At 35.5% G+C, this 72,089-nt stretch overlaps 3 protein-coding genes across 3 annotated transcripts; all 3 read left to right on the top strand.

The window, feature by feature from the left end:
• Window positions 1-22,335: 22,335 nt before the first annotated feature.
• Window positions 22,336-24,098, top strand: LOC132696387 (juvenile hormone esterase-like). The gene is made up of 2 exons (XM_060661188.1): window positions 22,336-22,854; window positions 24,021-24,098. The coding sequence occupies exons 1-2, from the start codon at window positions 22,336-22,338 to the stop codon at window positions 24,096-24,098; spliced, it is 597 nt and encodes a 198-aa protein (XP_060517171.1).
• Window positions 24,099-42,559: 18,461 nt separating this feature from the next.
• On the top strand, window positions 42,560-57,349 carry LOC132696381 (pyrethroid hydrolase Ces2e-like). Its single transcript, XM_060661177.1, has 9 exons — window positions 42,560-42,601; window positions 53,121-53,255; window positions 53,315-53,452; window positions 54,598-55,137; window positions 55,701-55,839; window positions 55,899-56,074; window positions 56,706-56,835; window positions 56,896-57,028; window positions 57,086-57,349. Exons 1-9 carry the CDS (start codon window positions 42,560-42,562, stop codon window positions 57,270-57,272), a joined length of 1,620 nt encoding a protein of 539 aa, XP_060517160.1. The 3' UTR covers window positions 57,273-57,349.
• A 2,334-nt stretch (window positions 57,350-59,683) lies between these two features.
• On the top strand, window positions 59,684-65,416 carry LOC132696380 (pyrethroid hydrolase Ces2e-like). The gene is made up of 9 exons (XM_060661176.1): window positions 59,684-59,719; window positions 61,303-61,434; window positions 61,494-61,631; window positions 63,001-63,508; window positions 64,275-64,397; window positions 64,459-64,634; window positions 64,851-64,980; window positions 65,041-65,173; window positions 65,230-65,416. The coding sequence occupies exons 1-9, from the start codon at window positions 59,684-59,686 to the stop codon at window positions 65,414-65,416; spliced, it is 1,563 nt and encodes a 520-aa protein (XP_060517159.1).
• The last annotated feature ends 6,673 nt before the right edge of the window (window positions 65,417-72,089 follow it).

The raw sequence follows: 72,089 nt of genomic DNA, 5'->3' as shown, positions 1-72,089 counted from the left end.
GTAAACTGTCAAATAGAAATTAATGAAGAAAAATTCTTCAACGACGTGAAAATCCAGTTCGGAAAACCAATATTTTAACCAAAAATGCAATTGACGGAAATGAAGGCAATGAAAGTCCTGGCTACCCCCAGTCTTTCAAAAATAAATATTGACGAAATATATCAGCTAAGAGACTTAGCAGAAAAAATAACTCCCATGGAACCAGCGAAAGAAGAGACAAATACGTTCCAAATATTTGTTATTGTTTTTGGAATAATTATGGTTCTAATTTTAGTTCTCATCATTAAGAAGCTCTTATTCGAAAAGGTACGAGAATTGAAGAAAATCGCATCCAAAGAGGAAACCTGCCATGGAGAAAATCTTGAAGCTTTTTCGAAAAAACACTCTGTTATTTTCGAAAGTTAAGGAGGGAGGAGTTATATGTCCCAAACTGCAGACGAAGCCCAAAGCTAAGCGAAGATAACGCATCGCCGACAGCGCATCAAAAGCCTTTTTTATTCGATTGTTATATTGTAAAATGTGCTCTTAATTATTCCAGCCTTTGTATCGGCCAGTTCGAATAACATTATTTCTCTCTGCCCCATTTGATACAAGATGTCCACGTTTCTCTTCGAAAGGGTTACTTATCTTTCAAACTGAAATTTAACAAAATAAAACATTCTAAAGGAGGTAGGTATAACGGAATTATTAAAATATGATTATCTGACATCAATTGAGATGCCGATATTCGATAAAAGGCGACATGAAAATCCATGTTACATTATCATTGCCAATTTACAAAATAAAAAAAAATTCATTATTATATCGTAAATGTGGCACGTTATCAAGATACGTCAACGTCTCAGACACAAAGGTAACAAACAACATCAAAAATACTGGAGTATGTTTAAAGTACGCACAAAATTTTTGCTATACATTTTCAAGGCACCTTACCTCACAAGAAGACGTTTTTCATACATTTAAACCAAACAGGAATCAAATGGTTACCTTAAAAATAGCCTTATACTTTTTTGTTCAATAAAGAATATATATCTCATCTTTTTTCATCCTATTTTTTGTACAGTTCTAAAAACATTGCCCGGGCAATCAAGAGTTTATGTGGTGCATTTAGGTATATACTTTTAATAGCAACATGTGTCGTAAATGCCACTTTAGTCACGAGTTCATTTGGCACAAGCGGAGCGAGTGCTTATTAAACGAGCGAATTAAAAAGTTTATCAGTGTGTTTTTCTAGAACCGTTACATCTTCAGTACACTTTGCAAAAAAAACAGTAATATATTCACTGACATACCCGTCAGGATTAACAAACGTCAAAATTCAAGTCGTGCGAAAACATCCGATTGCCAACAAACCCATGTGGTAATTACTCGGAAATGTCCGAAGTGGCTCGCACCCTAGATATGTGTATAATTGGGTATTTCACATTACATTTTTGACTCGATGATGTCCACTTTCTTTGGCTTACTTCATGATTATTGTGTGGAAAGTGGTAGAGTTTTGCTGAAAATGTTAACTTTAAAATTTAAAGAAAGTAGTAATTATGAAAGATTTATTAAAATAAAACTGTCTGGTATCGATTGAGATAAAGATTTTCGATATAAAGCGACATGAAAATCCATGTTTTGTTATCTTTGTCAATTTTCGATTACCATATTTTAAGTGTGCTCCGTTATCAACATAATTCACCGTGTAAGTGAGTTTTTCCTGCATTCTTTTATAATGTTGTGTGTGTGCTTTCATTGCAATTAATTTTTATAATGCAACAAACCACCCATTTAAGATTTTGTCATTGTAAAACTTATTCATCGAATAAATTGACACCAACTAAAAATTACTATCACTAAAGTAAGGTAAATGCTAATCCTTAAGCACAAATAGCACTGACGAAACATTGACTGTAGGTAGGTAGAGAGCAAAACATCAAAATTTTTATAAACACTACACAAAAAATGTAACAATTTATGACAAATGCTATTTTAATCACGATTTGGTTTGGCACTAGCGGAGCGGGTGCTGAATACGCGAGTGAATAGTTTACCAATATGTTGCATACTATACTTTTTTTTACGTACATTTTTGGAAAACAGCACTGAGTGTGATGCAAAGTACCATCCGCGGCTAAAATGTACCGAAAACAATCCAACCTTTTTGGTAATATTGTTCATCGCCAAAATAGCAGCACAAATATTAGATGATCTAACTTATAGACAAATATTTATTTATTTTTCAATACTCGCAGATTTGCATAAAAAATGAAAATTATAAACAATACGTCAGTACTAAGATAGTTACGGTGGATAATCCAATTCTATATAAAAATTCAAATTCAATTAAATGTTATTCAAGTAAAAATATATTCGAAACTTATTAGTGTTTCCACAATATCCAGTTTAAAATTTAGCTAACCAGTCACTTGTCTTAGAACATCGTGTGCTCCAACCCACGCATAATAAAAATTAAGAGACAGGCGAACGACGAAGTGAGGAACAACGTATTTTCAAAAAGTTTACTCTGTGTAGCAAAACGTTCTTTTCTTCAGTTTTGCGAGAATGTAGCATTTTTTTCTTTCAGGATGTAGAAACAAAAATTGAAAACTACACGTGCTTTTCATATTACGCCATTTCCTTTGCAATTCCGTCATTAAGAAATTTGAGGTTTCAGATAAATGTGATTTGTGAAATTCTCTATGGGTTTCTATAAAACACGCAATTTTCTAAATCGTGGCAGGCTCCAGTGCCCAGCGCACCATGAGACTGTGTTCTAGACGCTACTGAAACAAAAGATGAATATGAATATGAATCGCAACAAACTGAAGACTGCCACCTCCGAGAAATGTAAGGTTTTGAACATAAAATAGAAATTAAATAATACATGCCACATTCACGATAAAATTGAAACAACTCAAAACAAAATAGAAATTAAATTTTCAAAATTGAGAAAGTATGGTATAGTTTGCCGATATATTGCGGTGACAAATAAATATATATATTTTTTATTATTGATATCTAATTTAGGAATTGATTTAGTTTCGAGAGGAAACTTAATTATGTTTCAAATAAATCATACGACACTGTGAAAAAATAAAACTAATCGGCCTTATCTGTTTCTCTCCTGTATTTTATTTCTGGGAGACATTTTTTTTTGTCCATTCTCAACGATGAGTTGTACATGTGTGTATATTACTCCACGGTCCCAGTAAACATCCAAAGAAATACAGGCTTAGATGAACACCTCCACGAAATGTAAGACTTTGCAGGGAGAATAAAATTTCATTAAATAAATAAGAACCACATTCTCTATAAAATTTTAAAATATCCTACTTCAGTTTTGGGATAAAAAATATTTAAAGAAACACTCGTATTCGAGAAAAATATTGTCTCCAAGAATTTTACATTTGTGCAACATTTTTATATTTTCAATGTTTTCTACTACGGAAGAAAGAAACCTTGCGTTCTGACTTCTGTTCATTGAACTGATTAATGTAGATTCATATTAAATTTGATATTGCAGAGTTCTTAGAATTAAAAAATATTGATTGGCAGCTGTATCATAAATTGCACTATAGTTTCGTTGTTTCACGTCGAAACGTTGGTTTTTGCAGATAGCAGAGAAACTGCCAGTAATGTTCTGGATATATAGAGGAAGATTTACAAGCGGATGTTCCAACGATAGCTGGGTCCCTTCGGTTTCTTAAGTACCAATGATAACGTAATTTTGGGTAACCCTGGGCCCAAGGACCAACTGTTGGCGTTGAAGTGGACTCGGAGAAACATTGAATTTTTTGGTAGTGATTCCGAAAAGTGACGATATTTGGCAAAAACGCGGGTGGCATGTCTGTCGGAGCATATATTTGCGAAGTTGGCTATTAGCGTTTTATGTAGCCAAAATAATTATAATTATACCACTGACTGGTTATTCGTGAGATCATCACTCAAACAAGCTGAACTCCAATATAAATTTTACTCCAGTGCATTTTTATCAATTTTCTTTCCCTGCCACCATAAGCCAGTTCCATACCGGTACCTCGTAAATATTTACAAATCTATACAGAAAGAAGAAAATTGTTTTCAGTTTAAGATGCTGGAAAAGTCGAGCATGGGGAAGATACCCTTTATCTCTTTCACTTCCCACTCTACTTACTGACCACAGACGAGGAGTTGCTAATAAGATGCAGAATGACTGGATAATGAACCAATTTCCCAAAAACACTGTGGGTTAAGTATATTTTTTTAGGAATCCCACCCCTGATGAGTTGGATCCTCTCCTTAATGTTATCTGGCCTTAAGTTTCGGATTCTAACATCCCTCATCTTGATAGAGATACGACTCTTGAAGTCAAGCTCGCTAAAAAAGCGAAAGAATTGGCAATGTGGAACGAAATTTTCTACTCGTACGGTCAACAGTCCTTCGTAGGATTCTGATTTTACGACAGTTTATATTTAATTCTGCAAAATATATATTTTGTTAATTACGTAAAGTGATTTTTTTTTCATTCGAAGATCAGATTAATTGTTTTTACGAAATAACATAACTAACCAAAAATCGATGTTTAAATGTTTGTTCTTTTTATCCTAGTCGCCGCTAGAACGCAAGGAATATAATTTTAATTAATCTCCAAAGTTTATTTTAAAGTTAGCCTATCTTATAGACATAAAAAATGGTGAGTAGGTTCGTAATTGTTAATAAACGGCATGAATCAGCACAACGTTTAACCTGTCTTAAGATACATATTTCCTTTTGTATGGTAATTTTTATTTACATGCAATATGTTACAACTGGTATAGCTGCAAAAACCGATAATTGTGTCATCGTAGAACGAGTGTGAACCAAGAAGTATTTGATCGACATTAAGTTACCTAAATCAAACTAACATTCTCATATCTCGGCAGCAGTGGAGACAACAACAGATCCTTTTGTGGAATTTAGTAGGATAATGGCTAGTTCTTGAGCAGGAAATGAAGTTGTTATCAGCGGTGAGAGTTCTATTCCATAATCTGTACGTTTTGAATAGTGCACATTACATTTCATACGTGTATCGTGAAAATTTCCAAGCTGCTACTCTATTCACCAGTTCAGGGAAAATCCATTCAACAAATCTGATATAGTGTCAAGCGATCATAAAATGGGAGTTGACAAGTTTGACGCCTCATGCACTACGTCACATTACTGTTTGCAATATCTTTACACTACCTTAAGGATATTCCAATGTGATCAAGTCATTTTATGCTCGGCAAATTTGGTTTTGCTTACATTTTATAGTAATCTAAGAGCTAAGAATAATTGAAAAAGTAATCATAAATTGTTGACAGATTCGTTCTTTGATAAAACAGCAAGCATTTATTTGATTCACTATGATCCTTAGGTTGAGTCTTTTAAACAAAGATGTCCTTTTATGAGGGCAGAAGCGATTATAGCGATGTTTCTCCAAACGTCCAAAGATTCGAAACGCATTTACGAAGCGGTTGTCTACGCAAAAGAAAATTCCGAGGGAGTTTCAACTGCTAAAGGTTAAACATCTAACATCTCATTCTTGAAAAATCACCTTACAAGTAAATATTGCACATTTCTCATCAAAGTTCACAATAGCTCTCTATTAAGGTACGACAGCTGGTGATCCTTAGAAGATGCTTTGCTAGTCGAATCTGTTAAATCCAATATGGCTCACGCTAAAAGGGCGCGATAAACACCTACCAGCTAGGAAGATTCTTAGACCAGTGTTATTTTGCCGACAATTATTGCTTTAAAGAGGACTTCATCAATCCCAATATTCACTGCAGTAGGCCTCGTGGATTTGAAGGACGACAAATTGATAGTGGTGATCGAAAAAACACAGGCCAATCCGGCTTGATCGGTAATTGCAGTAGCAATTGAAAAGACTTATTTGATTTCATTACCATTGTATCGTCACTCGGGTCTAAATGGTCAGGGGTTTCGGAGGAAGCAACACTCATGTACTGAAAGAGTTCACCGAACCAAATAATTTCCAGCCCACCAAAATTAGACATAATGAAAACAGAACCTATTGGTGATTGTGCTAAAGGTGGAGGAGGAGAAAATTCTTTTATTTTAAAAAATTGGAGTAATTTTTTCAGATACAACTAACATGTGTAAGTTTCCTTTCCCTATCGATTTGCTGGGCTTGTGAGCCGCTAGGGCTTTATTTTTCATGGAGCTTTGATAGTGGTATTATTTTTGTCTTATTACTTGTTTGCATTGCATTTGGTCGACGTGCGATATTTATTGTAACTAATTGTTTTGGTGTCTGTATTTAATAACTATTTTATAGATGCTCCGAAAATATTGTTAGTTCCATTCAGTTCGATAACAAAAGTTTTGATCTTAGTTTTTTTACGAATGTTAATGACCAGGTTTTTATATATTACCTTTTACGATGGATGAGCTCTTGCATATTTTAAAACAATAAATTAAAAAACAAAAAGTCTTCGCCCAGTAACAATTTCAAATAGTTTTTCTAAAGTGTTTGAGTGTGCTTTCTTAGAGAGATTAATGTGTTTTGTAGATAATGTTTCCGTAGGATTATTTCTTTTATCGAGGACGGTGAGAGCTCGGTTGGTATATATATATATATATATATATATATATATATATATATATATATATATATATATATATATATATATATATATATATATATATATATATATATATATATATATATATATATATATATATATATATATATATATATATATATATATATATATATATATATATATATATATATATATATATATATATATATATATATATATACATCCCGCTATCTTCCGAGCGTCCTTTCATGGATCCGTCTCTGAGCGTCCAGTATCGTTTTCTTCAAGATCCCTACTTTAACAAGTGAATATTTTGAAGTTTTATAAACGAGATGGCGTTGAGTTTCCTTAGGCCAGATTTTACGAAAATCATTTTTGTGAAATTTTATGATACTTATATGTCGGCGTCCTTTTATAGAGGTACCTTGCTAGCGTCCAATATACACGGGAAAACTTTTACATTTCAGCATCCTAGCGTCCGTATGTATATTTTTCATTTATTGGGCAGATTTCTGAGCGTCCGAGCAACGTTGCCCGATTGATTGTGTATTAAAGTACATATAAATAGATATGGTCTTTAGAACACGCTTCTCCTTTTTGACATAACGGTGCACAGTCGAGCGGGTATAAGGCGATTCATGTTTTCGCTATATTTTGAAAAATGCTTTGTTGCTAACTGTTTTATTTTTTATTTTATTATATATGTTTTTTTGTAGATTTGGTAGTTTTTAAAGCTCTTTGCTAAACTTAATTTCTTTGTGTAGATGTTTTCTTTAACACGTCGCCCGATTTTGGAAAGTAATTCTTGAATTCTTTGATTCTTGAATATGTTTGCCAGAAATATTGCACATGTATTTACGTTAACCAGGCGCTGCTTGGACATAAACCTAACCAATAATAATAATAATTGAAAGCAAATACTATTATTAATTTTTCAAAGAAACTTCCACAGGCTACTGTAATACTTTCTACAAAACTTCTGGTTTCCTCCTGCGCCGGCTTTTGCTGAGTCGAACTTGCTGACGTTTCGCCAATCTTTCTGTTGGCTTCTTCAGGGATTGAGTGAAACTGACTCGCATTTTACTCTGTACCTGTATATATATTGTTTGAGGGGGCGGAGCTAAATGAGGGACATAAACACCGTCTCGGATCACTGATTCCCATGTTGGTGACAGGTAAAGACCAGAGTCGCGGTTAAGATTCTTTGGTTGTTTAGAGATTTGTTTGATTACATACAAGAATTCGCCAACAGCTGATGAATTTATTTGTCTTTTTCGTAAGGCTCTTTCGTGTTCTTTGAGCCTAGTTGATATTTTTCGTCCGGTTTCTCCAATGTATTCTTTGCCGCATATGCATAGAATGTTGTAAACCCCTGGCATCTCAAATGGAATTTTATCTATGACGGACCGAAAATGTCGAGAGATTTTGCATAAGTGGTAAGTCTGGTTTTGACGTTATACTTCTTTAGAACTTTTGATATGTGGTCAGTGATATTTTGAATGTAAGTGGCAAGTGGAGGATTGCTTTCGGCCTCATTGCTATTGGAAGGTTGTGGTGAAGTGTATATTTTGATCGAACGCTTAATATCTTTAATGTGGAATTTATTAGAGAGAGAAAAGCAGAAGTAAGATGTTTTAATTCTGGGTTCAGTGACTCGGGCTGTAAGCAACAGAGTTGACAACCGATGACTTTTGGGCCAGATTGTGATGCGTGTGAACTTAACATATTAAATTTGAAAAGTTTACCTCTGCTCTTCTCTCTAATAATTTCCACATTAAAGATATTAAGCGTTCAATCAAAAAATACCACAACCTTAAAATAACAATGATGCCAAAAGCAATCCTACACTTGCCACTGTGGTCCTTCCTTACATTCAAAACATCACTGACCACATATCAAAAGTTTTAAAACCAGATTTAACACTTGTCCAAAAATTTCTCAACATCTTCGGTCCGTCAAAGACAAAATTCCATTTGAGATGCCAGGAGTTTACAGCATTCCATGCATATGCGGCAAAGAATACATTGGAGAGACCGGACGAAAAATATCAACTAGACTCAAAGAACACGAAAGAGCCTTACGACTAAGACAAATAAACTCATCAGCTGTTGCCGAACACACTCACGATACCAGCCATAAAATTTTATTCGATGAAACTAAAATTCTTGCATGCAATCAGTTCTTCCACCAACGAAAAATCCGAGAGTCAATAGAAATCTATAAACAACCTAACAATCTTAACCACGACTCAGGTCTCTACCTGTCACCAATATGGGAATCCGTTATCTGAGACGGTGTTTATGCCCCTCATTTAGCTCCCCCCCTTCACCAATCCCTCAAACAATATGCCAGCAGGTACAGAGAAAAATGCGAGCCAGTTTCAGTCAAGCTCTGAAGAAGCCGACAGGATAATTAACGAAACGCCAGCAAGTTCGACTCAGCAAAAACCGACACAGGAGGAACCCAGAAGTTTTGTAAAAAGTAAATTGTTTACTAAGTTCTTGACGGTTGACTTATTTGCAGATCAATAAATTATGGTACCAAATTAAGAAAAACTGTTAATTTAGAAATTATGTAATATAATTTTCAATTATTTTCTTTTACGAGGCCAACTGAGGCAATATTACTGTGGTGTTTGTGCTTAATGTTGGTCTAAAATGGGCCGATGTTAGTTATTTGGAATAATTAGAAGTTACTATTTTTGTTTAATTAAAAAAAATTATAAAGAACACAGAAAACTGCGATGAGAACGGCATTCGTTACTCGTTAAAATTAACATTTTCTTCAGAAGGCTATTTACAAATCTTCTAGATCCCTTCTGCATCTTTTGTTTATAAATAAAGCTAGCTGGCGTTTCGCCAATCATCCTGATGGCTTCCTCAGAGCTTAAGTGAAGCTTGCTCACATTCTATTCTGAACTCACTGATATACTGTTTGAGAGAGGCGGAGCTACAAGAGTGACATGAACATTGTCTCGGATTTCCATATTGTTGAAAATCAGAGTCGCGGTTAAGATTGTTTGGTTGTTTAGAGATTTCTATTAATTTTCGAATATTTCCCTGGTAGAAGAATCGATTACATTGATTAATTTTTAATGTGATCGAATGAGATTTCGGTGTCCTTATTGTTTTCGGCAACTGCTTATGACTCTATTTGTCGTATATTTTTTGTTCTGTTTCTCTGGTTAGTTTTGACATAGCTCTTTCAGATATATTGCAATTCGGGAATCTGGAATCAAACATATTCAACCAAATTGAAAAATGCTTGTCTGGAACATATTTTTCTTGTAACGGTCAAATTTATGAACAGGACCAGCTGTGAGATCTCCAGAATGGTTGGCGAAACGTCAGAAAGTTCGATTTATCAACCACCGACGCAGGTAGAATGCAGAATATTTGTAAATAGTCTTACATTATTCTGTGAAAGTTTCCTTAAAAAAAAAATCTGCAGAAATCTTTGCTAAACAAGTTTGATAAACCCCATATTAGTTTATTTGGCACGAATGGAGCGAGTGTTTAATAAATTAGTGACTGAAGAAGTTTACAAGGTGTTGCATACTATATGCGTGTACCTTGACCATCAGAATCGACAAACCAAAGCACTGGCTAATATATCACCGGAAATATCCTCAGTGGCTCGCAGCCCTACGTAACGTCTTTAAGCCACACTGTATAATGCGTATTTTAGAGCAGGAATGTAAAAGGGGGATTTTTTTAAATAAATTTGGGAAAAAAATTTAGATTGTATCCAAGGATCTAAAGAGACACTTTTTATCCCGAGGCACAACTTTATAGAGAATATGTCGAAAATCACCTAAAAAGATACTTTACATCAGAGGTTCATTGTTAGGATTTAAGTTTAGGTACATTAAAAAAAGTAATATATGAAAATATTGTTCAGTGGCAGTGGTGATACATTATTGTACTTTACTTTTCATCCCACACATTCCTTGTTTAACTTCATTTTTATTTATATCTTAGGGCACAATGAAGAAAAATAACTATTAAAAAGAACACTTTTATCTAATAACTTTTATCAAAGTTCATTTCAAAATAATAATTTTTACTAAAATATAGAAATGTTACTTTTCACATTTATTTTGGTTTGATTAAAAGCAAAAGTCAACAACTTAAATCGTTCAATAAAATAGTTCTTATATGTTGCGCACTTTAATAGGCGACCTATTAATATTAATGAAATATTATTAGACGATAAAATCAAAATATTTTATTACCCAATTATTTAGATAAGTATTTAGCAAATGATATTTTAATTTGCAAATTCCAACAACTTCTTTTCCTATTGCATTAAACAACCATTTATGTTCAATATTTCTATAATATAAATATTTATATTCGATATTTTTAATATTTCGAACACCGTTCTAAATAGCATTTAGCAGAAATTATCGCAAGAAAGTAATAAATCTAAAAATGTGCCCAAAAATTAAAAAAGATTCAGAAGTTATTGCATAGTATTCGCATATAAAAAACCAAAACTTGTTGGTGGCACTTTGTTTAATTAAAACATTTTAATAATGTTGCTTTATCGAAAAATAGCAATTTGTGCAACTAAATAAAAAAATATAATTTTTTTTAAGCGATCGAGGATGGCTCGGTTGGTAAGTCGTTAGACCTGCCAACTCGACTTGCAGTAGGGGTTGTTGGTTCGATTCCCACCTGGAGTCTTGGGTGTTGTTATTGCGTTTGTTGTCGGACTTTAACGACTGACTTCAATCTAGTCAGGCTTCTAAGTAAAGACAGACGCGAGTTCATTGAATTAAGGTAAAAAAAATGCAACGGGCGGACAAGTAGTTGAAAAAAGAATAACTTTATGCAATGAGCGGATATTCTCACGAAGAGAGCAAGCGAAACAAAAGAGTTTGGCGACGTGTCACAGAATGTTGTTTTAAATTCTAATATCATATAAAGCGTACGGCATTGGCAACAGGATATAAATATGATTTTTGTAAATTTTGAATTCTTTACCACACATTTCGAAAATAAACTTTTATTAATTATTTAATTTTTTAATAGAAAAAAAAAGTCTTGTGTATTTGTGTTACGTTTACGTTAATTCCAACTTAGCCTAATTCCGAATTTGTGGTACAAAAAATAAAATTCTCTATTTCCACCGTCTCTACATGCTCCAACTACGGAGCGCCAATCGAGTTCATTCAATATGAAAAACAAAACAACTAGGCGAAGCAGAGCCGTTACCCCACAATTTCGCGCCAGTCTGCAAAAGTTAATAGTGACAGTGTTGCCACGTAACAAAGGCGCAGAGGACGCCTGGAAATCGACGAGCTGAAAGTAGAATATGTCTTGTAAAATATACAGAGACTGGGTCTCGCGCCTCTACCGGGTATACAGCTGAACTAACAATATACAAGAAAAATCAGTTTACTATGATCGTAGCGTCTTTGTGAAAATTTTAATTTAGACTACTTAGATCTTGTATATACCGTTTCTATAGCGCTACATCCACACAGTCATACATAACAGCTCAAATCACCCTTATACACAGACTTCTTAATACGAAACTCTCAACAGAAAATTACAACAATATCATTAAACAAATTGCACTGAACAACGGCTACAATCCGTCCATTATAGATAAAATTATAAATAAAAAACAAATACAGACAACAGTAAACTCTATTTATCCGAAACCTAATACAGAACACGAACAATTTAAAACAATTACATACATAGGAAAACCTAGTGAATGTTTCAAAACATTTGTAAAAATGTGGTTTGAAAATAGCTTTCAGAACTAACAACACAATAGGAAAATATTTAAGAAACAATAAAACGAAATGTCCAAAATCCCAAAAATCAGGTGTCTACAAGTTGAAATGCGGATCTTGTCCTAAAATTTATATTGGACAAACAGGTAGATCCTTCAAGATACGCATTAACGAACATAAAAGAGCGTTTAAAAAAAATAGTCTAGATTCTAATCATGCTACACACTTAAACACAGAAAAACACATTTTTGACGACAATTTTGATATTTTGCATACAGCCACGAAAAGTACAAAATTAAATTTATTGGAAGCCATGGAGATTAACAAAATGAGACATTCAAATATATTGCTTAACGATTAATTAGATTTAAATACCTCTCCTTTTTTTAACTTAAATTCTGGCAACAACATTAATTAAAGTTTTATGGTCATTTTTCGGTATATAGAGTAGCAGGTAGTTTGTAAATATTACATTTGATAAAGACGCGGTGTTGTTGAAACAATTGTCATGTCAAAATATATAATTTCGTGAAAATCTGAACTTTTAGTTCTTATTTATTTTGAATTATAGACCGTTGCGCGATGTCCGTTTGATAAGCTCCATTGATATCGAATCCGCGTTTTGGCAAGTACCTTTGAGTGACTCTTCTAAAAAAAATACTGCTTTTACATAACCTGGAAGGGGCTTATTTCAGTTTCGCAGAGTGCCGTTCGGATTACCGAATGTTCCCGCAACTTGGCAACGTATAGTCGACACTATTCTAGGTCTTGAACTTGAACCTAACGTCATGGTTTATCTTGACTATATCGTTATTTATTTATCGTATGGCGTACATTGTGCTATGCTATTATATGTTCTCAGAGCATATAGATATTGATGTTACAATTTTATGTCTAAATTTTTAATATAATCAATCGCCTCTTCTGTTGCAGTCATAAAATCAGTGATAGGTCCTTGGTAGGCACGGTTTGGGCAATCTTTCACTATGTGAGTCACTGTTTGATTATTGGCCCCGCAGTCGCATTCTGGCGAGGTTATCCATCCCCATTTATGAAGAGCGTCAGCACATCTGCCATGGCCAGCACGTATTCGGTTCAATGTAGTCCACACTTTTCGAGGCAAGTCAGATCCAGCAACCTTCTCTGAAGTAAGGAAAGTTTGAAAGTGCGATGGGCATTGTTCCTTCCATCTTTGTTGCCAGGCGTTCGCTGCGTTGAAATTTGAGTCCAACAGCTCTTTAGCGGTGATTAGCGCTGGTTTCCTCGACTTCAGTCGTTTGCGCTCTAGATCGCCTATTTCATTGTGTATAGGTAGCTCTGTATTATTGTTTATTTTCTGATACTCCCTAACAAGGCTGTTTTTACGTCGAATTTCAGGTGGCAGTATGTGGCTCAGGAAAGGCAGCCAAGCAATTGGTGTGGACTTAATCGTGCCGCTGATTATGCGCATTGTGTCGTTCAGTACAGTGTCGATTCTCTCAGTGTGCGGGCTGTTAATCCACACTGGTGCGCAGTATTCCGCCACAGAGTAGACAAGACCGACTGCCGATATACGGAGCGTGTCCGCTGAGGAGCCCCAGGTGGTACCACACAATTTGATGTTAGTCCTTGTTCTCATTTTGCTTGCGGTCTTTATCAGGTGTTCCTTGTAGGAGAGCGTCCTGTCCAGTGTGACTCCTAAGTATTTGGGGTGGTTGTTATGGTTGAGGCATTTTCCTTCGAAGTTGATGGTAAGCTCTCTCTTCGCTGATTGGTTACAAAGGTGGAAGCATGACACCTCTGTTTTAGTGGGGTTGGGCAGCATTCTCCATTTGTGAAAGTAGTCGCTCATCAACCCTAAGTCGGAGCCAAGAGTCTTTTCAGTGGTCTCGAACTTCTCGTGTTGAGCGGCTAAAGCCCAGTCATCTGCGTATCCAAATTTTGTAGATTGTGTGTTTGGCATATCCGAAATGTAGAGGTTAAACAGAAGTGGGGCGAGGACTGAGCCCTGTGGCAGTCCATCGTTTAGTGTTCTTGTTCTGCTTGTCCTCTCTCCAATTACAACATTGAAAGTTCTCCCTGCGAGCATATTGTCGGTGAGACGAATGGCATGGCTGCATGGAATTTTTTGGATTAGCTTGTATAGCAGGCCGTGCCTCCAAACAGTATCGTAAGCAGAGCTTAAATCTATAAAGGTAATCGATGTTTTCTGGCGTTTTTGGTAGCCTGCTTCTATGTGAGATGTTAGGGAAAGCACCTGGTCTGTGCAGCTTCTTCCTGGTCTGAAACCCGCTTGTTCGATTGGTATAGATTCTAGTATTTTTGGGCTCAGTCTGTTGTACAGGAGCCTCTCTAGTAGCTTGTATACAGTGCTGAGAAGCGCAACTGGCCTGTAACTCTTTGGTTGGTCGCTGGGTTTTCCTGGCTTCAGCAGTGCTATTATTCTTGAATTCTTCATTTTCTGTGGTATGTGGCCCGATTGCAGCATGTTTGAGTAGAATTGCGCAAGCCATTTTTTGGCATACCTCCCACAGTGAAGAAGGAACTCCGGGTGTACCCCATCGGGGCCAGGTGCCTTTCCGCGTTTTACGCTCCTTAATGCTTCTGTGACTTCGAGGGCCGTAAAACTGGAGGAGTACTGATCATTTGGTCCGATCTTCGATCTTAGAGCACTAAGTTCATGTCGTATCTTTTTTGTATGATTCTTGTCTCTAGGGGCTCTGGTTGTCACCTGAATGTGCGATGCAACCTTATCTGCAGAGATATCTGGGGTGCCACGGCAAGTTTTGCTGGCTCCACCTAGTTTTCTAAGGAGGCTCCATGCCTTGCTGCTTGATCTCTTAAAGTCAAGCGACTCAACTGTTTCCCTCCATTTTTCCCGACGTGCGACGTCCAGACTATGCAGCAGGCCGTCGGCGATCTCCGGATCTCCGCTCTTGAGGAACTTCTGGTATTGGTCCTCACAGTTGTCATTCCAGCCAGGTACGTATTGTCTTCGGTATCCTCTTGGGATGGTAGCTTTAGCAGTGGATTTAATTGCACCAATAAATCTTTCATAATTGTTTGCAGTTGGTGGGATCCATCCCAGGCATTTCTCCAGTCTCTCAGTGTAAGCACTCCAGTTCGCCTTCCTGAAATTCCATCTTGGGCGTTGTAAGGACGTCACCAGTGGGATGCTGGTTCCGATCTTGATTAAGACTGGGCGATGTTGACTATGCGGGAAGTCGGTTAGTACCTCTCTTGTTGTTCTTAAAGGTAACTGCTCGTGGTCAGTTGTCACGAAGCAGAGGTCCGGATTGTATTCCTTTCTCCAGGCTGCCGATCTAAAAGTTCCCCGGCTCTTTGGATCAAAAACTAAGAACATGTTGTTATTTTCTGCCCAGTTAGTGAGGTCCATTCCGTTCTGGTCGGCTGCTCTGTATCTCCACTGGGTATGATGACTATTGAAATCACCAACGTACATGGCTGGGTGTGTTAGACCCGGCAATACGTCCTGGGGCCACCTACAGGCTGGGGGCTTATACACGTTGCTCACTGAGAGTTCTCCTATTTTAACGACAACTTCGTGTATGTTGTTGCGTGTCGTTGCTGAGCATAAATGAACGTTTTCAACTTCCGATCGGGCATATGTGGCTACTCCATAGGAACGGTGGTATGTCGCACCCACCAAGTCATATCCAGGTATTGTACCTCTCCGGTTAATTTGATCCACATTCTCTGCGTGCGTTTCCTGTACAGCAACGAGGTCGATTTCGTTATCAATTAATATCTTATGTAATACTTGGCATTTTGCCCAGCTTATTCCTTCTATATTTATTTGGCAAATCTTGATAATAGGACCAAGATTTCTTGTCTTGTGGTCCTGAGAAGGTCCTTTTCTCTTCATGTTGGTGGGCATTGTAATATTGATGGTTGACAATGTACTAGTAGCCAGGAGATCAGATGATTGTCTGGCTGCCAAGTGTTGTTAGCTCTTTAGCGTTACCCAGGGTGCACCACGTGGAGGCGAGCTAACATTGCACCCCAGTATATCGTTATCATAGCTGACTCTTTCTCTGAACACATCCAACTATTGGGTGTTGTCCTTGACCGTCTACGCAACGCTGAACTTATCATTTCGCAAGAAAAATGTAAATTTTGTCTACCAAAATTAGGATATCTCGGTTATTTGGTGGATAGGATAGATAAGACCCGATCCCGAAAAGATTGAGGCTATAGTGAACATTCCTGTCGCTCACAACATTTCGGAAATACTCCGCTTCGTATGTACCGCCTCGTCGTACAGACGTTTTGTTCCAAACTTTTCTTCTATTTTGTCACCCATTCTTAATATTACCAAGAAGAATGTTAGATGGAAATGGGCGCCTTATTGTCAACAGTCTTTTACCAGACTGAAGGAATGTTTAGTTACCGCACTCATTCTTACGGCGCCTAATTTTGAAAGAATGTTTTATTTGCAAACCGATGCGTCTAACTACAGACTCAAAACTTTGATGATGGAGATTATATATATATATATATATATATATATATATATATATATATATATATATATATATATATATATATATATATATATATATATATATATATATATATATATATATATATATATATATATATATATATATATATATATATATATATATATATATATATATATATATATATATATATATATATATATATATATATATATATATATATATATATATATATATATATATATATATATATATATATATATATATATATATATATATATATATATATATATATATATATATATATATATATATATATATATATATATATATATATATATATATATATATATATATACTTACGTACCCCTCGCAATGGAACAGCTCCATCAGCGGGCTGGTCAGGAGACCTCCAAAGCTGTCAATAGCCCACCTCAGCCTACTATGGGTAACCACCCTCCTTGCCGTGGCGTAGTCGCATCCAAGACGACCCCCGGCTTCAATATTCCCCCCTGTGTCCGGATCAGCGGATCCTGGGAAGTGCGTGTTCAGCAACTGTTGTAGTGTGTCCGCTGGTCCCGCTGTGTAGCCACCGCCGGTCCTGCGGACCACCCCCAGTCTTCCCGCAGGGTCACTTCTGAGTACCCTAAGGAGCCTAGCCGCGTCCGGGGTATTCATTACTCCGTCGCAGTAGCCCCTCCAGGCCCTCCTCTGTGATGCCCGTAGTTCTTTTTTGTACTATCTGCGGACCTCCCTATAGAGATCCCAGTCCGCACCTTGGCTGCTGCTCCTCGCTGTATTGAGCCTCCGCACTTTCCTCCTGAGACGCTCCAGGGAAGAGCTCCCTATGCACCTCTGTCTCAGGGCAACTAATCTCGAACGCCCGCATCATAGCGGAGCTGACTCGGTCGGCGGCCTCGTCAATGTCCTCCATTGTGCGGTGTTTCCTTGGTAAGCCCCCTAGGCGCCAAGCGAGTTCCTCTCTATAGAGTTCCCAGTTTGTTGCCCGGATGTTCCTAAATCTAACGGGTTCCCGAACACCCATCTCCAACCCAAAGGTGATGTATCTATGGTCCGACATAGAGTCCTCCCCACAGACACACCACCCAGTTATTTCCGCTAGCAGAACCCTGGTACAAAGTGTTAGATCTATGACCGAGCTCCGACCCGTCGTGAAAAACGTGGGTTCTACCCCTCTGTTGGCCACCTGCAGCCCTGCAGAGGTCATGAACTCCACGAGGTCTCCGCCCCTTCTATTCGTTGCTGCGCTGCTCCACAAAACGTGGTGAGCATTGCTGTCACAGCCAATCAAAAGAGGAAGATTCGCCTCCTCGTAGTAGGAGACCGAGTCACTGATCTCCTGCGCAGGACAGCTGCGGTCGCCTGGAAAGTACGCAGAGGCGACCACTACCTCCCTCACGCCGTCCCGAGTGGGGGATCTGACCAGAACTGGAACCAGGTCCCTGGACGCCTTGTCCCTTAGGAAAAAGGCCTCCAGCCCCATGGTTAAAATACAGGCCCTGGGACCGCCCTCTAAGGAGTCGACACTATGCAGCATCGATCCTCCCAGAGATAAGCCCCTAACTCTTGATTTTACAATCCAGGGCTCTTGGATCAGTACAATGGATGTACCGCCCTCCGAAATTTTCTTGCATAAGTGGGCCGTTGCAGCCCTGCTGTGTTGCAGGTTAATCTGTAATATCCCCGTGAAGATGTTAATGTGGGAATACCACCTGCGGGTCACGATGCTAGCCTCAGCCCGAATCCGAGCCCGAGGTAGCACCTCCCTCCGCTTCCGCTTCCTGAATGGTGGACCCTGATGGGATTCCCCGGTCAACTTCCATCCGAGATACCTCCTCGGTTCTCGCTTCCTCGGAGGGCCCTCCGGAGGTCTCCTCCACAGAAGCCGTGGGCGCCGCCTCTCCGACAGGCCCGCCAACCTCCATGGACGAGCCCTCCTCGTGTGAACCCCCCGCGGCCACCTAATCCCCCTGCGGCCTCGGCGCCGCCAGGTTCACTTTTACCTGTGTCGCCAGGCAGAAGAGAAGTGAGCCCTTAGCCGTGATGGCGCTTGCCGATTTCTCGTCCACGCCCACCACCAACCTTGTGCCCCTTGCATCCTCCGTCCTCTGCCAGACCCTCCAGGCACGGCAATCTAGGCCATTCTGAGCTGCCAGGCAGCGGACTAGTGCCTCATTCGAGACACCCGCCCCCAGGCCCGGAATCCATATCGCCGCCCTTCTCAGTCTCAATCCTTCCGGATCGACCTCCACCAGGTTTGCGAGCCCCCAGGGCCTGACGTTAATCAGCTCCCTGCGAACCCACTCCCTGGTTTCTTCATCCATCATCTCGATCAGGATGTGGCTCCTCCACAGCCTAACCGAGCGTATCCGGGGAGGGGTGTATTGCCCCCCCTGCATGATGTACATGCTTATGCGGAGGTTAAGAGACCCTATGAACCGCAGCAGGTCCTCGGAAGACAGGTCAGTTACCTGTCCTCTGAGGCCCACCACCAGTTCAGGCCCCCCGCCGCCGCTGGTGCATAGGACCGAGCCCCCCTCTCAGAGCCCCCCCCGGGACAGCCCGCCTTTCCCGGGCTTTCGCCGGGCCGCGTGTCGGCTGCCGACCTCCGGCAGGTGCCCCAACCTGGGTGGTCTCTCCCATTTTTCTTTTCCGCTTCCCGCCTGCCGTTTCTGGTGTGCCCCCTATGGAGCCCTCTGTTGACGGCGTGGCAGGATTCCTGGGCGCCGGAAGAGAGCCCGTCTGCGGTTCCGAAACAATCACCGCGAGTCTCTTCTTCTTCGCCCTCCTTTTTTCCGCCCCACTCCTATGTCTGGGGCGGTGTGTCATCGAGGTGGTGTTCCCGGTTTGTACCGAGCCCTCCACCCCGCTGGCGACCTGGGGATCCTGTTCGGATCGCCCTTGGAGGGGGCCTTCCTGAGGACGCCCCTGCTTGCTGGAGCCCCCTGGGGCCCCTCCTCCTTCTTCATTTCTTCGCATTTCATTTTTGGTTCCATAAAGGTCCCACGAGTAGCTAGGGAAACATAACGGTCCACCTCTGCAGAGCCCCGCATGCAGAGGTAAGGCTTCCTTCCTCGAGGTGCGCCCGGTGCCTCGGGGTTGGGATCGGTAGAGACTGATCTTCTATTCAGCCATGCATCCCCTAGGCCCGACCCCCCACCGTAGGATTTAGGATTTTATTGAGGTTTACTCCTCTTGGTCCAAGTGGTGAAGCTCAGACCCCCCGCGTCGCATGCCCACTCGTCGAGCCGGCCCCGACGCCTGGTTTATCAACCGACTACAAGCCAGTTGGCACCGTTATACCCTGTGCAGGCCCTTAACCACGACACGACAGCTGGGCAGGGTGAGCTGGTCCACGACTGGTTATTTGTCAGCCCTATTGGATTTTTACCTCCTCATGCCTCCTTATTCCCAGCCACCCAGGCCCGTGAGGGCCTGGGCTCCCCCATCCGCCACCCGGGGGACGCGCCTCATGGATTGCTCAACCACAGAGGATATATATATATATATATATATATATATATATATATATATATATATATATATATATAATTTATTTATTTTAAACTAGTGTGGAGCGCTCTTTTAACGCTTCCGTTAAGTCTAACCCGTTTTCGCCTCGCTCGCCGTCAGCCCCGCGCACCCGTTTCTACTTTTTTTGATCTCTTGCATATAGTTTTCTCATCTTCGATTTGTTTTCATGTCAATCAAAACTGGCGAGAGGGTTTAAACTATTGCTACACTTAATTACAATCTGAAACATTGCATGCACTCCAATTCAAATATATCAGATGTGATGGTGTTTGGCAGGTTTATTTTGATGCAGAGTGAACCGAACTGTTCGTCGAGTCGTATTTATGGGATAAGGAAACTTTTAGGAAACGCCTTAGTTACATCTTAAAACTTAGTGGTTGTATACTGGACAGTCTGCGTCCAACATTGGAGATGGAAGGACCTCTGAAGTTGAATTCTGATTCAACAGATCGTTGTGTTGAATATTTAACTCAAAAAGAACAATTTTCGGCTCCCGATAATCCTAAGTTAAAGAAATAATATAATAGCACAGGACTATTTGTCAGTATCAAGTTAATGGGACTGATGTATTTTTTTATCTATTTTTATAAAGATTTTTAATGAGCTTCTCAAACAAGCTTCCATCCGACGTCCGATTCAAACCAAACACATACAAGTTTCAAGAGTGGATAGCCCAATGATTGATTGTGTCCAACGCAGAGAAAAATTTAAAGCTCGGCTTAAATAGAAATTACAGAGTAGAACTTAACCGGGAATGCAACCATATGGAAAGAAGACTATTTCAAGAAGAATAAAATTGAAAAAAAAAAAAACGGAATCTCTTTACGAATTAGTGTAATGTAAAGGTAAAATCCAAATACATAAATTAAATTGGAATGCAAAATACGTAAAGAAAAATATTAAAATTCTAAAACGTAATTAGCCTATCACGTGTTTTAGTATTAATGTGTAAATTTTAAGTGTGTCAATGATAATACGTGGTTTGTAAGACCTATTTTTATAATTTTAAAACCATGATAAAGCTGTTTTGTTGTTGTAAATTTGTAAATAATAATTAGCAATAGTCACGTTCTTATAATTGCGATAATCAACAGCTTGATCGCTAAAAGAGAAACATGTATAATTCAAAACGAAAAAATACATAATACACAATTTCTGTAACTTACCAGGTATACTAAACAAAACTTGCCATAACACATAATTACCAAAACAGTCGACTGAATACATATCTAATTTTTTAATTCTTATATTTATCGTTTTTCGTACATAACCAGACGAGCTTTAGTATATTTCTTGAATTCTCAGTCGTGGAGCATAACCGCAAGTTTGAAAGAAATGGAAGGAAAGTCTAAACTTCACACCGTGTGTGTGGTGATTAGGGACAAGCTTTAAGCTATTTATGGAAGTTAGAATTATATTTATTTTGCACGCGCAGGCTTAAGTCTAGTCGAGTGAAGACTGAGTGTAGGGAGCACCACTTCCTTCTGTCATACTGGCAGACGCTTCACCTTTCTTTTGCGTCTTTTCTGCTTCTTATCGATTCGATCTATTCTACTGTATTGGTTAGTTCGATTTCGATTTGATTCACCTTTGCATGCCTTCGACAACATTCAAAATGCAAATAAAGTAACCGTTCGCGAAATTGTTTTTTAGCAGACTAAATATTTATCTTTTATCAGTACCTGTAAACTGCATATAAATGTAATGTAAATCGAGGCTTAAAAATTAAAATAAAGAATGCATTGCCTGTTATTACTTGGGATTGGAACCATTTCATTTGCGGTGAGTGGAAATGCTTTGTTTGTGATATCGAGAATATTTTCCAATGGTATGTTTTTTATAACTTGTGAATAACTTGTTAAGTATTTCACAAATTAACAAAACAAAGCGAAGATTGTTTATTTCTCAATGTTTACACTCCTGCGCGAAAAGTACGTCTATTTTAAACTTGACCTCAGTTTGTGGGTACGTTTGACTGATAAAAATTGATCAGATTACAGAGAAATTACCTGTCATGTTCTGGATACACGGGGGAGGATTTAAGGCAGGATGTGGAAATGATGATCTGTATGATCCGTATGCACTGACGAACGAAGACGTTATTGTAATCACGATTAATTATCGTTTGGGAATATTTGGTTTTTTGTCTACCGAGGACAAGGTTATTTTGGGCAACGCGGGATTAAAAGATCAGCTATTGGCTATGAAATGGACACAAAAAAATATCGAGTTCTTCGGTGGAGATCGAAAGAAGGTTACCATATTCGGTGAGAGTGCTGGCGGTATGTCTGTTGGGGCACACATAGTGAGCGAGAAATCGTCTGGGTTATATAGAGCCGCTATTTGTCAGAGCGGCTGTTCGTTGACGAAAACGAGTTTCACATCTCAAAGTAATCCCAGAAAAGCAGCTTACGAAATCGCCAGGGCCATAGATCCCATGATTTCCGATCACAACACGACGATAGAAATTCGAGACTTTTTTCTAAATCAGTCAGCTAATGTTCTGACGGAAGCTTTTAATGTAAATTCGGAAGTAAGTATATATATTCAACATTCAATCACATTGCCAATCCTCTTTACATGTTTATATATGGGTATGTTCTGGGACAGAGTTTGTTTATATAGACTTGAAATGTAAATGTTATAACAAAATGGCGAATACGTAATTGTAAAATTTAATTTTACATGCGTGTCAAGTATTTCAAAATCATCCACACATAATTAAAACTTTGTCATTTAGTCAGGACCGGTAATTGAAGTGCCACATAAAGATGTGTATATGAGCCAACTAAGTTACGACCTCGTGAAAAGTGGAAACATCAATCGAATTCCATTGATTATAGGAACAACATCGGAAAAATCAGTTACAATTCTGCGAAGTAAGTAAACGAAACAGTATTTTGTCAAAAGTCCTCAAAAGTACCTAAATTTGGCGCTTATCTAATATTGTAAATCACTTTCTAGTGATTCCTGGAATTCTTGCACTTTTCTCCCTGGGTTATGATATGAATCCAAGAATAATAATACCGCCAAACCTGAAGCCAAAACCTGGTACAAATTTGGACCTACTTGCGCGTAAAATCAAAAGTGTGTACGCTGGTAACGGGACATTCCTAGGAAACACCTCTACATTTATTGAGGTAAATATACTTTATCTACAAACAAAATAAAGAGATGACAAACGTTGGCGAAACAGTGTGTGCACTCATTTATTTCGGAATGCTTAATGATAGTTAACACTTCCTTAATACATTTTCCTCCTCTTAGGTGCCGTCTCTGCTGAGGTTGGCGATCACCATGGCAAATTCATTTCTATGTTGGGCTTATTAGATTAAGGTTACTATTTGTGTTTGTCCAGCCTCTTAAGTTTCTTTTTTCTTCCCATACCTCGTTTTCCTTCAATCTTCCTTTGCTGTATTAGTTATATTTGTTCATATTCTGTCACATTATATGACCGAGATAGGTTGTTTTTCTGATTTTTGATGTGTTCGTTATCTGGGGGAGGGTACTTCTACATTGGTCGTTCTAGTAGTCCAGCCTATGCGTAGAATTCGTCTATATTGCCACATTTCAAACACTTCCAGCATCCTGAGATCCTCCCGCTTTAAAGTGCAGCTCTCACATCTATATAAAAGCAACGGCCATACATAGCACTTGATTGTCCTCAATCTTACTCCAATCGACAAACGTGGGTTACAGAGCAGGCTACGCATATCCACGAAACCCGCCCTAGCCATCTCAATGCGTCTCTTGATTTCTCTCGAATGGTCGAGATGATTATTGATTTATCTGCCCAAGTATATGTGGCTCTCTATATTTTGAAGGGTGATGTTATTAATTTCAATATTTATTTGTTGTTCTGGTGGAGCCCCACTAAACACTATAGTCTTGACCTTTGAGGTATGGAGGTTCCATTCTGGAACTACGTTCCGTTAATATATTCATCAACGTTTGCAGCTGTTCTTCCGATTCCCCTGTGACTAATGTACACATCTGCGTATTTTTCTCCTTCGGCGAGGTCCTCTAACGGGGTAACGGGGAGAGGAAACATCAATGGCGGACACCTCTTTCGATCTTTATATAGGAAGTGTTACCGTCTGCTGTTCAAACGCATCCCTTTTGGTTCCAGTACATGTTGCTTATCATAATTATATCGTGATTATCCAACCCGATTTCTTTCAGGATTTCTATTAGTTTTTGATGCATGCGATCAAAGGCTTTCTTGCAGTTCACAAAACAGACATAGAGTTCCCTTCTCACTTCCAAATATCTTTCGGCCATTAAGATTAAAGAAAGGCCTCTCTTGTTCCTGTACCTCTTCTGAACCCGTACTAGTCGCATTTGGAGCGGATTTGGTTGAAATGATTCTCATCAGAATATTTGATGCGTGGCTCATCAGGCAGATTGTTCTGTGATCCTCACACTGCCTCGCTTTGTGCTCTTTGGGCAGAGGTATATAAGTTTATCTTAGCCAGTCGTGGGGTATATGTCCGCCTTCGTAAATTGCATTGAGAATGTGAGTCAGTCTATTTATAGCGTCGTCGCCAAGGTGTTTAACTGGTTCTGGTAGCGTAGAATTTTCGCCTGTTGATTTATTGTTTTTAATTTCTGCGATTGATCGGGCTACTTCTGACATGAGAATTGTAAGGTTGTATCTCTTTTCGATAATTGGCCCATCCTGAGGTCTTTCGTCTCCAAACAATTCTCTCAAGTATTGCTCCCAGATTAATTTTTGTCTAACAGGGTCTAATTCGATTGTTGTTCTTGTTTGTTACCAAGGACATATTTTTGGGCGTCCAGAAACCTGCAGCTTCTTCAATTTTCTCGTGAAGTTCCCTATATTTAGGTTGTTTCTGGAACTCTTCGACTTCTCTGCATTGTCAGCCACTGTTCCTTCGCAGTCTTGATTTCTTCTTGGATTCTTCTATACTCATTATTGTTCTTTAGCTTTCGTCTCACGTCCACCAGCGTTAATATCTCATTAGTCATCTATTGTTTTCTCTTCTTGCGATCTTCCCTTCCTATTATTTCTTGTTCAATATGGAATGGAGGACTATGTGGAGGCAATGGCCATAGAACCGATAACACTTAAATTTATGATGTCGCTATTTTCTTGTAAGTAGGCTTGATCAAAATTTGTCAAATTTACAACTCATTCATTTACTACTTGAACGAAGGTATTAGTTGGTAATTAAAAAAAGCTACATTCTTCTCACAGATGCTTAATCTGAATTGTGTTTTTGCTCAAAATAAATTTTAGAATTGCATCTCCAAAAAAATGGGGCTCAAATGAACTCAATCATAACACTTTCATGTATAGTGCCTCCGGTTTAGGAATTTTCCCATTTCTATTAAACATATCACCATTCGTACTTCATTATCAGGAAGTATAGTTGAGGTTATTCCGAGTATTTGGTTGTACTTATTTCAAATGTACAAATTTCAAAGTGCATAAAGTTGTATTTTTATGAATTCTCATATTTCGGAGCAGTAAGCCACGGCATAGTAGAAGGTATCTCTAAATAGAGATTATACGGAGGTGATGCAAACTCATTCAATTTTAGGTGTCGGTAAACTAGGACATGGTGAAGATGTGTACTATCTTTTCAATACGACTGGACATGAATTGACTACGAGAGGAGAGTTTTTAATGAGACGGAAAATGGCCAGGCTGTGGACCAACTTCGCGAAGACTCTGTAAGTGGTATGTTCAGAGAGTGTTCAGGAACTAATTTTTTGGATACTAGAAACCCCACCCCAAATCCAGCGGATAGCTTGCTCAAAGTAAGATGGCCTCGAGTATCTAGACTCAATATGCCGATCTAGATATAGGCGAGACTATTCAAGTTAAATACGGCAAAAAAAAGAAAGAAATGGCAATGTGGAACGAGGCATATTACGTATATGGACAGCAACCTTTTGACGGATTCTAATTATATAGGAATACAGACACACCATAATTATAACTATATGTTTCAATAAAACCATATTGCCATATCCTTGACGATTTGCGAGGACATCAAATGTTTTTGTTTTCATTTAGATCTCCTCTATTTCTACATTGTTTTGGCCATAGTTAAATAAAAATATTATTAAGACTTTAAATGATACCAACATGCATATGTGAAATCGTATTCTGTTTCTTTCATGGTAACAATAATAGTTATGAAACAAGATCGTAACCAATATTGCTAATAATGTTATTGGATGTCTAGTCGGTATCATTTTTAAAACATTTTATCTAGAAGGAAAGAAGAGGAATTCCACTTTCTCACGATGAGTGGCACACTGCATTGAATATAACCTAGTAATCTACGTACTAGTCACGTTTCATTTCATTCTGTTTTCTTATATCCGTAAGTAAAATGAGATTATTTTTGTCGTAATATGCTCTAGGATTCTGTAGTTTTGGATTGCAAAATGCAGCAACAAAAAAAGTTTAAGTGAAAAAGAAAGTTTGTAGGAAACTTAATATATCGGGGAAGCGACATATAATTACTGATTTCCTTAATAATTCTGCTTACTGCATTAATTACTCAATTTAAGTGTTAATCTGCTGCAATCTGACCAACATCTAAAATGTAATTAAATAGTGCTATAATTATACTTCCACTCCTTCGAAAATTTCTGTTGTTAAAAAAAAATGGTATTAAAGTAAAAGTGCTTCATCAAATATGAATTATGCACCGCCACTGGCACCCGTTCCAAACGATCCGGTGGCTTCGGGTCCTCGGACGTTTCCAATCGGTCACGTGAAATTACGTTCGCTCTATCGTACCATCAATGAGGTTTTTGTGATATTAGTCTTGGTTAGGTGAGAGCAGGACGAACGTATGGTCTAATGGAATAATTACAATAAAACGAAACTAACATTTATAGATAAATATGGCAATAGTTGGTTCATTTGCACTGAAAAAAAGTTGTTTTAGTTTTAAGTTTATTGACATGACAATTACAAATGTGCACTGATTTGTACGAGCTGATATAGTGCCCTAGTTTCACGATATTATTTAGATAAATAGAATCATACTTTTTTATCTACTACCTGCTTAGATGGTTATGGTTGAGACATGATGAAAATCTGAAAGAATGTTCAATTTATCGTTGAAAAGATACCATTGATTATTTGCGTTTAAAAAGTTCAAGGTATTTTTTCAGTTTCTCATAATAAAAAGTAATATTTGACAATAACAATTTTGGTAATTGTAATAAAAGAAAACTTCAAGTCAAATATTGAAATTTTCCACCTCAATACATTTTACAATATACTCGAATTACTTGCGTGTTACTTACTTCTTGTGGTTCCGCGACATAATCTCTCTTAGTGAGATGTGTGATATGAATTACGTTTTTCCTCAAACAAATTTTAGTGGACTTGCGGCACTTTGAAAACATCTTAACCTATACGCAACTAGAAGGCAATTTAATTTTAAACTTTTTAATAATTGTCATGTCAAAAGTCTAAAAGTGCCAATTTTTGATATTATTATATTATATAAACTTTTGAGAGAACCCTGTGGGTGGCATATTTAGATAGTTATTGTCGATTGCCGAATCCAACGGAACGGCAGCTCAAAGTAAGATGTCCTGGAATATCGACGTATCTAGATATAGGCGCGACTGTTCAAGTTAAATTCGGCAAAATGGAAATACGGAATTAGGTATATTACGTTTATGGACAGCAACTGCTCAATAAATTCTAATTGTATAGAATTGAAAGCATGTAAGCATATTATGATTATGATTACTTTCAAATGTATTATTATTTTTATACGAATTTATATTATCAATACAGAGCAAATTGAAACATAGCATAATAGTTTCAATAAAAATACATTCGTCAATTTGCCTACCTTTTGTTTAATTTCGATCCTAAATACGTTTTCGATCTACCAGAAAGGAACTGATATCGGCTCTAATAATAATCCTAACAGTGTAATAGAATTATGCCAGAACAGTAACATTATTTTAATTAGATTTTTTCGATAATAATTTTGATTAGTTTAGCTGGTTAATGATTAGGGAAGGATAGGATGCATCCATAAGCTATGAGAAAAATAGCAATTAATTAAAATTAAATTAAATAGTTGCTTCATTTGCACTAAATAATATTTGTATTGTAGAAAAAATGTTGGAATTAAATCGACAACATTAGTTGAGTCTTCAGGTAAGTATAAGGTTATGTAATGAGTTTGTGCTTTTTGTGCTTTTCCGGTAAGCAACGCATATATTTTTTCAACGGATTATGGCGTAGGCCTTCATGTAGCTAATTTTGAATATTATGATGCAATGAATGATGCAAATTTGAAATATTTCAATATTATTTTTTGATTTTTACTTTTTCAGAAATGCCATCCAAAAAAAAATCCTAAAAAGAGAGAAAACTAGATTCCTGAAGATATGGCCGCAGCTGTGTTGGCACTAAGGCAGAAAAAAATGCGTTAACTTGAGGCATCCATAAACCTTTAAATACCAAGAACCACATTATTTAGTAGTTGCTGAAAAGGACGCACCAACTGAACAGCTTCTCCGTAAAAATATCTAGCGAAAAACTTGTTTTTAATAAACACTTTGGTGCAATATTCGCTTAGAACGGAGTGCAAATTATTATTAATTAGTTGTTAGAAATAACATTCCAAACCTATTTAATTCGATATTGGCTAAAAGGGTTTCTATCACTAATCGAAAATAAATATTCTATTTATGAGGTGCATCATTGGCAGGTGTCCTTGTTTTCAAAAAGGAATTTATAAGTTCTACTATCTTCTAGAAGGAGTGTATGCATCAAAGAAGATTACACTTGACCGCATTTTCAATGTAGACAAAACAGGTATGTCATTGCGGGACTCGGTAAATTGGCACAATGACGCCCCCGGAAAGAGGTTTCCTCATTACAGTATTGTATTGATTATTTCTCCAAGGAAAAATATGACAGACTCTTTAATGAGGGCAACACCTTTAGGTTCAATAGGCAAAGCACATCAAGCACATCCGTCTGGATGGATTCAAACTAATTTATTTACACGTATATGACTTCGTGAAAACAATAAGCGTTTGACTGCACATGCTATTGTCGAACTGTATATAAAGACGCATCGCAATTATCAAACCGGCGAAATATCAACCAATGGTTTTAAAGTGAGGCCGATTAACTTAAATAGAGGTCGAAAAGTAACAAAATCAACAATTGTTTCTAGTTCTCCATACAAAAGAGAACTTGAGGAGGCAGTAATGAAAAAACCACCAAATAAGGTGATCAAATTAACTTTGAATGAAACGTAGAAACACATAGTTAGTCTAACGCAAACGTAAATATTTCAAATTCCTTAGAAGAAGGGTCAGAAGATCAGGACACGATATGTTTTTTCTGCATTGGAAAATTTTGCGAAGATGCACGGGGAGAACAGTGTGTTGAATGCATAGCATGTGAATTATGGAACCACTGTGAGTGTGCTAGATAAGACGCCGTGTGCGATTGGTGTAGATAACCTATTCTATTTTCTGTTTTAAGAAATGTTTGGTTACTTTTCTTCTAATGTTTCAGTTATCTCATGAATAAAAACCATATGCTGCTACTTTGGAATATTCCAAATTCGGGGACTTGAATTATGTTATGCGGACAGAGATTTTTGACACTATTTTCAAAATTAAAAAAATCCTTTTAACTCTTTTGTACGACACAGTTTATATGTCGGTTTCAAACAAATTATATATTTGAAACCAAATAATCAATATTTAAATATGTAAATTTGTTTGAAACCACTATTCCAAAATAGACTTACTTCCTGTATCGATAAAATCATTGGTACATACGTCTGTAACCATAAATCTAACCTTGTTTGTTCTGATTGTTAAAGTGCCATCCTATCCTACCATCAAACGTTTTATCTAATATGGAGATTGGTTTTGATAACATCTTTTTTCATCATTTATACTTAATAATAATAAGAGAAGCTTAAAATGTGCATAACATTTCAACGAAAACTCAACAAAAACATTCTTCGCTTAAAACAAACCTTGTACAATCTTAAATATTTATATCCGAAGTAACTAAGGGTGGAGAAGATGATGAGTCAACATTAGTTCTTCTTCTTCAAATGCCATGTGCCTGTTGCACTTTGACGACTGGCATGTTTGAGACATCTCCATATTAAGGCCTGTCCATTGTCTCAAGTTTCTTAGCCATGAAAGCCTCTTACGTCCAATATACTTTTTCCCTTATACTTTTCTATTAAGCATAAGTCGAGGAATGTTATATCGAGGTCTAATTATATGGAACAGGTATTCAAGTTTTCGTCGCTTGATAATACTCAGAAGTAATCTGTGCTATCCTATTCGTCGAAGAATTTCTTCATTTTTGGTTCTTGTGATCCAAGATGTTTTAAGCATTCTCCTGTACGTCCACATTTCGAATGTTTCGATTTTATTGAGCATTTCTTTTTCTCTTACACATTAGTTCTAGTGTACCTAAAATTGGTAAATGTTACTTAAAAATAACTGGTGCCATAAATTTTAGAAATGTCATTAAAATATGTCAAAAGTTGACGTTATTTATTACTTTTTATTCACTTTTATCAATCTGCACTTAACTATCTTATGTCAAAACGTGCCGCTTAAACACTAACATAATTATCATAATTGCTACCTCGTTCGTCACCACAACTAAAAAATAGTTCCTTACGCTGCCTGTACGTCCACGTGTCGTGGGCATAAAACGCTTATTGTTGAAGTTATTAATTATTTTGTTTTCTAAATAACAAAAATAATGACGAATTCTTTTTTTTTTTTTCAAATGTAGATGAAACGATATCAAAAGTGACAAATAGAAAATGTAATTTCGAAAAATGTTCAACTTCAATTGTTGTTTACTACTTACTACTGTTAACTATCGTTTCGCTCTATTTTGGGCACAACGAATTTTTATTTAAAACAAATTATTTTAATATTTTTGGAGAATATAAAACCAACGCTGTTTTTATTTGCAATAAGTTTATTATTTCTAATGTTGTAACTATCGTTTTCTCTTCTAATCATATCTTCTCATTGAACTAACCATTACCATTTGTTTTTTGAACTTGCCATTATTCTACCATAATTTTTAATCCAAATGTCAAATCTTATTAGCTATTGGCCAATCCATCTAGCGTTCAAACATCAAAATTAAACTTAAAAACGGACAGCTAGACTCACAGCGTCTAAGCGAAATTAGCTCAAAACCTCACTAATCTGTTCCTCGTTCGGAATTCAGCAGCGGTGGTCAGGGGCAAGGTAGAGTTAAAAAGATAGACTACATCTTCGGCGTGTCCTACCTTGCCCGTACCTACAAATCAGATATTAATTTTTAAACGATTATATCGGACATCATCAGACATACCCGGGATTTTAGTGTGCAGCGGACCAATGTTTCCCGAAAATGAGAATTAATAATACTTTACACAAGACTCGCTTAGCGTGACTACATTATAACTCCAAGTTGCAGAGAGTATTAGATTTTCTTTAAAAACTAAAAATTATTCTAAGGAGATACAGAGCTAACGCTAGAAAACCCGGGTCCTTAACTCGATTCTTCAAATTATATTTAATTTACTATTTTTACCTAGATAAAAAGTTCAGAGGTTGGGTTATGTAACTGATATTATGAAACCCTTTTTTGTGACAAATAATTCTTTCTAATAATTTTTTATTTTACTTGTTTTTTCAATATCAAAAGAAGTAGTATTGAGTCAGTGTCGGTATTAACTTCAACAACGGCAGCGAGATTGAAGAGAAACGAGCCACCTCCCGTGTACGCTTGTTTGATTTTGTTTGCAATTTCCTTCAGATTTGTTCCCGATTTTGGTTTGAGATCTGAAGGTATTAAAGCAACGGTATCCAAGTCGTAAAAAATGGCTACAGCTTGAACCAACTGAGGCACTGAAACCCAACTATTCGTTAACAAGCCTTGAGTAATTTTCTAAATCATGGATGCCTTACGTACTAGATATGTAAGCGACTCTCGCCGATGTTGTTCCTATGATAGTGGGAATCTGGTTAAAGTTGCCGGATGCTATGTTATCGAAGCTGTATTCGGTTACGATGCGTCTTCATAATCGGTCTCGTCCCGGTCTGCAAGGAAACCGCTAGTGGCAATACCATCACACCAATAGAAGCAATGACAAAGAGACAAGAGTCCAATTGAAATCATTAAAATTATAAAATTTAGACTCCATCAACTCAATCTCCTATCTGCGATTCTCATCATCGATGAATGTTTGTAATGTGTAAAATTGCTTTCCTATATTTAAAAAATATATCATGGCATAATATCTCATTGGATATGTCTTGTCTGTCGAAATTCCGATTTATATGTCGACATTTTATATAAAACATTTAGAATAAGCATTTGTGTGAAAGCTAATAGTAAAAATCTAATGAATGTCAATTGATTCAATTTTTACATTTACCCGCCGGTGACACTGATATATGTCAAAAAATAGACACAAAAGTAAATATATCCATTTTATAAGGACGTATTTATTTTTTACACTTACCGATGGATTGGCTATAAATGCTTTGTTGATCACATCAGTTGGTTGACCTTGGAGGAAGTCCCGGATCTCGACGGTTGTGTTCTGATCGGTAATGGACCGATCTATGGCTTTAGCAATATCGTAAGCACCCTTTCTAGGATCAGGTTGGGTGGTCATGATAAAATGAGACAAAGAACAGCCGCTTTGGCAAATTGCCGCTCTATACAACCCAGACGATTTTTTATTAGCCAGATGTGCCCCCACAGATATGCCTCCGGCGCTTTGACCGAAAATGCTCTCTTTTTTCGGGTCACCACCCAAAATATTCGATATTTTTCTGAGTCCATTTCATGGCAAGCAATTGATCCTTGAAAGCAGCGTTGCCCAAAACGGCATCGTCTTGAGTAGATAAAAAACCGTACACACCAAGCCGGTAATTCGATGTAACCACTATAACGACTTCGTTTAGTAGTGAGAAGGGAGCAAAAGTGGTTTCAGTGGCACAACCACTGGTAAATCCTCCACCGTATATCCAGAAAATAACTGGCAGTTTTCCTGTATTCTATATGTTAAATATGTCAACAGAAAAAATGCTTTAACCTTTTGAAATATTGGTAACACATATAAAAGGTTCTGTTGTCGAAACTATTAAAATTTTTACAATGTTTCTCAGAGAATTAAAAAGTCATTTATGAGAAGACGTATATACATTAATATACAAACAGTCTTCGCTTTGTGATCAACTACCAAATAAATCTATGCAGCAGGATTTCACTTCGGTAGCGTCCAATGTGCCGTTCCAAGGGTCGTTAGGAACAAGTCCCTACCAAGAATAAGTTGGGTGATTTTGTTTCCTACAACGTAGCTTTTGTTTATGTGAAATCGAAGTGATCCTAGTTGAATGCCACGATAGGCGTTCAAGCTGTAGTATTTCGTTGTGATTTTAGTTCCACGTACAGTTCCATCTGGCAGACCCACATGAATATCTGAACGCTGAATAGAATGAAAGTATTTAGCATAATATGAGCATTTTTTAGATCGTTTTCGAGTTATAACCTTGATCAAAATAATTGTAACTTAGAGAAAAACTAAATTTAAATTTTTAAAAATGAAATTTTATGAAGGAATAGATGTACCAAAACTTTTCGCGTGTTACAATAGTTATTATCAAAGCAAACTTTTAAAATGTTTTATCAGTAACACTAAAAAAGCGCCTACCGTCAATGAAATAAGCAGAAAACCTATAAGCGGACTTGCATCGTTTCTTTAATCACTATATATATATATATATATATATATATATATATATATATATATATATATATATATATATATATATATATATATATATATATATATATATATATATATATATATATATATATATATATATATATATATATATATATATATATATATATATATATATATATATATATATATATATATATATATATATATATATACATACTACGGTGGTTAAGTCTTCCTTCAATAGACCTTTTACATTGAATAGCTCCTCCGGTTGCGTTAAGTCCTCCGTATACGGAAGACCTAACGCATCCTACGTTAAAACAACCGAAACATCGATCTGGTTCGTTTACCAAAATTTGAGAGGGATGAATTTTAGCTGTTTTTCGGCTATTTTGTATATATTAGTTCAGCGGTTTGACACCTCGGCGATCGTCGCTAGCGGCGCTCGTATATTTTCATGCGTATATGTTATAACTACACTTCGGTGAATAGGTCCTCCCATGTATACAAAATTGTCGTTTTACAGTATGTTACTCCTCCATAAAAGTGACAACACTGTTTGACGTGGTATACTTAAATATGCATCTTTTGTATTTGTTATTTACATTCTTTCAAAATTTTATTGGTAGGTATATTGTTATTTAAAGTTTAGAGACGAAATAAAATGAACTAACATCTAAAATAAACGAATCTTTATTTAGAATTTGTTTGTCTTTGTAACATAATAAAAAATAAAATACAGATATCCTTTTGGATTTTTTGGTGGCTAGGGTATGGTATATAATAAAAGTACCTATAATATGCCATATAATGCAAATACAACACATATACAATATACCGAGAGAATAGTTAAACTGAGGCCATATATTAAAAAAATTGCAGAACTTAACATAAGTACTGTTGAAATGAAAAATTCCTCTAAATTAATGGGTTTATAGATTACTTTTTTGTATATTGATTCTGAATGAAAACCTTTATTTTTAACCAGTTTTTATTGTGCAGAATTTTAGGATTTCTAGAAATAAGATTTAGACATTCACCTTTTTTAGGAGGACATTTCATTTTAATGTGACCTTTAAAAAAATTCATAACTAAATTTTTCTGCTCTGTTGTGCATGGAACTAGCTTTCGAATTTTTGGTTTTTGAATACTGTCCGAATCCAGCTTACTTTTTTCAAAATTTTCAAGTAGATCCTGTGCATTTGACGTGTCTAGATGTGTCTCGTCATTTTGTTTTTCAGTAGCCTCCCAATTTTCGTTTCCATGCTCATTTTCTTTTGATTTTGGTTTATCAGACATATCCATTAAATTTTCTTCCAAATTTATCTCAATCTCATCTAGCGATTTGCCTTTAAAATGACCAGCTTCACCATTTTCCATTTCCATTTTCCATAATTTGGAAATTCTAGAAGTTTGATAAATATCGTCGGGTAGGCGATACGACTGTCGATGTATACCCAAAGTGTGACCCATAAATGAGGCCAATTGCTCCATGTCGTTTTCAGACATGTTAAATAATTGAGTTAAAGTTGCCAAATGTTTTCGAAGTCGGGTACAGGTTAGAGCATCCGGGTTTTTAGCTCCACAGAGTGAAGCGTGTTTTCTTAATGCTTTATAACCCACAATTGGCTCAGATGACTTAGGATTTGCGAATAAGTAAATATTGGACATTTTCAGAATCTTACTTCTACACCTTAAAACTATGTTTAAGTGTTCTTGTACATCCTTGCTAATTAATATTGGCACTCCCCTTCCCCTTTTACCTCTTATGACAATACGCTTAAAACTGCTCATTAGAATTTTTTCAGTTTCTGAAATAACTTCGCCAAATTCTTCATATGCCTGAGAATTCTCATGATGAATTATTGATTTGTAAGTGTTTACTAAAAGTCTCTGCAACTCTCCCGGACGTCGTCTATTCAGTAAAATTATTCTGCAGTAGATGGTTTCTATTAAAGTAGTATATGATTTTTCATCACTGGAGTTTTCTTGCAATTTGTAGAGTGCATCATCAGCTTTTTTTATCAAGTAATCTTTTAGTAGTTTAAGATCAGTGGCAAGGGGTACTAGAGTGACTTTATCCCATTTATTTATATTAAGATCACTAGAAGCTTGGTTGGAAACATCAAATTTCCAGTTACCATTTATTAACTGTATTAGAGTTTTAAGGTCAGCCTCTTGTGTTGCAGAATATGTAGATGCAAGGTAATCAGATTTTTTAAAGCTGTATACTAGTGCGATATCGCAACACTGTTTCAATGTAGTGCCCATATTTAATGCAAATGTTGGAGCTTGATATGTTTTGGAATCCTTGTCAAATCGAGATGCAGCTTTAGTTGCCGAGACTAAAATATCGTAGTTATCCGGTTTAAGGGCCTCAAAGAGGCCCTTAATAGTGGGTTTTATTTTTTTTATCTCCAATAATAATCTGGCTAATTCTCTCATTTTTCTTGAAGCCACTAGAATGAAATGGTTCTCTCTGTGAATTTTTAAATATCTAGATGCAAATGCACATATTAAGAGATCCTTCTTAGCAACTAGCGATATCTTATCGGCCCTCATTCTTGGGAAAACATTAATTTTTAGTTGAGAGTCCACTTTTAAATTCCGAATTAGAAAGTTTTGAGCTTCAGCCTGAGAATTTCTCATAGAGTATCCTTTATTTGGATTTTCGCTGCAATTTTTGCGGTGTCTCCATAAATTTTTAGACGAATAATATCCTAGGCAATGTACGCATGGTAAATAATTTGTATCTTCATTACCTTTTCTAACTGGTTTACTGATATCGCTACTACTCTGCAGGTAATTTCCTTTCTTTCTTAAAGCAAAGAGTAATTTTTTTCTGTCTTTGCTTTGCTTATCCAGTGAAAATATTTTTTGTACATCAATTTCAGATTTATGGTTTCTTTCGATATGTCTAGGAAAATTTAAGACCTCCGTCTGGCAATAGTAACAAAACGTACTTTTTTTAGATTTTTTTTTAGAAGTTGTTACAGTAGTTGGAGTCGTATTGCTAATATCCTTATCTAAATTCAAATCTTCGCAGATTAAGGGACTGTCGGGTGGCGTGCAGCAGATTAAAGGGGAACAACTTATTATTACTAAAGCTGCCTAAAAATTTGGTAAAAATTAGTTTAGGACCGAAAGAGGATTGAGCTGGTATTTTCATGAAATACATAAGATTTTCTAAAATGAAGATACTTGGGTTATAGGTTACCATGAATTGCGTGGGATGGTTTTATTTTATACTGCAAATATTTTTTTACTTTATTGAAGATTTTATTTTTCCAATTCATTTGTTCAGACGTTCCTTTTTATACTTTTTATACTTTTATATTTAATGAGATAACATTTTTTGTGAAATAATAAACGCCTTCTTAACATTTTAAAATCTGAAATAGATGTAGGAACGACAAGTTTTACAACCAGATCAGCATAGTAAAAAAAAAGGAATTCGGAATTTGTTTAAGAAGAGAGACAAGTTATTATCCAAGTATGATTGAATAATTATGAATATTATTTACTCGACAATTTATAGTACCACCATAAATCATTCGATTCTTGTGGCTTCAAAAACAAATTGACAAATTAGTCAGATTTTAGTTGGAGACAAGAAGAGCAAAAGTACATACAAATTCCCACCTCTGCGTTCATTACCGACCACTATCTCGAAACTATGTTGCGCTATCAAATTTTATGTTTCTAATCAAGCCTTAGTACAAATAAACCTTAATATTCCACGTCAATATTCTTCAATATTTAAATATTAAACAAAACTGATTGTTTGTCAAAGATGTAGGAAAACTTTCTTTAGTGCAGAATAATCTAACGTAACAGATTACTCCGGGGAAGCAGGGTATGCAGGCTAGTTTGTTGAATATTTATAATCACTCTGAGAATATTCACGCAGATGAAGGATTTGGTGAAATTATTTTAGTGAAATTATAGAAAATTTTTTAGATATCCCAGCAAAAAGGAAAATTTCATCTACGAGAATTGATGTGGTCTATTAGAAAACAACAATAAAAGTCAAAAAATTCATACGTCAAATTAAAAATTGTTCCCAGTATTTTCTTATCGCTCTCTGTCTAATGTGTATTTTAAAGGGAAACCTTTAGCCTATTTCTAGTAAACGCTCTCCAACGTGGCTTATTTATTGTAGAGAAATGAATCAAGGCGCCTATTACATTAAAAAATGTTTCCATTTTAACAAAAGCGGAGAAACATAAGTCTGAACAGATTAATTATATAAGGTTGAACATATCATAAATCTTCCTCCGAAGATGATAACTTAGTTTTTAAGTAAAATTTGTAGAGATGCGCATATAACTTCAAGAAATAAAATATGTTTTTTTTTTATTTTAGTAATTTATATCATTTCATGCCTTTTGTTTTTCAAGTAGCATAAGTTACTAACCGACTCATTATCACTAGGAAGACATTCTGGATCTGCTTTGGAATTATTTGAAGGCAAAGAATTAGAAGAGGATTCGTTTTCCTAAAAACATATTCCCTTTTGAATATATATAATAAATTTACGAATAGGACAACTTACGTCATTGATGTTTGCCTTAAATGAAAATGAAGCTCCAAAATCCTGCATTGGTTGCTGGTTTGATAATCTAATTTCTTCACACTATAGCAAAAGTAATCGCTTAGACGCAAATATAAATAAAAACATACTGTGTGTCGGAAGAGAAAGCAAAGCAATATCCATCCTTAAAATTTTATCTGAAAATTGGAAGCTATAGTGGAAGAACGTATTCAACGTTCACTTGCGTTTCACTATGAGATGTGGTTTTAAACAATCGGTGAGAATGTTTAAGAATATTTAAATAGTTACTAAAACTTCTTAATTGTTTCTAAATCTAACAATATTTTCAAAAACTTTTAAATACGAATTTATAAAAATATCTGCAATTTCCTATCTCTTCAAAACGTACACTTACACTTTCAAAATCATTTGTGTTTAGATCTTTTGAAACGGCATTCGGTGTAAGAGGTGATGGTTCGTCCAGGGGTTTGTTACAAAACCACCTATTTTTTTTCTTTATTGAGTTTGCACCACAAACTGCATACTATAAAAAGTTATATTTAGATATGGATATTTAACAATAATGTAATACTTGCGTATTCTTCAGGAAATAACCTTCGCGCCATGCTGAAATAAGTATCCCATTAATATTTTTTACTTAATAAAAATCATTCAACAAAAAATAGCAAATTTGCAATGCCTAAATGGAGATCACAATCTCAAATTTTAATTACTTACCTAACAATTTTCCTACTACGAAACATGCACAGAACCGTAAAAACACGTGAAAATTAAAGGACGCACACAGCTTCAAACAGAAGTAACCGCCTTCGATGCTCTAATAAACGGTTCCAAATTCTGAGACATTTGGCAACGCGGGTGGTGAACTTATCCACCGTAATCTGGATTTACTTAGTATTTGCAATTTTGATGGTTGTAACAATAAAGTGTTATTATTTTTGGCAAGTTTTCTAACAACGGGGATTATTACTATTAACCGTTGCGAAAAGTGATGCACCATTTTTCAAAAAAATTGACTTTTAAATTGAAATATTTTTATCAAAACACTTTGGATTAAAAATTATGGTGGAATAATGGCAAGTTCAAAAAACAAATGGTAATGGTTAGCTCAATGAGAAGGTATGATTAGAAGAGAAAACGATAGTTAGAACATTAGAAATAATAAACTTATTGCAAATAAAAACAGCATTGGTTTTATATTCTCCAAAAATATTAAAAGAAATTGTTTTAAATAAAAGTTCGTTGTGCCCAAAATAGAGCGAAACGATAGTTAACAGTAAGTGGTAAACAACAATTGAAGTTGAAAATTTTTCGAAATTATATTTTCTATTTGTCACTTTTGATATCGTTTCATCTACCTTTGAAAAAAAAAATAAATTAAAAAGAATTCGTCATTATTTTTGTTATTTAGAAAACAAAGTAATTAATAACTTCAACAATAACCGTTTTATGCCCACGACACGTGGACGTACAAGCTGCCCAAACTGCCTGACCATCGGAATTTTACAGGCAGCGTAAGGAACTATTTTTTGGTTGCGGTGACGAACGAGGTAGCAATTATGATAATTATGTTAGTGTTTAAGCGGCACGTTTTGACAAGATAGTTAAGGGCAGATTGATAGAAGTGAATAAAAAGTAATAAATAACGTCAACTTTTGACATATTTTAATAACATTTCTAAAATTTATGGCACCAGTTATTTTTAAGTAACATTTACCAATTTTAGGTACACTAGAACTAATGTGTAAGAGAAAAAGAAATGCTCAATAAAATCGAAACATTCGAAATGTGGACGTACAGGAGAATGCTTAAAACATCCTGGATCACAAGAACCAAAAATGAAGAAATTCTTCGACGAATAGGATACCACAGATTACTTCTGAGTATTATCAAGCGACGAAAACTTGAATACCTGTTCCATATAATTAGACCTCGATATAACATTCCTCGACTTATGCTTAATAGAAAAGTAGAAGGGAAAAAGTATATTGGACGTAAGAGGCTTTAATGGCTAAGAAACCTGAGACAATGGACAGGCCTTAATATGGAGATATCTTAAACATGTCAGTCGTCAATGTACAACAGGCACATGACATTTGAAGAAGAAGAACTAATGTCGTCTCATCATCTTCTCCACCCTTAGTTACTTCAGATATAAATATTTAAGATTGTACAAGGTTTGCTTTAAGCGAAGAATGTTTTTGTTGAGTTTTCGTTGAAATGTTATGCACATTTTAAGCTTATCTTATTATTATTAAGTATAAATGATAAAAAAAGATGTTATCAAAACCAATCTCCATATTAGATAAAACATTTGATGGTAGGATAGGATGGCACTTTAACAATCAGAACAAAGGTTAGATTTATGATTACAGACGTATGTACCAATAATTTAATCGATACAGGACACAAAAAAGGGTTTCATAATATCAGTTACATAACCCAACCTTTGAACTTTTTATCTAGGTAAAAATAGTAAATTAAATATCATTTGAAGAATCGAGTTAAGGACCTGCATCCGAGTTTTCTAGCGTTAGCTCGGTATCTCCTTGGAATAAATTTTAGTTTTTAAAGAAAATTTAATACTCTCTGCAACTTGTAGTTATAATGTAGTCATGCCAAGCGAGTCTTGTGTAAAGTATTGACCTTTTCAGTATACCGGCGATAACTTGTTCGTAAGATCATCTTTGAAGCAAGCTCAACTTCAGTCCAACTACACGCCGGTATATTTTTATTAATTCTCATTTTCGGGAAACATTGGTCCGCTGCACACTAAAATCCCGGGTATGCCTGATGATGCCCGATGTAATCGTTTGAAAATTAATATCTGATTTGTAGGTACGGGCAAGGCAAGACACGCCGAAGATGTAGTCTACCTTTTTAACTCTACCTTGCCCCTGACCACCGCTGATGAATTCTGAACGAGGAACAGATTAGTGGGGCTTTGAGCTAATTTCGCTAAGACGCTGTGAGTCTAGCTGTCCGTTTTTAAGTTTAATTTTGATGTTTGAACGCTAGATGGATTGGTCAATAGCTAATAAGATTTGACATGCTTAGGAATCCCACTCCTGATGAATCGGATCCACTCATCAACTTAAAGTGGCCCCAAGTATCAGGATCGTTTATTCCGTATTTGGATATCTATAAGAATCTTGAAGTGAAACCCGGCACAAAGGTTACCGAAATGGCAATGTGGAACGATGTCGGAACGATTACGGAAAGCAACCGTTTACCGGATTCTAAATGTGTTTGATACATAGTAACATGTTTTTCTATACTTGTTTGTAATTTTGGAAAGATCTCGAATATTCCCTTCCCTAAAACGATAGTAGTACTAGCAATTTTATATTTTTGGCGTTTGTGGCTTTTCCAAAATACCTACATGGACTAATGAGTAGCGGAGGATTGGAAATGGACTAGTTAAACTTAAACGTCTGCATTCTAGTTTTGTCTAATTTGAAGATACTTTGTTATGTTTTAGCAATAAGTCGGATAATCAAAAGGGCAATTAGTAAAAACCTGGAAGGAAAAATATATAACATTAATTGGAAACCACTGCCAAGATGTCCAATTTCTGAGAGAAGTATGCAACCCAAGAAGAATATAATATACATTTTATATAAACCTCAAATGGATCGCAAACATGCGCGTTACATTACACAATAAATGTGTATAGATTATACATTTATCTAATGAGGTCGAACTTGTTGCCCCTGTTTGAAATATTATTTAAGGGATATGATTTTTTTTTGAACCTCGAATAAAAAGGAGCCATCATATGAAAACAACTTCATATAGCACGTTCATTAAATATATTAGATTATTCCTATATGATTTTGAAAAAGTACTTATCACTTTCAAGTATAGCAGTAATGTATAAATAAAATCGGACACAACATTCACTAACATAGACGCTCATGATGCTCCGTCAAGTAGTATGTGTTTATCTCTTGTCAATTGCGGTAAGTCTTTTATATATATTCGAAAATATTCGTTGATTCCCAGAGTTGTATTTTTGCATTTTTCGAGTTATGGCAAAGCTGAAAAAGTTTTTATATAGAAATACACGATTTCAATAATTTAACAGAATACTATGCTTGCCATGTACAAAAAGAAAGTTGTATTTAATTATGGAAATTACAGCGCATTTGGTGGAGAAGATATTGCTATGGGGTTTTCGCTATTAAATATTTAACAGAAATCGAGACCATGGCATATAAGTCGATTTTGCTCTACCACTATGTTGAAGGTGGTCCCTCTATTATGGGTTGACACCTTATCTCAGATCCTGTAAAAATGATTAAAATAGAGAAAAATTTGTTTTGCTTACCTTGAAATATTATACTGCAGTGTAAAATACTGTAGTATATCATTTTCAGAAAACGCCACCTGGTAGCACACAGCACAATTGCGTAGCACATCGTAAAAATGGTGGCCTAGTAAAAGCCATTTTTAACGATTCCAAGTTTATTAAAATGCGCCTCTTTGAAGATATGGACATTTGTTTAAGAAAATATTACAATAACACAAACCACCTTTCTTTCAAAGATAGAGCAAACAGCGTTAAACAAAACAGATTTGAATTTACCTCAGCTTTAATTACGGTTAACAGTAAACATTTTTGTAAAAACAGTTTTAAAATTGAACAAAATTGAAACAATTACGGCCTTTGGTGAATTTTTTTTTCCCAATTTTTTGGACCGTCAGATTGAGTAATACTGTGCCTTGTTGCTCTTGGTATATATAGGGTTTTTGAATTTTTGTTATTTGATGTATATATAATAATAAAATACCCAATAGTCGTTCAATACATTTTCTATCAAAGATGGACTGATTTATAAATATGTTGAATATTTAAAAATGGAACAAATTTTATCAAAAATATTTTGAAATTGGTTGAAAAATATTCAAATTGATAAAAACCTACAATTGTCAAACAAATCATAGCAAAAATTTTAGAACCCCTAGGATTTGCCAATTAATAAAACTTTTATCAAAAATTCTCATTTTTGCTTTTTCAAATAATATTTTTTTTATTTTCATATACCATTAGTATTTTCTAAATTATTAAGGTTTTCTTTGTAGAAAACATTGAATTGATTTGAAATCATTTTTTTATATTAAAATAACAACAATAAAAACTTATTAATTTAGTTGGCATAAAATTATCTAACACTGAATTTTAAATGCACATAAATCCAAAATGATAACTTTCCTGCGAGCGTTTTGTATGTTTGGAGGTCATGTCATTTTTACAATAGAAAAAGGAATTGCGAATATTATATATCCACGCTCTCTTTTTTTAATGCGAAATACAATGAAATTGTAAAAATTGGGGGTTTTTCATTTAAATTTTTAAGGTTATGATTTGATCATATTGGATTTATTATTTATTGTTGAAATACCAACATGGACCACTGTTAATTTTTTTATTTTACACTAGCGCAGTGACAAAAATATCCGAAGTATAAACGAGGAGGAGTAAGGGTACTAAGACGGAACCTTGTGCAATTTCATATCTAATATCTACCTGATTAGATAAATTACTATTACACTATATAGACTGAAACCTGCCGTCTACATAGCAAGTTATAAGAAGGCAAGCTGGATTATTGGAACTATAATATTTTAATATAATTTTAAACAGTAGGAGTGAATGATTTACCGCATCAAATGAATAATCTAAGAGAATAACAATAATGTTAATCTTATCAAAAGCACAAAAAATGTCTTTAGTCTCATCCATAAGGGCAACAGATGTCCCAAAATTCTTTTAAAACCCGCATTGAGTTTTTGGTATAAATAAATTACTGGTGAAATATTTGGTTATATAAAAATTTTTCAAATATTTTAGATAAAGTCACTGATAACGCAAAGATTGTCAAACGATGAATTTTATTTTCCCCAATTGAAATCTTCCATTGATTATAATAATAGTTGATCTTCAGCAAACAATGATATTTGTCATATATTTATCCACACATGGACCACAGAGTTTAAGCATTAATGGGGAGATTTAAAAAAGGCTTTAAAATGTGTGTGTTACGCCGACGATAATGTATTGGTAGCTGAGAATGAAGTTGATTTGCACAGATTACTATATCAGTTTAATTACGGCAGAATAGTTCTTAGCCTACAGTTTGCAGGCGATCAGGCAGTAATAGCAGGGGATAAAGAAGGTCTAGAATATGTAGCACGTAAACTAAGATTGGGGACTGACTATGAATGTTGAAAAAACGAAATATATATGCATAGGAAGGGAAAGTGGAAACCTACAATTGGAAAACTCAGAAGATATATATATATATATATATATATATATATATATATATATATATATATATATATATATATATATATATATATATATATATATATATATTATTAATTAAAAATATCACTGACCGCATATCAAAATTTCTAAAGAAGTATAACGTCGAAACCAGATTTACCACTTGTCCAAAATCTGTCGACATCTTCGTTTCGTCAAAGATAAAATTCCAATTGAGGTTTCCAGGAGTTTACAGCATTCCATGCATATGCGGCAAAGAATACATTGGAGAAACCGGACGAAAAATATCAACTAGGCTCAAAGGACACGTAAGAGCGTTGCGACTAAGACAAATAAACCCATCAGCTGTTGTCGAACACAATCACGAAACCGTACATAAAATTTCATTCGATAAAACTAAAATGCTTGCAGGTAATCAATTCTTCTAACAACGAAAAATCCGAGAGTCTATAGAAATCTATAAACAACCTAACAATCTTAACCACGACTCTGGTCTTTACCTGTCACCAACATGGGAATCGGTCATCCGAGACGGTGTTTCTGCCATTCATTTAGTTCCGCCCTCCTCAAACAATATATAAGCAAATACAGAGTAAAACGTGAGCCAGTTTCAGTCAAGCTCTGAAGAAGCCAACAGAATGATTGGCGAAACCTCAGCAAGTTCGACTCAGCAAAAACCGACGCAGGAGGAAACCAGTTTTGTAAAAAGTAAATACTAATATTCAAATATTATTTTTTTAAATTGTTTTCTAAGTTCTTGACAGTTGACTTATTTGCAGATCAATAAATTATTGTACCAAATGAAGAAAAACTGTTAATTTGGAAATTAATGTCATTTTCAATTATTTTCTTTTACGAGGATAACTGGGGCATCATATTACTTTGTTGTGTGTTTAATGTTGGTCTAAAATGGACCGATGTTAGATATTTGGTATATTTAGGAGGAATAATTAGAAGTTACTATTTTAGTTTTAATAAACATAAGGATTTTTTAAATCTTTATAAAATTATAAAGAACACTTACAACAGCAATGAGAGCGGCATTCGTTACTCGTCAAAATTAACATTTTCTTCAGAAGGCTATTTACAAATCTTCTAGATCTCTTCTGCATCGTTTGTTTATAAACAAAGCTAGCTGACGTTTTGCCAATCATCCTGATGGCTTCTTCAGAGCATAAGTGAAGCTTGCTCACATTCTATTCTTATATACTTTTATACTTTTTGAGAGAGGTGGAGCTAAAAGAGAGACATGAACATTGTCTCAGATTTCCATATTGGTGAAAGACAGAGTCGCGGTTAAGATGGTTTGGTTGTTTAGAGATTTCTATGGATTCTCGGATATTTCCGGGTAGAAGAATTGATTATATTGATTAATTTTTTAATTTGATCCAATGAGATTTCGGTTTTATTATTGTTCTCGGCAACTGCTTATGACTTTATTTGTCATAGTCGTATATTTTTTGGTCTGTTTCTCTGGTTAGTTTTGACATAGCTCTTTCAGATATATTGCAATTCGGGAATCTGGAATCAAACCTATTCAACCGAATTGAAAAATACTTGTCTGAAACATATTTTTTGTAACGGTGAAATTTATGAACAGGACCATCTCTGAGATCTCCAGGATGGTTGGCGAAACGTCAGCAAGGTCGATTTATCAACCACCGACGCAGGTAGAATGCAGAATATTTGCAAATAGTCTTACATTATTCTGTGAACGTTTCCTTTAAAAAAAAATCTTTAGAAATCTTTTGCTAGACAAGTTTGATAAACGCCAGATTAATTTATTTTTCTCCAACGGAGGGAGTGCTTAATAAATGAATGACTGAACAAGTTTACAAGGTGTTGCATACTATACGCGTGCCTTGACCATCAGAATTGACAAACCAAAGCCCTGGCTAATATATCACCGGAAATATCCGAAGCCGCTCGCAGCCCTAGGTAACTGTATAATGGGTATTTTAGAGCAGGAATTTGAAAGGGGGATTTTTTAAAATCAATTTGGGAAAAAAATTTAGATGGTATCCAAGGAACTAAAGAGCCCTTTTATTCCGAGGCAAAAGTTTATAGAGAATATGTCGAAAATCACCTAAACAGATACTTTACTTCAGAGGTTTATACACTAGTTATGCACCTTGAGAGTATATTTAGAAAAACATTGTTAGGATTTAAGTTTGGGTACATTAAAAAAAGTAATATATGAACATATTATTCGGTAGTAATGGTGACACATTATTGAATATTTCGTAGTTTACTTTTCATCCCTGTCATTCCTTGTTTAATTTTATTTTTATTTATATCTTAGGGCATAATAAAGAAAAATAACTATGAAAACGAACACTTTTATCGAATAACTTTTAACAAAGTTCATTTCAAAATAATTTTTACTAAAATTTAGAAATGTTACTTTCCACATTTATTTTGGTTGGATAAATGCAAAAGTCAAGAACTTAAATCGTTCAATAAAATAGTTTCAAATAGCTCTTATATGTTGCGGAATCTAATAGGCGACATATTAATATAATAAGACGATAAAATCAAAATATTTTATTACCCAATTATTTAGATAAGTATTTAGCAAATGATATTTTAATTTGCAAATTCCAACAACTTCTTTTCCTATTGCATTTGGCAACCATTTATAGTGAATATTTCTATAATATAAATATTTATATTCGATATTTTTAATATTTCAAACACCGCTCTAAATAGTATTTAGAAAGAAGTAATAAATCTAAAAAGGTACAGAAAAATTAAAAAAGATTTAGAAGTTATTGCATAAAATTCGCATATAAAAACCCAAACCTTGTTGGTGCCACTTTGTTTAATTAAAACATTATATAATGCAATAATAATTAAATAATCGAAAAATAGCAATCCGGGCAACTAAATAAAAAAATATATATATATTTTTAAATGATTGATGGCTCGGTTGGTAAGTCGTTAGACCTGCCAACTCGACTTGCAGCAGAGGTTGTTGGTTCGATTCTCACCTGGTGCCTTGGGTGTTGTTATTACGTTTGTTGTCCGACTTTAATCTAGTCAGCCTTCTAAGTAAAGACAGACACGAGTTCATTGAATTAAGGTAAAAAAAATATTACAACGGACAAGTAGTTGAAAAAAGAATAACTTTATGCAAAACAAAAAACAAAAGAGTTTCGCGACGTGTGTCACACAATATTGTTTTAAATTCTAATATCATATAAAGAGTACGGCATTGGCAACAGGATGTAGATATGATTTTTGTAAATTTTGAAATCTTTACCACTCATTTCGAAAATAAACTAATTATTTAATTAAAAAAAAAGTCTTGTGTATTTGTGTTACGTTTACGTTAATTCCAACTTAGCCTGCTTCGTAATTTGTGGTAAAAGAAATAAAATTCTCTATTTCCACCGTCTCCACATGCTGGAACTATGGAGCGCCAATCAATTTCATTCAATATGAAAAACAAAACAACTAGGCGATGCAGAGGCGTTATCCCACAATTTCGCGCCAGTCTGCAAAAGTTAATAGTGACAGTGTTGCCACGTAACAAAGGCGCAAAGGACGCCTGGAAATCGACGAGCTGAAAGTAGAATATATCTTGTAAAATATACAGAGACTGGGTCTCGCGCCTCTACCGAGTATACAGTTGAACTAACAATATACAAGAAAATTCAGTTTACTATGATCGTAGCGTCCTTCTGAAAATTTTAATTGAGACTACTTAGATCCTGTATATACCGTTTCTATAGCGTTGCATCCGGGCGTCCATATATGGACGCCCGGTTGTTGACGGACGCTCGGAAGATAGCAAATGTTCGAGTTTAAAAAAAAAATGACTTTTTCTGCCACAGGTTCATCATCCGATAGTGCATATACTCCAAGTACGGTGATTCTTCTCCCGCCGATGTCAAGGTTTATTTGCATTATGTTCTCGGTGATGGGCTCCCACTCAGTAATACTAAACTTTAACTTAAACTAAAGTGGATTTTATAAGGAAATCACGTCGAAATATTTTTTGTACCCCGGTATATAGCATGCTGGCATTTGGCATGCACATATACAATTAAAATGCCTAATTTTTGATATAAACATAATATCTCCAACAATTCATTCGTCATTTTTTGCAAATAAAATAAATGCATTTTTGATTATAATTTAATTTAATACAAATAATGATAATAATTATAGTACGGTTCAGTATGAATACAGTATTACAGAGTGCCAGGTCATGTAAGATTACTTTGACAGACTTTTTTATTGTCAAAATCCACAAAGTGCTAATTTCGTACATAAACTGGTTGATAAAATGATGAAATTATTTGTTTTTTTAATTGAGCAACGGTTAAATAATGGAAATGTAAAACATTTGCAGGCATTCATTTGCAAAAACTGACGAATCGAATGTTTTTAAAATTGGTGTACGAATAAAATTTGAAAAGTCCATTAAAAAGATGCATGATCATCACATGACCCCTCATAGCATTAAAAAATTTCTTGTTCTTCTTCTTCTACTTCTTCTTTTTCTATATTAGGCACTTCGGCCTGTTTTACTTCAATGTAATATCACAAGTTGTAGCTCCATCTTTTTCGTGAAAGTCCTATACTCCTCCGAACAGAAGGCGATTTATCTGTTGCTATCCTCATTATACCTTGTTCAGATATTCTATATATATGTTGATTCCATTCTTGCTTTCTATTTCTATTCCAGGTGTTAGTGTTTTCAATTCCACATATGTGTCTTCTGTTTTCATTTGTTTCTCTATCCCAGAGTGTTTTTCCTGCTATTTTCCTTAATGTTTTCATTTCATTCGTTTGTAGGCCTTTTTGAGTGCGGAATTTTGTTTCGTTCTTAAGTATTTATTCTTCCATATCGTGTCGTTTAGGCATCCTACTATTCTATTGGCTTTTGCAGTTTGTTTTCTTATTTCATCCTTTTTGTTATTATCATATGGTAATATAATTCCTAAATATTTGTTTATTACCTGCTCTATAATTTTGTTATCAAGTTTCAGCTTACATCTAATTGGTTCTTTAGAGATTACTAGTGATTTAGTTTTTTTGTCCGATATTTTCATGTTAAATTTCTATGCATTTATATTAAACTGATGTAGCAATCTCTGCAAATCAACTTCATTCTCAGCTACCAATACATTATCGTCGGCATAATACAACACTTCTATTTCTTTATTAGCTATCTTATAGCGTTTTTTTATTTTTACTTCTCTAATTATTTCGTCTTATATAATGTTAAATAATAAGGGGCTTAGTGAGTCTCCTTGCCTAATACCTGTAATTACATTTATGACCTCAGTTAGCTCTGAATTTACTCTAGCTTCTATTTTATTTCTTTTGTATATATTGTCGATTAGTTTTATTATATCAAAGGTGATATTTCTGTTATAAGGTATTTGTATCATGTCCTGTAGCTGCACTGGATCAAATGCTTTTTCTAAGTCTATGAAGCATAAGAACACACAATTGATTTTTCTATAATTTGTCTAATTACAAATACTGCGTCATTGCAATATCTTCCACTTCTGAAACCTTGTTGTTCTTCAGAGAGTGGAGTTTTAAAGTCATGCATAGGAGGTTAATTCCTCGATAGTTATTTAGATCAGTTTTCTCCCCCTTTTTAATAAGTGGTATCATTATGCTTATCCTTCAGTCTTCCGGTATTTGTGATCCTCATATTAACTCGTTTGTAAACGCTGTTAGTTCTCTAATTAGCTTGGGACCTTCGCACTTTAATTAATTAATTAAGTAATTCATTCTGTATTCCATCTTTGCCAGCCCATTTTCGGTTTTTTAATTTCTTCTTCACTTTCTTCTTGCTTCTTCCACTTCTTCTATTCTATTTCTTTCTAGTATTTCATCTGTTACTATATCCGGGGTTTCTCGTGTTAAATTCAGCGTCGTATTGTAGAATCCTTTTAAGTGATTTGTCCATTTCTCTTTTTCGACATACTTTACCCCTATCAATTATTTCATTTCTTGTCGCTATCCACGTATTCTCCAGATCTCCTTTTGCAAACAATAAAAGTCGTATTCCATATCTTTTGAGAATTTTTTCCAATGTTCTGTTTTCTTTTTTTCCTTACCAGTGTGTTTGTTTCGTTGAGATTTTTTTTATATTCTTCCCGGTCTTCTCCTGTTTTTGTAGACTTTTATTTGAGATAGGCTCTTGTTTTCTGTTGACATTTTAGTTTTACTTCGTCACAAAACCAAGATGCACTTTTGATTTTTTTATGTTCTCTCGGTTTTACGTTCCCTAAGCGCTTCTATTTCTGCGTTTTTCTTCTTTATAGTTTCTCAAATCTTTCTTCAGTTTTTTTGTGTATCTTCTTCTTCTATTACTGAGATTTCGTATATTTTGTTTTCCAATCTTGTTTGTTAGATATTTTTTATTGATTCATCCTTTTTTTTCCTACCTCAATCTTTGTTCCCCAAACCTTTTATGTTAATTTTTTTATGTTTGTTTATTTTCATATTTATTTTTATTAAAACATGATTGTGGTCACTTCCTACGTAAGCAGAAGATATTATCTAGAATTTGTGTGCAATGTATTTCCCTATTTGAAAGATATAGTCTATCATTGATCTAGCTTCTCGTGTATTTTCGAATGCATATTTATGTTGTTATTTGTCTGAAAAGGGTGTTATTTATTCGTATTTCGTTTTGTGAACAGAACTTTACTAAAGAATCGCCGTTCTCGTTAGTCACACTTTCATTAAATTTTTGTTTCACCCCTGGTATTATTGCGTTCCATAGTAGTGCAATAAGGTCACATAATATGATAATTAGCTCCCTTTTTGGTATTGTATCAATTGCCTTGTAATTTCTCATAAAATTTTAGTCTGTCTTCTTCTGGTTTGCAGCTTTCTGGGCTGGAAATTGCAACTATGTCAGTTTTTTGATTTTATAATTTAAGTTTAACTTGTATAATTCTTTCCGATACATATTTGCATTCCTGGATATTTTGAGACAGTTTTCTATGGATCATAGTGCTACCCCCTCTTTCGCTCTGACGTGTCTTTCCAATTCTTTTTTGTTTCTTGTAGTGCACATATTTCTATATTTCTATCACTTAATTCTTTTTCAACTTCCTGATCTTTATTATTCCGTGTTTTTATATTCCATCTTGCTATCCGCATTTTATTTTTTTTTATAGCTACTCGTTGTCCTTTTTCTTGCTGATTTCGTCATCACGTTATCAATCCTGTTCTGAGGCATTATATTGTGTATGGTGTTAACAGTAGGTTGGGTAGGTTGCTAACCTTGCTCATAAACCCTCCTTCTTTACCCGGACTTTGGACTGGCACTCACACTAGAGCTACTCAATCTACCCCACCAATGCTCCAGGCGGAGTAAAACAAAAAATTAACATGACATTTTCCCATATTGTTTTCATGTCAAAAATTATACATTTTGTATACATAGTGGTATGAAAAATAATAGGCGGGTCCTATGATTTAAGCAGGCACAGTATAATAAAAGCTTTTTTCTATTCCCGTCTGTAAAATACCTAATTAGCCACCGATCTAGCGTGCGGGACGCGTCACTTTACAACGTCAGTTCTGTTTCCCACGAATCCGAGCCACTTCGGACATTTCCGGGATTTTACCGCACGGGTTTGGCAGCAATCGAATATTTTCGGAGACATTTCCCACCCTTTGAATTTTGACGTTTGTCAATTCTGACAGTCATGTATTCGTGTTTTGCGAAAATATACCCAAAATCTAACTGTCGTAGAAGAAATATAGTATGCAACACGTTCGGTAAACTTTTTAACTCACTCGTTTATTAAACAATGCCGTTTACCGCACTTGTTGCATAATATACTATTAGTCGCAGAAATCGATGGCCATATTAAGATCTGCAAACATAATTTTTGATATCAAACTAAATTTTTCGAATATTGCTGATTCCCAAACAAGAGACCGTCGGTCCAGCTTCTAATTTTGCTGGTGACAATGAATGGAAAATTTCTTTACCTTGTACTCCGACAACTTTGAAAGAGAATAGATAACAATGAATAGTACTTAAATTATTTGCTATCTTGTCGTAAAAATGGGATACAATTCGTAATTTACATTAAAATGACCAACAGCTAATATTATCCGCACCACTACTGCTTAGCTAACATCAAATTCACCATTTCTTATTTTACTGGCCACTATTTACTTGTTATTCTTATTCGTTTCAGAGTGCCGCCGATCTTTTGATCGATCTTCCGGATGGCACGATTCGTGGATCTGAGACCATTACCGAAAATTATACCTACAATGCTTACCGGGGCATTCCATATGCAAAGCCTCCAGTAGGTACTCTGAGGTTTCAGGTAAATATCATGAGATAATTGCAATAATTTTTAAATATTATTTTTCGCCATTTTTGCAGGCTCCAGTGCCAAACGACCCATGGGACGGAGTTTTAGATGCTAGTGCATTGAAGGACTGTTGCATACCTTTGGGCATTGCTCTAGAACCACAAAGTGAGGATTGTCTGTATATCAATGTTTTCACACCTTCGCAAACTGTAAGTTGTTGTGCGTTAGTTTTACGCATTCTCTAATTAAATCAAATTTATAAATACATAAAATTGCAAAATAAATTGCAGTACAATAAAGATAATTGGTCGATATCATTCGTGATATTGGTAAAAATTTTTAAGTGTGACAAATACGTCTTTTTTGAATGCGCGAAGTATTTCGTACCGTGTGGAATTGTTTATATTAGGTCAGGCTCTTTCGTAAGGGAATTTTGATTTTTCTGGTATAAAGTAACGCGCAGAGGGTTAGCGATTTTTGCAATTTTAAGGGGTGTGAAATAAAATGCTGCTTCACTATTGTCTCCATTTTAATTATTTTTCAAATAACGAATGATTCGATAAGTTGACAGAAAACTATAACTAAATGGTATTTCCATAGAAACGGAAATATACATATCAATATTTAGCAACATGTCGTTTAACAAACCGAAACACATACTAAAAAGATGTTTCAATACAGCTGTAGAGAAAATATTCGATACAACGTGAGCGTGAAGAAATTTAGCCCATTCGACTGATATTTTGGCATTCTCCAACTTAATTATTTATTTTGACAACGGACGGTTAACGGGGACCTCTAAAACTCTAATTTAATAAAATTGTTCTAAAGATATATAGAGCTTTCCTTTTAAAAGACCTCAAATTTCTTAAAAGAAAATTGCTTCGCAAACCTTCACAATAAAAGTGAGAAATACGCGTTTATAAGTTCAGTTAATTATAAGAACATATTTTTTACTAAGGATATTTCTTAAGCCAACTACGAAAGCTATCTGCAGAAATTCGGCTATTAAGGGTTGCCGCATACAAACGATTGGCAGCCATTGTCGCTTCTTTTTCTTCTGGTCTTTTGGAAAGTACACACTGGTCTTACTTGTCCTTTGGGCTCCATATATTCGATTTTTCACCAATCAAAGTCAGTCTAAATCAAGAAGTCAATAAAGCATAAGCCTATTTTCTAAAGCATTATTTATTTGAAAGGTCACTTCTCAGTGCCAAAATGGACAAATATCTATGTGTAACTTTTTAATATCAACAAATAGCAGTTTTTGATTTGATTTTGCAATTGTGCAGATGATGTAGTAAATGAAATGTCCGAATAATTTTGCTATTCCAATAAAATACCTTTTTTTAAGACAACAGAGAAACTGCCAGTAATGCTCTGGATATATGGAGGCGGATTTACTACTGGATGTGCTCAAGAGGACGTCTTCGGACCACAGTCTCTTACAAACGAAGGAGTTATAGTGGTTACATTCAATTACCGTATGGGTTTATTTGGTTTTCTAAGTACGAATGACAGCGTGATATTAGGTAACGCCGGACTCAAGGACCAACTATTAGCGATGCAATGGACACAGAAAAACATCGAATATTTCGGTGGCGATCCGGAAAAAGTGACCATATTTGGTGAAAGCGCAGGTGGTGTGTCGGTTGGAGCGCATGTAGCGAACAAAAAATCTGCTGGCTTGTACAGAGCCGCTATTTGTCAAAGCGGTTGTTCTTTGACGATCTTGCCTTCAGCAATTCAATCTGATCCCAGGAAAAACGCTTTAGATATTGCGAAATCGTTAAATCCTTTCCTTTCGGATTCAAGTACATCGGAGGAAATCAGGGATTTCCTTCAAGGTGTGCCAACCATTCTTTTGACTGTTGCTTTAAATCTAAATCCGCAAGTAAGTCTTTTGTAAAAATAGGCAATAATTGTGAGCTTTAACATTTTGGTTACGATTTTAAGATTTCAAAAATTATTATTGCTTTGACAAAGAAGAGTTATTTATGTTAATTTGAATGTATTTTTCCATTCAATATCGCAACAATTTCTTTATAAAATGTCTATTTTCTATATGCATGTCTACAGTTAAAAGTAAGAAATGCATTTTTTTAAAGGTCCCTTAATATGCTCCATATTAACAAATCACAGATTGCTTTGACGGACACAATTTATTTTTGGGAACATGATTAATTAATTAATCTGTTTTACGGCATATGTGATGAGATAGAATTGTTCAAACAATACTCGAAAAATCTAATTCAACTAAACCCAAAAAAATAGATTATGTTACTGAAATGTAGGTCGCATAGAGATAAGGAAATTACAGTTCTGGAATGCAGTAAATACACGCCTAAAAGTAATAAGCATGAACATAAACGGACTCTCAATTTACGAAAAAAATACGTTATGTTCCTCTAATTCGCTAAAAAACAAATAAATTGTAATATTTTTATATTTTTTTAGACGGGGATCGTAATAGAAGTAGAGAACGAAAACGCGTATGTAACAGATCACAGTTTCACACTGCTTGAATCAGGAAACTTTAACCAAGTGCCCTTAATAATTGGAACAAATTCCGCAGAATCGTTGTCAATTTTGGGAAGTAAGTACTGAACAATTTATAAGTCCACGGAACAAAAACAAAATAATGTTATCTTTCAGTTTTGCTGCCTGAATTAATGGGCGCTGCACTCGGTTATGATGTAAACTCGACTTTGTTAATACCCGTGAATCTGAACCCTGTGCCGGTTTCCAATTTAAACGACGTTGCTACTCAGATTAAACAGGCATACAGCGGTTTCTTACCATTTGCATTAAATTTGGCAGCGTTTGTTGAGGTAACTGATATTTTGGTTTTCGAATATGTTTTTGCCCTATCGTGTGATAATAGTATATTATGCAACAAACGGCATTTGACTCACAAGTTTATTTGACACGGGCGGAGCTACTGTTTAATTAACGAGTCACTTAAAAGGTTTCCGAACGAGTTGCATAGTATACTTTTTCTACGACCGTTAGTTTTTGGGTACATTTTCGTAAAACAACACGAATACCATTCACTGACATGATCGTCAGAATTGACAAACGTTCAAATTCAAGGCGTGGGAAATATCTACGAAAACATCCGATTGCTGAAAAACCCGTGCGGTAATATCCCGAAAAATCGGGAGTAAAAAAAATTGTATACCACTTGACGCCAATACTTTTTAAGTGTGACATTTTGCAATTTAACACGCGTAACCGATATTGCTTTATTTTTGAATCATATTCTTTCGCATTCGTGTCGAATCGGATTAAAATTGATTTGAAAGCTGATAATAATAATAATTTTTCTAAACGCTTGTGGTTGAACTTTGAGTTCCAGTAGAAAGAGGTTCTCCTTGTTATGTTAGATTTGTCACCGATAACGATTGTTTCATGACCTGAGAGTATTATATAAATTGTATGTGAATATTTCCTAAATTGCAGTTTACCAGTGACCAGTTATTTGTAAGATCGTCGCTCAAGCAAGCCGAATTTCAGTCCAAATATTCTCCCGTCTACTTTTATCAATTTTCTTATTCCGGAACTGTGGGTAGCCTACATATCATGGTTGATGGTATGTAATACAGATCACCAGAGCACACCTCAGAAATAAAAAAATCGTTCCTCTTTCAAGGCGCGGGAAAAGTTGGACACGGTGAAGATGTACGTTATCTGTTTGACCGGACAGATTTTCCTCTATCCACAGAAGGGGAGCTTCTAACGAAAAGCAGGATGACTAGACTTTGGGCCAATTTCGCTAAGACATTGTGGGTTGCATTCTTGGGAAGAAACTTTAGTAATTTCATAGATTTTAATTTTTTTAGGAATCCCACCCCGGAAGCATCCGACCCGCTGCTCAATGTAACGTGGCCTAAAGCTTCGGGTTCGGACATCCCTTATCTGGATATAGACGAGACCCTTGAAGTTAAGCCCGCTAAAAAGGTGAAAGAAATGGAAATGTGGAACAACGTTTTTAACACGTACGGCCAACAACCTTTCGTTGGATTTTGATTCTTCAATACACGTACATGTGGATTAATGTTGTACGCCGATTATTTTATATAAATAGTGTGTAGAAATAAAATTAATAAAACGGAAATAATAACTGTGATTTCATTTATTGTTGGTTTGCTGGATTAATTTGTTGTAGTGTCGAATATGCTAAAGTAAAAAAAAAATAAATGCACGTAACCTAATATACAATAATCTAGGCTATCATTGTAGGTCTCAAATTTCCTCTGGTTCTGGTTTGCAATATGTTGCCCTGGTCCGTAGTATTGGTATTGGTATTGGTATTAAAGGGGGGCGCCCTCGCGGGCGTCCAAGCACTTAAGCCACCAGATGGGCCCGTTGTGCCCCCAGGCCGCTCTAGAGGGCGTCGAGAATGCCGCCCCTCCTGTAGAAGGTCAGCAACTCTTTTAGCCCAATACCGTGCACTGAGTCCGGATCGATCAGGGCCGTTCCGAAGAACGGCCCTGCTCACCGAGTGCCCATGTCAAGGCAGGGCACTCGGTGAGCAGATGATACGGGGTCTCCTCCCCTTCCATGCACCACTTACACTCCGGGTCGTCTCCAATGCCTAGCAAGCAGAGATGCCTCCTAAGCCTGCAATGTCCTGTGTAGGCCCCTGTTAGTGCTCTACACTCCCTTCTGGTCAGTCTAAGCAGCTCTCTGGTCCGAGGAAGGGCGGGCCCATCCATCATAAGCCTCGCCTGCCTCATTCCCGGAGCAACTCTCCAGCCCCCCGCGGCCCGGTCTCTCGCCCAGGCTTCGAGAGTTCCCCGCCTCACACACGGGGCGATCCCCAAGCGGGGCTCTGGCCCAATATGCCTATGCGAGGAGCCCTCCCTGGCTAAGGCGTCCGCTGCCTCATTGCCCCGGACACCGGTGTGACCCGGGACCCAGATTGGTCCGTAGTATACCTAGCTGTAAAATTTCCATTTTTTAATATAAGGCTTGCTTCCAAAAAAGAAACAAAAGAGTGGGGGTGATAAGGAAAAGGGCACATATACCATATACATTATGTGTGCCTGACTTCAGGTATTAAAGATATCTAGTGTTATCCACTGCACTAAACCAAATGCAAGCAAACTCGGACAAGAGCCATTAGCCAGTAAAGTAACCATGCAACGCCCACTTATTGGTTTTCTACGTATTTCGTTGGAGTCATTTTTCTTTAGTGATACTGATATATTTTAAAAGTACTGCTGAACATCAAATAACAAAAGCCGATTCCGGGAATAACATTTGCCGTATCACATTTATGCATTGAGAATTAAAATCGTAGGACATTTAAAGCAGAATCATATTAATAAAAAATTACGAAATTACATCCCCTGCTGAATAGTAATCCTTCGTCCTATAATGGTTGGTTCTAATACTGCTACTAAAGGTTTACTAATGAATAATTGGGTTTCAGTGACGCCCCTGGCTTAGGCAGTGGTGCCTTTTTCCGACTTGGTCATATTGCTTCAGTTCCTTGAGATCTTGAACCTGAAGCTGGAATAAAATCAAATGGCGGCTCGTTCCTCTTCAATCTGGCAACGACAGTGGAGGTAAATATAATTCGGCAGTACATTTCCACCAATTTAATTAAAAAGAAAGTTACTATTATTTATAATTCAAGAAAGCAGGATTTAATTTCGCCGTGAACTAAATAGGGTATTTTATTCATTAGAGTTTTCTATTAATTTGTTCTTTTTGTAATTGGGTACGGAGAATGAATAATTTAGGCAGCAATAAATAAAAACATAGATATTCTAGGATTTAACAGAACTTAAGTTGTGGAAATAGGTTTAGATAGGTTAATTGAGTTGTATTTCAAGTCACTACTATTTAAATAAAAAATAAAATAGAATATCTCTAATGTACGTATCTACAAAAGAGTTATCCTGGAGAAATATTTATCACTTGACGTTATGTATAAATGAATGAAGTCGGATACAATATTCTCAAATTCCGAAATTCATGATGCTCCGTCAACTAGTATGTTTATTCTCGTGTCATTTGCGGTAAGTCTATTATAAACATTTGTAATCCATTTTTGTATAATCTGCGAGAGAGAACCAACCATTGCTTAAAATATTTTCAAATTGAAATGAATGTATCTTCAACGGACTAGTATGATTGTTAAATACAATGAGAAAGTTGTATTCATCTGTGTAAAAAAGGAGATTTAGAGAAACAATCTCAGTACGCCACTGCATTTGACTCAAAAAGTTCCGCATTCCATTGAGAAATTTTCATTCATAATACAGTTACGGTTGGGTCGGACCCCGGAAGTAGATTCTAAGGGGTGTTTTTTTTCGATGTATAGAACTTTAAGTTGCAATAAAACAACGATGGATTATTCGATTGACATGAATTTTATTTATCCGAAAGATAATCTTGTGGCTTTACATTTTAAATATGATTTCTGGCATATGACCGCCACGGCCGGCGCGGACGTAGTCCAATCTGTACGTCCAATTGTCGATAACTTTTTCCAACATTTGTGGCCGTATATCGGCAATAACACGGCGAATGTTGTCTTCCAAATGGTCAAGTCAAGCCCCACAGAAAGTAGTCTAGCGGTGTTAAATCACAAGATCTGGGAGGCCAATTCACAGGTCCAAAACGTGAAATTAGGTGGTCCCCAAACGTGTCTTTCAATATATCGATTGTGGCACGAGCTGTGTGACATGTTGCACCGTCTTGTTGAAACCACATCTCCTGGACATCATGGTTATTCAATTCAGGAATGAAAGAGTTAGTAATCATAGCTGTATACCGATCACCATTGATTGTAACGTTCTGACCATCAACGTTTTTAAACAAAATTCGCTTATGAAAATCGGGAAGAACGGCAATCTCGTTTTGGGCCCATTCGACGAATCTATGCCTTACATGATGATCGTTTGGCTTCAATTCTAGCACGAGTTGGATTTTGTAAGCACGTAAACCAAGATCATTCCGCAAAATCTTCCATAAAGTGGATGGACACAGATCCAATTCCTGTTCTCGATGGCGGATGGACTCATTCGGGTCTTCCTCAATGCTACACTCTACAGCAGCAATAGCTTCTTCTGTACGCACCGTACGGCGTCTCTGGGGATGCGAGTTATCAATAAGAGTAAACGTGGTGCGAAAACGTCCCATGGTTAATCCAATTAACTACTCTGATGGACGATTTTGTCGACGATAAAATAGACGTAGTGCGCGATACGTATTCCGCACAGAACCATTATTTTCGAAATAAAATTGCACTATTTGCAAACGTTGTTCAGGCGTGAGTCTATTCATGATGACTTGCCAAACCAAACTGAGAATAAATCACTTGACAGCTGTTAAATCGGTCGCCATCTTGAACAGTAATGCCAACTTAAAGTTCTATACATCGAAGAAAAACACCCATTATAAGGAAATCAACCCCAATATAAAACAAAGGCTCTCAATAGCAAACGCAGACCTGCAAACGTCACTTTTGACATAAAATTCAAAATATGTCAGAGGCCGTAAGATTTAGCTATAGCTGAATATTAGGTATAGATGTATGAAAAATATTCAAGAATGTATGAATGCTACGTTAAAAAAAATGAAAGTTGTTAGTTGCCAACGAAAATATAAAAACCCAATACACAACAAACTCTTTTTTTAGTTTGTTTGATATTTTTTAAGTTCTAAGATCTGTAATAAACGTACCGCCCGGGAAAGATAAATGCAAAAACAAAGAACGCAGTTCAGTTCTAAGTACGCCACTTACAATGAATGCAATTTCTCTTTGTCATGTATTATAAAAAATTGACTTATTTTTCAATTGAAAAAATAAAATTTTGCATGGATATACTCCAATCAATTAGCTTTGAGAGAGTATAGAGGGTACAACAAACTGCCTTTGAAGAAACAACGCTTAAATTATTTGCATATAAAATGAGTTCTATTCTGTTAATTACCTTAAAGGGGCTAACCATCCAATATCACCGTTGCTTAGCTAATCCATCATTTCTTATTTTATCTTTCATGTGCCGATATTTAATTATCTTTTTTAATCTTTTCGCTTCAGAGTGCCGACCTTTTGATCGATCTTCCGGATGGAACAATTCTTGGATCTGAGACGAAAACCGAAAACTATTCTTATTATGCCTACCGAGGCATTCCATTTGCAAAACCTCCACTAGGAAATTTAAGGTTCCAGGTAAGTATCGTGGGATAATCCATATAATTTTCAAGAGTTAAGTTTGCAAATGTTTGGAGGCTCCAGTACGAAACGACCCTTGGGACGGAATTTTAGATGCTAGTGAATTGAAAGACTGTTGCATACCTTTAGGCTCTTCTCAAGAACAACAAAGTGAGGATTGCCTATATATCAATGTTTTCACACCACCGCAAAATGTAAGATGATCTTCGTTAGTTGTATGCATTAGCGTTAGTTGTAGCAAATCGAATATTAATGCAAAAAATGCATAACATAATGAAAAACAATGCCAAGCAAAAAGGATAAGCGGTCGATCATTTTCTAGCAACCACTAAATCCCTAAACCTAGAGCAATTTACAATTTGACAACGCATAGTTAATTGGTGGCGACCTTTCAAAACACTTATTTGATCTGAGCCTATAGACCATTTTCCGTTTTATGAGGGTTGCAAATTCTTGAAAATGAAATTGTGTCACCACTAAAACAATAGAAAATCAATAATAATAATAAACACTTCACGCTTATATGTTCAGTTAATTATACGATCCTGCTGACAGGAATACCTTGAACATTGTTTATTTAGATTACTTCTTCAATTACCGGGAAAAGTTAGGGATATAATAGCGATCATTGTCGGAAAATTTTTGTGCGAATATTAATGACTTAAGAAATACAGGGTGCTCTTGGATGTTAAATTATTGAGAATTTCTTCTTTTTAATGTGAGAGAGTAAAGAGACTACGATAAATACCGATGATGCGCGTCGCGGTCTTGCTGTCTTTATTTCCAGGCAGTGCAGTGCGGTGACGTTTGATATTGACGTTTCTTCAATTTATCATTTCGTTTTAATTAATACCAAAATACAAATTATTGATTTAAATGTAGAGGGACATAATAAACGTTAACAAAAATCAGTATATTCACAAACTTAGAGGGATCTCAATTTATATTAGCTTACACCACTTAAACCGGAATCGGATTTGTCTCAATCAGTAAATTGCTCTTCGAATGACCATATGTTTTCAGTAAAAATCGTGGTATTTTTTGGTCCGCAGCCTTCCTCATTATATCGTCAATGAGCTCTAACAATTGTACAAAATTTTCCGTTGGCGATTTTTTAAAACTATCAAATTGACTTGAGCATGTAAACGTACCTATAATTACAATTGATGTTAGAGAATACAATTAACTAAGTCGTGTTTTGCAGAGCGAGGTAAGTTCAGCAGGAATTAGTTAAGGGTTGCTTAAAATATGCTTTTCCTTTGGACTTCCAGTGTCAGCTTTGTTTACTCAATTTCGCTTTAGAAGTTTAAACGAGTTTTGTAAAGCATTATTTATTGATAACAAAGAGCCAAAAGAGACAAATAACTCTCTGAGTGACAATTAAAAACCAAAAACTTTCCTTTTACTGTAAACTTTACAACAATATTATAATAAAGATACGTTGCCCAAATGGTTCTATGACTTTGTAATTCCAGTTTTTGATTTGTATAATTGTTGCCAGAAATGTTGCAAAATGAATATGTGAATAATTTTCAATTTGGCAATGAAATATATCTTTTCCAGACAACAGAGACACTGCCAGTAATGATCTGGATGTACGGGGGCGGATTTACTACCGGATGTGCGCTCGAGAGCGTCTTCGGACCACAGTCTCTTACAAACGAAGGAGTTATAGTGGTTACATTCAACTACCGTTTGGGTCTATATGGTTTTTTAAGTACAAATGACAGCGTGATTTTGGGTAACGCTGGACTCAAGGACCAACTACTAGCGATGAAATGGACACAGAAAAATATCGAATTTTTTGGTGGCGATCCAGAAAAAGTGACAATATTTGGTGAAAGCGCAGGCGGTGTGTCAGTGGGAGCGCACGTCGCGAACAAAAAATCTGCTGGCTTGTACAGAGCCGCGATTTGTCAAAGCGGTTGTTCTTTGACGATTTTGCCTTCAGCAATTCAATCTGATCCCAGGCAAACCGCTTATGACATTGCGAAATCGATAAACCCTTTCGTTTCGGAAGCAACCACGACCGAGGAAATCAGAGATTTTCTCCAATCTCTGCCCGCCGCAAGTAAGTAAGTATTATAAAAATAGCCAATAATTTAAGCTTTTATAGTAGATTGAAAATTTTAGTTACGCTTTTGACAATCAAACAATTAATAAATATTATTTTTTTTAATATGAAGACAACTTATTTAAAAAAAGCGTATTTTCCAGTTTCATTTCTTCTTCAGTTATGAAAGAGTAAAAAATGTAACATTGGAAAGGTTTTCCTGTTCCTGCTCTATATGAACGCAATTATGTATTCTTGAATCAGAGGAAAACATCGATGTAATACTAATTTTAAAAGGGAGTGTTAAACATTATTGTCTATACAGTGTAACATTAAAATGGACTGCTGATATAGTTGACAGAAATTCCCCAGGGTAGTGTACTGGGGCCGTTTAATTTCTAATGTATAGCTAGAGTTCAGAAACTTTAGGATAGAGCAATGAGATCATATTTTTTATTCAATGAATACACCCCTGTTCTTTGAGAAGATACTACATTTGGCAGTACCCAAATCGGTTTTTAAAATTACTTTAACCATGGTGAGGGAAAATTGATAATCGAACTAGAGAAACAAAAACAATTTTAACTTCTAGAATATGTAATGTAATTGTTATGAAACCATTTATTCTGTAAATTCTCAAACAATTTAATATTATTTTATTTATTATCATTTATTCATTTATATCATTCATTAATGTTAGATTCATTTTAATTGATTTTTTTCATTTATTTGTAAACAAATTAATTCGAATATTTATTTATTTTTTAGACGGGAATCGTAATAGAAGTTGAAGACGAGAACGCGTATGTAACGGATCATAGTTTCACACTGCTCGAATCGGGAAACTTTAACCATGTACCCTTAATAATCGGAACAAATTCCGCCGAATCGCTATCAATTTTGGGAAGTAAGTGGTGAACAGGCATCTTATATGTCCACAACACAAAAGCAAAAATGGTATCTTTCAGTTTTGCTGCCCGAACTAGTGATCGCTGCACTCAGCTATGATTTGAACTCGGCGTTGTTAATACCCTACAACCTGAACCCTTTGCCGGGTACCAATTTAAACGACGTTGCTGTATTGATCAAGCAGGCGTACAACAATAACCAACCATTTGCATTGAATTTGGCCTCGTTTGTTGAGGTAACTGATTTTCTGATTTTTAAACAGTGATTCCACTAAACACCATTTGTTATCCACGTGGAATTGCATTGCAAGCATTTCCTAAAATCAGTAAGGTTTTTTGTCTTCGGGAGTTCGCCTAAAATAAGTTTAATCTTGTTACGTTTGATTGATAAGAATTGTGTAATGACCTGAGAGTTTCATATAAATTGTATGTGCATACTTTCTAAATTGCAGTTTACCAGTGACCAGTTATTTGTAAGATCGTCGCTTAAGCAAGCTGAACTGCAATCCAATTATAGTCCTGTATACTTTTATCAGTTTTCTTATTCCGGAACTGTAGGCAGCATACACGCCACCATTGAAGGTATGTAATACAGATGGTTAAAACCCGCCTCAGAAACAAAAAAAATGTTTTTCTTTTAAGGCACTGGAAAAGTGGGACACGGGGAAGATGTACGTTATCTATTTGACCGGACTGAATTTCCCTTAAACACAGAGGAGGAATTCCTGACCAAAAGTAGGATGACTAGACTTTGGGCCAATTTCGCAAAGACATTGTGGGTGCGTTCTTGCCAATCCACTTTAGTAATTTCATAGTTTTTATGTTTTTTAGGAATCCCACCCCGGATGAAATTGATCCGCTTCTTAATGTAACCTGGACTCAAGTTTCGGGTTTAAACATCCCTTACCTGGATATAGATGAGACTCTCGAGGTTAAGCCCGGTAAAAAGGTGAAGGAAATGGAAATGTGGAACGACGTTTTTTACACTTACGGCCAGCAACCTTTCTCGGGATTTTGATTCCTTGATTCACGTATAAAAAGTGACAAACATTATGCCCCGATTATTTTATAAAACAGGGTTGTTTGTGCGTCTCCTATATAAATAAACTTAATAAAAACTGTGAAATAATTGTAATTTTATTTATTATTGGTACTGGTTTTGTTATTCCTAAGATCATAAGGTATTCGGCGATTTAAGAGCAGAAACTGCAATTCTATGTTCCCAACCTGCCTCTGGTTTGCAACGTGAGTTGGCTGATGGTTTGTTGTAGAATTCCCACATTTTTAACATCCGGTCTTGAGAATCGTAGCTCTAGTCCTTTATAGTCGAGCGTATTTCCGAATTCACGACTCCGAGAAAAGGTATATAAATATAAATCTATAATGCCGAATCGTAGTTGGATTTGGATTGTTCAATAATTCAAAATTATTTAAATTTTGATGTACCTTTACCGCACAGTTTTCTTAGGATAAGTTGTAATATTGTCCTTATTACTTGATTTCGTTCGTATTTGTTGTATTTGTATTCTATATAATCTTGACAGTGTTAGTTTAAGAAATTAAAGGTTCTTCATTTTTCCAAAAATTGAACTGAGGTGGCTTTTACTTGATGAAAATCCGTTTATCAAAATAAATAAGTACTAAAAGTTCAGATTTTCACGAAATTATATATTAGGACATGGCAATTGTTTCGACAACACCTTGTCTTTATCAAATGATCGAATGATAAAGACACGGTGTTGTCGAAACAATTGTCATCTCATAATTTATAATTTCGTGAAAATCTGAACTTTCAGTTCTTATTTATTTTTATTTTTCCAACTCTAGATCCCTTTAATACTTTCCACTAAAGGGATATAATACGAAGTTGGCAAACGAAATATATAAACCTAATGAAAATAATTGAAACTAAAAAGTCAAAGAAGAAGGCGGCAAATAATTTCAAACAATCCTAGTTTTGTAATCACAAAGACGATACCCATCAAGATTGTAACAATAAATATAAATAACGTGTGAATTGATAAAATTGTTGGCTGAAGTTTGTTGCGTACTGTGTTTTTTCATTATCTTTCGGCAATTGAACTTAGCTCTGCTGGCTGTGTCTCAATTACGCTGATTGGAATTTCCTAATTAGGTCGCCTATTTTGACACAAGGTTAACTTTGTTTCATATTACATATTTTGAAGCCACTGTTTTATCATTTTTTAAAGCGTGTGTTTACCGGACACACACAGATTTTGTACGTTTGGAATTATTTTCAAGCACGAAGAGAACACGTGTAAAAGTAACCAAAGAAATGGCAGTGAAAGGTTGAGTGCCCATCCAACATTAATTGTATAGAACTTAATATTCACAAACAATAATTGCGTTATAATCCACTGAATATGCACAATCCCCTCTAACAAAATATTCAACAATCAAAAATCTTTTCGTATAATATTTTCTATGATTACACTACATTTTTTTCAACAAATTTCAACACAGCTACTAGTGGTTTTCATCTGTGATCCGTTTCCTAATAAGAGAGAGTTAAGTCATTAGCCGTATTTCATTTAAAAATTTGTTCTGAAAAATTGTAGTATTGTTTTAGTAGACGATCGAGCATTGGATTTCTAATGCCGTAAGCTTGTTGAATTATACTGGTTCAAAAGTGTCGAATCATGTGTCTCTTTCCAATTTGTTAAGTTCAGGAAGTCCATTGCGAAAGTTATTTATTTAATATTGTGTTTCTTAATGCTAGGTAGGTAACGAAACTTGTACAAAAAATAATAATAATTCAAATTTCTAGAACTCCCGAATAGTATTGTTAAAACACACTGTATGTTCCATCTAAAATGGTATGCAAGGAATGATTGGCTGTGGCCTTCCAGGAACTGTCTATCAAAGTTCGGCTTTCTGTCTAACTAATGTATGGAACTAATAAGATTTCTTCAAAGGTCTAAATTAGTTAAAAATCTAGAAAATTATGTCTATGTGGTAACCTAAAAAAAATCTACTTTATTTCATGAGTAGAATCTAAAAATGAAATGATATACAGGGCATGCCAGTTAAACCAAGCAAGATCCACGTTTATATAGAAGCGGCAACACTGCATACTTGAAAATATCTTAGAGCACCTTACATTTTACATCAACCTTTTTTTTTGAAAATACTAACAAATTTTCTCCTTCCTAAAAGTAAGAAAATTGTTATTCAGCTATTCGGAGTTGCAAAAATAGTTGAAACGTTTCGAAACGGAGTTGGAACAATATTCCGACTTGTGCATGAGGACAAACGCTGCCCCACCAAATAGAAGAAGAAGACAGGAAGAAAAGAAACTGTAATAAATGAGGAAGAAAGGACTGCCACCAAAAGAATAATGCCTTGGAAAAAACGATATCTGAAATAAAAAAGGATGATTCCATTCCACCCACGAGTAAGAAGAAATTGTGGAAAACTTTGGAGGAAATGAATTTCCTTTATGAAAAAACTGAAAATCACTTTAAATCGACATAGATGAAATTATCTTCCAGCCACGTGGATATTTGAGAACAGTTATCCAGTTTAGAATTGAAAACATGAATATCTATCTATCTTCTGGACCAAACGAAAATATAGCAAGATAAATTATGAATTATTTGCTCATCTCTATGAAGAGAATCATGTTTAATTGCCTTGCCTTTCTATTGAATATAAATTAGAGTGATGCTAATTGGGGAACGATTCAAGGAGTGTAGGTTTTGTAAATTTAAATTTTTTTACTAGGAATTAGGAAACTAGGTATAGGACTAGATGTTTCATCCAGCTCTGCATTTTCGAAAATTATATATTATAATTGAAATTATTTTCAGTAATTGCATTTATTTTGGAATATTGCAAATCTGGTATTTATCACTAGACAGGAATCCGTTATCTTCAGTAATTTCGTACTTTCTTTTTGAATACACCACAACTTATCGAAATACCTATGTCGCTAATCGCTAAAACAGAGATTATTATCGGTTTTTATTAAATTTGAAAAATTCCAAATTACTTCTTGACAACGATTATCCTATGTCGTGGATGTACCGCAAAATTTTATACTCCCTTTATATTTTCCATAAAATCCAAATGTTTGATATTGATATAACTAATAAAAATACCTTAACTGATTTGTAAATAAAGCGAAACTGAAAGCCTGAAAGCAAAGAAATTAACCATCAATGCATCAATTCGTGGCTACAGTTGTAACTGGGGTCATGGTAAGGAAATAACTCAAAGCATAATTATTATTTAAAAGATTCATTAAAGCATTTATTACTTTTTAAAATATATAAGTCAGAATGATAATTTTCATTTATGACTGCTTGAGTGGTAAGCATAAAAATTAAACTTATTTTATTTAATAGATTGAATGGAGCGATATATTTTAAATTATATTGCAATTGGTTTTATAGTTTAATTGTCATTTTTATCTACAGTCCGTAGGTCTCCTGGTCGACATTGCGGACGGCATCATTTGTGGGTAGGAAATCAAAGCTGAAAATTATAGCTACTACGCATATCGAGGTATTCCATTCGCAACACGTTACTAGAAAAACTACGATTCCAGCTAAAAATGTTGTTAGGCCCTCGTACCTAACAAGTCATTGGAGGGAGTCTTAAATGCAACGGCAACAAGATGTTGGTGCAAATGGGGATGACGTGAGCGAAGATTGTGTAGTTATTAATGTGTCAAATGGTTACAAATACACAGCTAGTTTGCTTGCAGATTGCCGAAAAATTGCTCTGGATATTTGGGGAGGATCCTCAAGCGGATGCGCCGCACATCTTATTTAAGGACCATATCGCCTCGATAACGAAGATGACATAGGGGCCACGGCCAACTATCTTCTAGGAGTATTTGGTTTTCTATCTACCGAAGGCAGCGTTGTTTTGGGTAATGCCTAACTAAAAAACCAACTGCTCGCTATGCAATTGACGCAAAAAAACATCGAATACTTTAGTGGCGATCCCGAAAATGTTATCATATTTGGAGAGTCCATATGGGTAACAAAAAATCGGATGGATTGCATCGGGCGGCGACCTGCCAGAGTGGCTGTCCTTTAACGAATCTAACTCAGACTCAACTAAGCAGTCCTAGGAAGGCAGTCTATGACATATTGTGATCTATAAATCCATTAATTTCGGCGAAAAGTACAACAAGTAAATCCTCAACTTACTATCAGCCCTCTAGATTAGCGTATTTGTAATTTGAAATCCAATAATTTTTTTCACCGTTTGTTTCAGACCTGAGCAACCAAGCTTAGTACCAATTCTGAGGTTCTTTCATTAGATAAAAATCAAAACCTAACCGCCATCACCTAAGAAACTTTGCTTTAGAGACAGGTGAACTGCTTCAAGTGCTTCGATACAACGTCGTTATTAGTAATTCCCGATTACTACGATTACGGAGAGCAATTATTTAGGGGATTCTGAACCAGCGATATTGTTTGGAGTTAAAGTTATTGTTTCATTAACCAGCTCCGCGTTTTATACTTATGAATAAACGGCATTTCTACATATACTTATTTTTATTTCTCTAAATCTCAGAAAGTGGTCATAAACGATACTAATAATAACAAGACTCAACAGGCGGTGCAGTTTTATGATTGAAGTGAACACTACTAAAATATTCAGAAAAAAGCTCAGATATACCGAAAGTTTTGCAGGACTGTGTTTTTACCATGCATTAGTAAACATAAGATTTATAATCACGTTTTATAAAATATTTTGTATCCCGACAGAACTACGGATGGTAGTCGTTACCTTTTAGAATTTTTCCATTTTTCAGGTGCTTTTGTTTTTCTCTTAAGCCACAAACCGCCCGAGAGAAACATACTGGAAAAGACCCTTTGAGGCTCGTCGAGCTTTAACAAAACTTTTTATTAGGCATAGACATGAGGACTGCATGATCCATTCCTACTCCTTCAGGATTATAGTCAGCATTAAATAAAATATTAACTAAAACCAACCAAGATTTTCTCTAGGGCTTGAAAGGTTTGGTTTATTCCTAATACGAAGAGCCTCTCCTCGCCCAATGAAGTCGACCATGTCATCACTAAACAAAATTAGGTCAAAATATATATTATTACACTTCGCAATGTTATAGCACTGCCTAAACACACTGAAGTTTCAAAATTTCAGAAAGACTTTACTTTATCAATCAATGAACTCATCATTTTGTTTTGGGTTTATCAGTTTCTCCATTCTATCAAAAAACTATTCGAGTCAAGATCTTTGGTCTTGGGAAGAACATATAGAATCCCAAGATGATATTCACCCTATCGGTATTTAATTATATTAGTATTTTAGTTTCAACAACACCAGATCATTCCCGTTAACCAATCAGGATATCGGCATAGCTGCACTGCAGCTCTACTACATATAACAGATGATATATCTAGGGCTACAGAAGAATGCAAGTTTACACTATTAACCCTTTTAGACTACTCGAAAGCTTTTGATACTCTTAGCAACGAAATTTTGTTTCAATGTTAAATTTTATTGGGTATTCAAAAAATGCTTCTCACCAACAGCAAGAATATCAAACAGTAAAATATATTGGTGTAGCTACTTCATTCATATGTCATTAAAGGTATACCAATGATAATGAAACGTGCCACTGACATAAACTTTTGATCTTTCAAGATTTTCGATTTTCTTGAATCAATTCTTGGTATTTGGCTTGAAAAAGCCAACAACTACCGCCGTAGTAGGAAGGTGCTGCAAAAGGGAAAACCTGGTATGTTTCTTTCAGAAAGATTGCACCGAAAGTTTATTCTTTCACACATTCCCCGACATTAGGCAGATTTTCATTTGTCTTTAAGGAAATTCCCCTGCTTTCAATATTTTTTTATCGCCCGTGCTGCTGGATAGCATCCAGATCAATTCCAACCTTAATACTTTCTAATTTTAGTGTTTCCATATTATTTTATCTACCTTAGAGTAAGTTGATTTAATTTTTCATAGTAGACATATTACCCGTCAGATTTCTGCTGAAGGATCTATTTTCGTATCTTATTGGCCAAATCGCGGAGGGGAGTAGTTCCGATTACACTAAATAATTTCAGATGTTAATAGGGCTTCACCTTACTGATGATGTTATTCAGGCCCATGATCGCGGTTTCGAGACTTTCTTGTATTGTATGATTTCTCAAAGGCATTTAGTACAACTGACCACCGTTTTTTATTATCCTTAGGAATTATGGATTTGAGAATGGTTCAGTAAATTTTGTCAAATCTTATTTTTGTGGGTATGGTGGGTATTGTAGATATGGCGGGTAGTGTTTTTTGGAGTCTAGTGTTCAGCAATGTGCTTTCTAGGGTGTCGCGGGGCTCTATATTTAGTCCTCTATTTATTTTTTATCTACGCTTCAGAGCGTCTGAGGCAAGGAGCACCTCAGGCAAGGTGCAAACCTTTGGTGGATTTTGATTTAAATCTATTAATGGATCTTTCTGAGCAACATGAGCTAGAACTGATTGCCTCGAAATTTAAATCACTGCGATTTGAAAAGAAGACAAATATAAAATTTCAGTATTGACGGCCACAATTAACCATTTAGTGGCCGAGGCTATAGTATTCTCATTTTGATTATTCAAGCTTTATTTACGACCGGTCTTCGGCTATCGGTGCATTATCCCATTCAAAAGGTGCAGAATAGTTCTTTAGTTTGATACTTAATTTAAGAAAA

The sequence above is a fragment of the Cylas formicarius genome, unplaced genomic scaffold (assembly GCF_029955315.1).
Source record: "Cylas formicarius isolate icCylForm1 unplaced genomic scaffold, icCylForm1.1 PGA_scaffold_1__22_contigs__length_36826433, whole genome shotgun sequence".
In the NCBI taxonomy this organism is placed as follows: Eukaryota; Metazoa; Arthropoda; class Insecta; order Coleoptera; family Brentidae; genus Cylas; species Cylas formicarius.
The sequence above is the reverse complement of the archived record's forward strand: the minus strand, read 5'-3'. Positions and strand labels throughout refer to the sequence as shown.

Bases quoted from the DNA above. Each gene is read 5' to 3' on its own strand.
- LOC132696380 (XM_060661176.1), top strand. From the start codon at position 59,684: ATGACCGCCACGGCCGGCGCGGACGTAGTCCAATCT. The intron at 59,720-61,302 runs GTACGTCCAATT...TTTTCGCTTCAG, and splicing joins GCGCGGACGTAGTCCAATCT to AGTGCCGACCTTTTGATCGA. The intron at 64,635-64,850 runs GTAACTGATTTT...TCTAAATTGCAG, and splicing joins ATTTGGCCTCGTTTGTTGAG to TTTACCAGTGACCAGTTATT.
- LOC132696381 (XM_060661177.1), top strand. From the start codon at position 42,560: ATGCTCCGTCAAGTAGTATGTGTTTATCTCTTGTCAATTGCG. The intron at 53,453-54,597 runs GTAAGTTGTTGT...CCTTTTTTTAAG, and splicing joins TTTTCACACCTTCGCAAACT to ACAACAGAGAAACTGCCAGT. The intron at 57,029-57,085 runs GTGGGTTGCATT...TAATTTTTTTAG, and splicing joins GCCAATTTCGCTAAGACATT to GAATCCCACCCCGGAAGCAT.
- LOC132696387 (XM_060661188.1), top strand. From the start codon at position 22,336: ATGTTCTGGATACACGGGGGAGGATTTAAGGCAGGATGTGGAAATGAT. The intron at 22,855-24,020 runs GTAAGTATATAT...CGTGGGTTACAG, and splicing joins CTTTTAATGTAAATTCGGAA to AGCAGGCTACGCATATCCAC.